This window comes from Papaver somniferum, unplaced genomic scaffold (genome assembly GCF_003573695.1).
Source record: "Papaver somniferum cultivar HN1 unplaced genomic scaffold, ASM357369v1 unplaced-scaffold_132, whole genome shotgun sequence".
NCBI classification, from domain to species: domain Eukaryota; kingdom Viridiplantae; phylum Streptophyta; class Magnoliopsida; order Ranunculales; family Papaveraceae; genus Papaver; species Papaver somniferum.
In genome coordinates, this window is record NW_020622381.1 from 6,703,285 (window position 1) to 6,775,373 (window position 72,089).

Below are 72,089 nucleotides of genomic sequence, written 5' to 3' on the forward strand. Positions count from 1 at the left end.
TAGCCTACCACAAGTTAACTTCAGACTGGAATTTAATTAAGCCCTAACCAATCTCACACTGATTAAGGTACAGTCGCGTTCCTTACGCCTCTTGAACCATGCCGGATTCTGCGCACTTGATTCCCTTAGCTGATCTCACCCACAACTAAGAGTTGCTACGACCCAAAGTCGAAGACTTGATAAATAAAACTGTCTCACACAGAAAAGTCTATTGAATAGATAAATATGTCTCCCATAAAAATACCTACGAGTTTTTGTTCAGTCATTTGATAAATCAAGGTGAACAAGAACCTATTGATACACCAAACTTAAATTCCCGAAGAACAGCCTAGTAATATCAATCACCTCACAATAGTCTTAATCGTATGGAACCGAAACAACATATTGTAGAATCACAAACGATGAGACGGAGATGCTTGTGATTACTTTTTATCTTACCTATCGGAGATTAAATCTCGAGAAAATCTTAGAGAAGATAGTACCCAACACGATAGAACAAAGTCAGATCAGATTACACAACTACAGAAAAAATAGTTGGGTCTAGCTTCAGAATCCCAATGAAGTCTTCAAGTCGTTAACCTATAATGGTTTTAGGAAAAACCTAGGTTAAAGTAGAATCGACTCTAGTCGCAACTACTATCACATAGGAGGTGTGGGGATTAGGTTTCCCAGTTGCTAGAGTTCTCCCTTATATAGTCTTCAAATCAGGGTTTGCAATCAATGTTACCTTGGTAACAAAGCATTCAATATTCACCGTTAGATGAAAACCTGATTAGATATAAGCTAATATCTTTCAACCATTAGATCGAACTTATCTTGTTATACACAAATGAAATGTGACTTCATTTAGGTATGAGTAACCGTACCCAAACGTGTACACATAGTTTGCTCAACAATAGTTAACCGAAGTTAGCCATATGAACACTTTCATATCAACCTTGTTCATCTTAATCACAACTAGTTCAAATGATTCAAATGTAACTAGTTATGGAGTTGTTCAATTGTTTATATTCTCATATAAGTATACAAGACACAATTAAAGCAAAATCGATTTTGATTCACTTGAATCAATTGATGAACATTATAGCCACGATTTGCAAAAGATGCTTTCCTTAATATATAAATATATTTGTTCATGAACAAGCCGATTTTAGAACTTAACCCACTCAAGTATGCAAACGGGTACGCATACTGCCGTACGTGACCAAACTCAGTTGAATTCCCGGACTTGAACTTCTCAGCCGATACGCATACGGGTATGCATACTAAGTTCCCGGACTTCAACTATCAAACCAGTACGCATACGGGTATGCATACTATGGTTCCCGGACTTTGAATAACTTGCAACAGTTAGCATACAAGTACGCATACTGTGCTATATCCAATCAATGGTTAATCGTCCTAAACTCCATTCTAATCATTCAAACATTTTTGGAAGATGAGAATAGCTGTCTCACACAAACTATTAGCTTCAAAGCAATTTTCAAGTGATCTATAGATCAATACGAAACATTCCGAGTATACATCAAATGACTGTCTCACACGAATCATGTAAGATGTTACCAAACGATTTTCACATGATCATCTTTTGACTTTCGTCAAGAAAAAAGATGAACTTGGTTAAAGCGAAAGCTTACTAACACATATTTCGAGAAATATGTAAGCGAGTTAAACTCAGCTCGAAATATCAAATGTGTATAATATAAAGTTTATATAGCTATACGACTTTTGTCTCAATAGGAGATAGAATAGACTTAAACTTCTGAGTGATAGATGAGTTCAAGTCTCCACATACCTTTTTTTGATGAAGTTCCACAAGCTCCCCTTAATAGTTCTTCGTCTCCAATCGATGAACGTCGTGAAGTCTAATGCTCAACTACACATTCTATCCTAATTAGAGATATAGCTATAAGTAGACTAGAAATCAAGACGTATAGTTTTGGCAACTAAACTTGACAACAAGATTGAGATAGTAACGCTTGCGAGTTCGACCGAGCAGTGCTCTAACAGATTATACCTACGTCCATCGGCTAATACTCTCTAATATCTCAAGAACCCTCTGAATCTCACTCCATATACCTTTTCACTCAAAAATATTTACCCCTTCCTCGGCGGTTTTGCCATGAATCTGTAGACACAATTGTCAATAAAACTAACATTATAATGCTAGGAGTGTACGTATTATTTGTTGTATCTTCATCGGGGACCATGACCCGAAGCTTAGTTATTCCAGTCTCAATATACTCTTCACGTATATTCATCTTGTTCTTTGGTGGTAAGTATCCTGGGTGAAGCGTGGGACTTAAAATTACGATATGATATTTCTCTTCTTATTGCTCTTGAGATCCTCCTTCTGAAATACTCCCTACGAGTACCAAAATATTCTACCACTACATCAGTAAAAATCTCCAATACTTGTATAAAAATCAGTTTTAAACAAATTTACTGAGAAAATATCAACTATCATTTTGTGGGAACGCGTATAACTAATGTTGTATTAAGGACGCGATTTAAACAAATACCTTGGATGTTCATCGACATTTATGGACCACTACAACCTCAAGCAAGATGAAAATTTTGGCAAGACTTCAACTCGATCATTCCTCAATATAATCTTCCCTGGTTACTCATGGGGGATTATAGTGAGGTACTAAACCAAATGGGGGAAAATATCATCAATTCATCATGGAAAGATTAGACCATAGCCTCAGCAACCAGTCCTGGCTAGACTTGTACCCTCACATGGATGTCAAAAATCTTCCCAGAATAACGTCAGACCATGCTCCTCTGTTGCTCCAAGAAAAATTCATCAGGCAACCACAATCAAAAAGCTTCAAGATTGAACATCTCTGGTTCATACATCCACATATGAAAGATGTGGTCATGGAGGCCTGCCAATCTCATTCAGCATCACCACCCACCAACCTCATCAACAAGATGCATAATATAACAACTGCTTTACAAGAATGAAGCAAAGCCACTTTTTTCCAACTACCTACACTCATCAAAGAAATGGAACATGCAATTCAGTAGGCCCAATCCATGTGCGCGACCACGACAAGCCTAGAACTTAATTTTGTCTATAACAAAAACAAGATTTCAGACACACACACTTGATGCTAGCCAACTGCTACGAAATGTATTAGAAACAGCGTTGCAGGATACAATGACTACAAGAGGGAAATTTGAACAAAATTTCTTCCACGCAAAGGCAATAATCCACAGGCGCATTAATCACATATCACAACTACAAAATTAACAAGGAGTCTGGCTCTCAGAACCTACAACAATTATGAGAGTTATACAAAGATTTTATGCCAACCAATATAGTGCACCAGTGATAACCATTGATCGCAACCTATGTTTAACTGTATCTCTAACAGATTATCTCCAAACTAGTATCAAAGCCTGACTCAAACGGTTATGGAGGAAGAAATCGAGGATGCGATTCAGTCAATTGTATCGAACAAAGCACCAGGACCGGATGGGTTCACAAGTAAGTTCTACACTGCTTTCTGGCCATCGGTCAAACCACAACTAATTTCCATGATCCATCACTTCTTTGAACATTCGCATATTGAGCACCCCATAAACCACACTAATATCACTTTGATCCCAAAATACCAAAACCCAACAAAACCAAACCACTTCAGACCAATTGGACCGTATAATGTAGTATACAAAATCATAGCCAAAATTCTCGTCAATAGAATTCGACTTCTCTATAAATTCATGATCAGCCCCTTCCAAAGTGATTTTCTACCCAATCGTGTCATTCACGACAACATAGCTATTGCATCAGAGCTATTCCATCACATTAGAACAACACCTCCAACTAAAAAACCTAAATTTGCTCTAATATTGGACATACAAAAAGCACATGTTAGTCTTGACTGGGGTATCATCAATATAACCTTAGAAATAAAAGGGTTTCCCTACGATTTTTAAAGAATACATCATGAAATGTATCATCTCGGTCTCGTATTCTATTAACTTCAATGGCTCAGCTCAAGGATTTACAAAACCAACTCGGGGTTTACGTCAAGGAGACCCCCTCTCCGTATATATTTTTCATTCTATGTGCATAAGTACTTTCAACCAATATGAGAATATTGGAACAAAAAGGGGAAGTATGAGGTCTCAAAATTGCAAAGAAGGCGCCACCCATCTTGCATCTTATGTATGCAGATGATCTGCTAATCACATGCTCAACAGATCCGGAGTCATGCATAGCATGACAAAATATCCTACACAAGTACTCGACATTAGCCAGACAAACAATCAACAAAGAGAAATCATCGCTTATTCACCATCCAAACTCGATCCGGTGAAAATCCAACAAGTGCAATGACTTTCAACATCAAAACAACTTCAGAACCACCAACCTATCTAGGTATTCAATTAGGAATAGGTAGAAACTCATCACATTTATTTGTCGAGTTACTAAATAAAATTGGAAGAAAGGCAAAGGGCTAGATTGCTAAATGTGTCAACCAAGCTAGGAGATTACTTCTGATAAAGACAACGTTTACACCTACTGCAAATCATGTCGTGCAAGCACAACAATTGCCAACTGAAGTCCACAACAAAATTGACAAAATTACAAGAAACCTTTTTGGGGGGCACGACAGCCAATTCAGAAAAGTACACCCTATTGGATGGGAACGGGTCACAAAACCAATCTCTGCTAAGGGACTTGGAATCCGGAAGAGTAAAGAACATAACCATTCACTGCTTCTCAAACGTGTTTGACACCTACAACAATCAACATCTTCGGTTTGAACATCCATATGCACACCGAAATACTTCCAAACAAACACAAGCTCAACATCAATCTTGAAGCCCTCAATCATCAACCAATCATTTATAGAAATGTTTAGCTAACTTGTCTACTGTTTTGCAGGAGTTATGTTTCTCACAAATTGGAGATGGAAAAATACTGTAATCAGCCAAAATTGAATCCCTCATACCTCATAAAACCACCAATAAACCATGAACCATAACCTACCACCAAACAACAAAGTGTCCCATTTCATTGACCAACAATAAAATACGTGGAACCACAACCTCATCTTCAATACCTAGCCAATCAATATGGCTCACCACATCATAAGCATCTACCTACGGAAGGATCCTATTGATGACAAACTATTTGGCCCTTCTCCAAGAATGGAAATTACATATCAAAAGCCGGCTATGTCCAACTCACTTCATCAACAACCAACACCCAAACAAACCAAAATCACCATCAGAACTCCGTGGGCTTCAAAGCGATTTGAAAACTATAATGTCCAACAAAAAAAATAATCAAACTTTTCTTTTGAAAAGTCGCCAACCACGGTTGACCAACCTTTCAAAGGCTATACCGGTTACACATCATTACAACAAACAGTTGTCCTAAATGCAACAATCATTTTCTCAAATACTTTCTTTACCATTTTCTTACTGTATTGTAAAAAAATTAACTCCATTTATAACTAAGGTTTCAATAACAATTATTATAATTATCTTGCCTATATATTCACATTAATATTATGCCAAATTTTCATTACCATAATATCTTGCGAATATATTCACATTAATATTAGTCCAAATTTACCTTGAATTTATCTTTTGAAACCAATATAAAAATGAGCTCATAAACCCTTTGCTTTTCATTCCAATATTGTTCTTGATTTCTTCCTCTCAAAATCAACAAAAATGGGCATAAAAATTCTCTTTTGCATTCTGTTCATTATCTCATTGAGTCACTCCGTTTTATCGAAGGCTGATGATAAGAAACCATCTGGTCTCACTCCTAATCTCATTCACAGAGACTCCATTGAATCAAACGACCTTACCCGCATTGAAAAGTTCCGAAAAATCATTGATCGTTCAAAACTTCGAGTTAATGGTTTGATGAGTTCAACAGCAGTTTCTGAAGAAAACCCCACAGATCTCCGCGCTCCATTTTCATATGAATCGTCGAGTTAGGTAGTGCATTTCTCTGTAGGTACACCTCCAACCGTAGATGGTCCATACCTGATTTTAGATACCGCTGCCGAACTTACTTGGCTCCAGTGCGATGGTTGCATCGACTGTTTTAAACAGAAACAACCTCTGTATAATCCTCATGACTCTTCTACATACAAATTGCTTCCTTGTGATCACCCATTGTGTAAATTTTATGAATGTAATCATAATCATTGCAAATTCAAAGAATGGGATAGTCCGGATGTGCATGTTGAAGGATTTATGTCAACAGATTGTTTTGGTTTTAACGTTAGTTATATCAATTCTACGGTTCTTGACGGAGTTGTTTCCGGTTGTGCATGTGGAACCGTCGGGTTTGGCTTCCAAGATAATCCCGATAACAATATCAATGGCGTATTCGGTTTAGGCCCGGGTCCTCGTTCGTTCGCTTCTCAGTTTGCTCCTCGGGGACTTTTCGGTTATTGTTTAGCAGATTGGCATTTTGGACCCCCTGACTATCCAGGTAAATTGATGTTCGTGGATGAAGCACTACTCCCTATCAGTGGCCATGTTCAAATAACTCCGATTGTGGAGACAGATGCCAGAAGCTATTTCTTGAAGTTGGCGGATATTCAAATAGATACAAAGTGTTTAGGTTTTGAACGGGGTAAATTCGACCGTGCAATTAATGGGCATGGTGGCTTTATTATCGATTCTGGAACGTCGATTAGTTACTTCGCCAATGATGTCTATGATCGTGTGAGGCAAGTATTTGTTGATTATATGAAAACTCTTGGCTTACCGGAGATGGATGCATCATCACACCACTTGGATTTGTGTTGGCATATACCAGATGGTTTACCATCTGACCTCCCATCCATGGTATTATATTTACAAGATAACGAGTATCCCGATGAAACAGCTGATTGCGGAAATCAAGTAGGAGCTCAGCTTATAATCGATCCATTAAGTCTTTTCCATATCGAAGAGAAGGAAGATCCTCAGTTATGTCTTGGGATTATGCGTACTAATGGTACAGATCCTGAATTAAACATTTTGGGAGCTAAGCAACAAACTAATAACAAGTTATCGTTCGATGGACAGAATAAGACACTCTCGTGGATGACATGGGATTGTGGGCTACCACCTAACTAATGCGGCTTCACCGAAACCTACCAGCTCTTTTTCTTACTAATAGTGATATAGATTGAATTTTTTATGCTGAAGATTATCGAATAATAAATATGAAGTCATTATTGAATTTTTTTTTTAGCATCCATGATATTCATAATGAATAAGTAGTCATTTTTTCGACCCTAGTTTTCCATCTAATAGGTTTTTGAGTTTATCCCTAAATAGATTAGTGATGTAGCTTTCCCCCTAAATTATTAATGTTAATAACTTTCCCTCCAAAAATAAATTTTGTGCCAAAACTGTCCTCAACTGTGCATGTGCAATATATACGTGTGTGCAAAAATCGTATTTTTCATAGAGGCACGATCACAAACACATTCAAGTCGTATAGAAATTGAACAAAAGCAGACGTTATAGCCTCAAAATTATAAATGAATATCCTTATCAGTCGCCAAAATAGTATCTGTGTCCTACTTTTGAAATATGATGGATTTTCAATTCAAGATTAGGGAAGGGAGAAATTCGTGCCAAACATTAATCAATAAGCATTAGTTTATCATCAGCTACACCTTGGGATGCTTCCAAGTACTAGTCTTTATATTAGAGTGAATCACCTTCTCTAGTTTATAAGCATATCATCCGCCCTTCTGTCAGGACAAAGACGTTTCCTGCTTTGGAGGGAATCCAAGAAATTCCACCTCCTCCTATACCCCATGAAATAGAAAAGAAGAAAGTGATCCTAGCCATTTGTCTTGAACTTCAGCCACAAAGTTCATTAAATCTTTGTTACAACAGCAGATAAATGAAATCAGATTTCATATTAATTCATATACTACGGTGTGCGAATGTGGGGTGAGTTGCTGGCAGGTATATAGGTTTTTTACACACATGTATTGCGCACGGGCGCACTTAAGGATAGTTTTGGTAGAAAAAATATTTTAGGGAGAAGTTACTAACATTAACAGTTTAGGGGAGAAAGCTACATCACTAATTTATTTATGGGATAAACTCAAAAACCCCAATAAATCAGACCTTAGAATTAGAACTCTGTTATTGGAGCTTAAAAAGAGTGGTTTTTTTTTGGGCTTAATGGGGTCATGAAATAACAACCCATAGAACCCCTTCTCTATCCTTTTTTGTAATGTCTAATCTACTCTTAATTTGATTAGTGCTAATTAAATTGATTAAGCTAACTAATCAGTCTTAGTGAATCGATTTGACTAATCAAATCATTAATTTTTTGCAAATCAAAACTTGATTTTTTTGAGTTTTGAAGAAGGAAAAATGGTGATTTTGGTGAAAAAATTTTTGAAAAAATTTGAAGAAAAATGATGAACCCTACATCACAAAAGTTAAGATAACCTTATAATCAACTCCCAACATCAATTTTATCAGTTCAAATCCGTCAAAAATCTGGAATTTTTTGCTGTTACGGCTGGGTAAATGTGTCGACCCAGCCGTAAATACGACTACACGGTTGGGACATTAGGAACTCCCAGCCATGAACATATATAACAGATGGGAGGTTAAGAACTTCTGGCCGTTATGCTTCCCAGAATAACCTGAGTCTGTATTACGGCTGGGTTTACATAATATTCCCGTCCGTAATTCAATTTGAAAGTTAAGAAATTTTTTGTTTCAACATGAATTCTTAATACGATTTAAAATTACTAATACTTTCATTAACTAGACCACAATAAAACTCATTGCATGCTTAATGTATCCCCATTACAAAGTTGATTTTAATAACATCCCTTTCGATGTATCAAGAAATCTTTGATGATGGACATTTGAGCTTCGAAGTTGAAATTATAACCTTTAAGCTATGACTTCTTCATCAGTCTCACCTCTAAGTCGAAGTTGCTTTCACATACGAAATAAAGCCATATACTCTTCCACTTTTTTATGTATATTTGAGAATCGAAGATACAATTCAATCCCATCGCAGTTGTTAGTGTTACCTGTTTCACTACAATTTTTTTGAAAAATCTTACTCCAATAAGATTTACTTGGTACACCATCGTTCATTCGTTCTTCTCCCTTCTTTGGATAGCATAGCACAAATTTTTTGCAAAGAGATAATTCTTCATCCAAAGTAAAGTCGGGTTTATCCTTTGAGTGCATTGCATTGAGTTTGTAGGAGTTTTAGTAGATATTATTAGTGTAGAAGGTGTGATTTTGATTTGGAATGGGTGGTTATATGGAGATGGAGTTATTTCAAGTTTAAATAAGTGGTTGAACAGCTAGAACCTTCTATATATCAATCTTCAAACGGATCTATTTTTCAAAATTCAAAAAACTAGCCGATTTGATGTGGTACAAAAGGAAATTATAGGCAGTTATGGCTAGGTGGCCAAGCCGTAATTCTGTATAACATGCAGAGTTTGTGGTCTGTCAGATTTACGACTGGGATTCACGGCCGTAAATTAGATTCATTACTTTCTGTCAGAATCACGGCTGGGACTCCAAACCGTAAAAAAAGATTACGACCTGGATATGTAGCCGTAACCAGGAGCCCTTTTTTTCGGGGTTACAGAGTAATATACGTCTAGGACATTCCCAACCGTAAGTTGGTTATGGACGGTTTTCCGAACCGTTGAAGGAAACACGGCCAGGATATATAGCCGTAAATAGGACTCATTTTATTTTGAGTGACCAAAGCGTAAAACGGCTTGGTTTTTCCCAACCGTGAAGCAACCACAACTGCTTTGTCCAACTGTTTATTAGGAAACTACAAATAATATAAAATTTTGGTTGTTATGATTAAATATCCATAATAAAATGAAAATAACATATATATATATATATATATATATATATTTTGATTTATTACCTTTGTGCCACAAACCCTAGCAGCCCATGAAGACGAGTAACCAATCGAGACAGAACTATCTCTTGGCACACCCCAAGGTCTCCCATTCCTCTTGGGAGGTAAAGGCAACATAGCATCAATTATTTGTCTTTCTGTTTCTTTTGGTGGATAATTCTTCTTTCCCTCCTTATTGTCCTCCTGAACTACAGATTTACCTTTATCAATAGCAGCACCGCTAGAAGTGCCAACTTCAGTTCCTCCAGTAACAACAAGTACACCTTCACTTCCTCCAGCAACTCCACCTTCATTTCCTCTAGTAACAAGTACACCTTCACTTCCTCCAGCAACTGCAACTTCGTTTCCTATAGTAACAAATATACCTTCACTTCCTCCAGCAACTTCAACTTCATTTCCTCCAGTAACAAGTATACCTTCACTCCCTCCACCAACTCCAACTTCACTTGTATTAACTTCACTTGTATTCCTTGCGTTTGCACCCAATGGTTTTGTGTGACAAGGGTGTTACTTCTATTGATCTTTTATTCCTCTTTTCTTTTCTGTTCAAAGACAAACAAGACCAAAAACCAAAAAAAAGATAAGTAAAAACGGCTGGGAAATCTTCACAAAACCAAGTCGTGACAATGATAACAACTAGGAAATATGGATAGTACCAGACGCAAACAACATCACGGATGGGATATTTAGTAATCGACCGAGACGTAAAAAAAAATAACGTCTAGGAAATATGGAAAGTCCAAGTCGCAACAAAGATAACGGATGAGATTTTGAGTTATCGACCAAGACGTAAAAAGAATAACGGCTGGGAAAAATAACTTGTGCATTGGTTACTCATATTACGGATAGGAAAACCTAGCCGTCATATAAAATCGGCTAGGTTACTAAGCTTTATGGTTTGGAAAACGAATTACGGATAGCAAAAACCTAGACGTAACCACTACCACTGAAAAAGAATTCGAACACTGGACAGTATACGTCTAGGGAAAACCCAGCCGTAAATAACTTGTTGCAGATAGGATTTATCAATGTCGTATGCATCGACTATTTAACGGCTGGGAGTTCTAAAATATCCCAACCTTAAAACTTATAAACGGCTGGGAGTTCTTAGATATCCCAACCATTATACATACATACATACGGCTGGGAAACCAATAGGTCCCAACCGTGAGACCTATTTACGGCTGGGAATACAAGAACTCCCAGCCGTAAGCATTTTCAGAAACTGTTTTTTCAGACCTAAAAATATCGAAAACAACCGAATAATCAATAAAACGCTTAAATAAAGTGTGGGTTTTTCAATTCATACCTTATAGCTGTCATAACAGGAGTCTCGGCGACTGGTGCTTCTCCTGCATTCACTTCCTCTTGATCTTCACTTTCTACTTCATTTGATGAAGTTGGTTTCTCTGCTTCAGGAGGGGGTTGATTCGACGAAGAATGACCTAGATTTTTCTTTGCTTTCATGGTTTTATAGAATGGGTTTAATCGACGACGATTTTTTTTTGAATCGACGATTAATCATTCATAAACGAAGAAGAATGAAAGAAGAAAAGAAGAAGAAGGAAAACAGAAAAAGAAGAAGAAGAGAAGAGGAATGAATAGGTTCGACGGTTTTTTTCTTTTAAAAAATTTTCCGTTTTTTTTATTAGATTAGGTAGTTAATGGAGGGTAGAAGAGTAATAAATAAAAGGATTGAGGGTGTTTTTGAACCTATATACTAACATGATCTCCCCTATACCTTTTGGTCTCCACTTAGTCATTTAAGCCCCCAAAGTCCCACCCCCTACAGCCCCAATAATAGAGTTCTAGAATTAACCACCACAAGATACTAGTTATTTGGATCACGTAGAACTAAAGAAAACAGAAAACAAGATGCACAAAACAGAAACAAAGACACAAGATTTAACGTGGTTCGGCAATATGTCTACGTCCACAAACGGCTACGATCAACTCTTATTATACAACAGATTTACAGAGAATTAAACCTTAATGATTGATGAATCAATCAACAAACTATGACCAGCAGAGTGCTGTTTACAAACACCAAACTAATTCTCTACGAACAAACGTTCTAAACCCTAAAATTCTCTGATTGTGAGAATTCTTCTCTAAACTGTGTTGTATGTGTTTCCCTAAGAATTTGTACACCTATTTATATAAGTTACAAACTTGTCTTCCAAGTATATGAGTTATAATAGGTGTTAGAGCATTGCTCGGTCGAACTCGCATGCGTTGCTATCTCAAGCATGTTTGTCAATATTAGTGATCAAAACTATAAGTCTTGATTTCTAGCCTACATAGCTAAAGGCCTTGGATTAGGATAGAAAGTGTATTTGATCTCAAGACTCCATGGCAATCATCATATAAGACGAAGGACTACTCAAGGAACTGGTGGATCTTCATCGACTAAAAGGTATGTGGAGACTTGAACTTATCTGTCACTCAAAAGTCTATTTACTCTATCTTCTACTCTTGAGACAAAAGTCGTTTTGATATATAGACTTTCATTATACACATTTGCTATTTCGAGCCGAGTTTATCTCGCCTATTTATTTCTCGAAATATGTGTTGGTAAGCTTTGGCTTTAGCCGAATTCATCTTTACCTAGTGACGAAAGTCATGTTATGTTTCAATCACTTTGAAAATTGCTCTGACGAAAAATGGTCTGTGAATAACGACTATATCCGTCCTCTGAGAATGTTTCAATGATTGAAATGAGAGTTTAGATTACATAACCCTTGGTAGGATATAAGCATTGTTGTGGAAACACATATATGTATAAGTCCTTATTCCTTGAACCAAAGTTTGCGAATTTTGTTGAACAAGAGAAATGGAAGTGGCGTGAGCCAAGTCCGCGAACTGGCGGAACTTCTCGGCCCGAGATTTTCTGATGGAGTTCGTGTACTCCTTCCATGAGCTTAAGTCCGCGAACCCAGTCCGCGAACTTGAGCAGGTTATATCTAAAGTCGGTTGTTCTTGAACTAATGTCTAAATAAACTAAGGAATGCTTTTGCAAACCATGGCTATAAAGTTCATGAACCGATTCGAGTGAATCAAACCGATTTTTCTTCAATTGTGCCTTGTGTAGTTACATAAGATTTCCTTGCAATTGAACAACTCTCTAACTAGTTCATTTGAGTCATTTGAACTAGTTATGGTGAATAAGAATAAGGTTGATATGAGAGTAATCATATGGCTAACCATTTGGTTGACTTGTTGAACCAACAAGTGTTAATGTTTGGGTACGGTTCATAAACCCAAAATTGGACATTTCATTTGTGTGTGACAAGCTAAGTTTTCGATCTAACGGTTGAGAAATATTAGCTTGAATCTAATTAGGTTTTCATCTAACGGTGAATATTGAATGCTTTGTTATTAATCTAACATTGATTGCAAACCCTGATTTGAAAGTGTATATAAGGGAGAACTCTAGCAACTAAGAAACCTAATCCCCACACATTCTGTGTGATACTAGTTGTGCTAAGCTAGAGTCGATTCTCCTTTAACCTTTGGTTTCTTCTTCTAAACCAGGTTAACGAGTTAAAGGCTTCATTGGGATTGTGAAGCCAGACCGATACTATTTTTCTTGTAGTTGTGTGATCTGATCTTGTTGTTTCTATCGTTACGAGTACAATTGAAATAACTGGCTCGAGATTTTATATCTCCGATAGGCAAGATAGAAAAGTAATCACAGAAAAACTTCGTCTCATCGTTTGTGATTCCACAATATCTTTTTTCGCTGCGTCGATTAAGATTATCGTTAGGTGATTGATAATACTAAGCTGTTCTTCGGGAATATAAGTCTGGTATTATTGATTGGTTCCTGTTCACCTTGATTTATCAAAAGACGGAATAAAACTCGTAGGTATATTCTTGGGAGATAGATTTATCTATTACCGTAGACTTTTCTGAGTGATACAGATTTGTTTATTAAAGTCTTCGACTTTGGGTCGTAGCGACTCTTAGTTGTGGGTGAGATCAGCTAAGGGAATCAAGTGCGCAGTATCTTGCTGGGATCAGAGGCGTATGAGCATCACTGTACCTTGGATCAGTGTGAGATTGATTGGGGTTCAACTACAGTCCAGACCGAAGTTAGTTTGGAGTAGGCTAGTGTCTGTAAGGGATTAATACAGTGTGTGTTCAATCTGTCCTAGGTCCCGGGGTTTTTCTGCATTTACGGTTTCCTCGTTAACAAAATTATGGTGTCTGTGTTATTTCTATTCCGCATTATATTTGTTATATAGTTGAAATATCACAGGTTGCGCGTTGTTCAATCAATTAGAATATCCGACCTTTTTGTTGTTGATTTAAATTGATTGACACTTGGATACTGGTCTTTGGTACCATCCAAGTTATCTTATTTTGATAAAGACTCGCAGATTTCTATTTGCTTGAGTAAAGATCAAATCGAGAGATTGAGATATAAACTCTTTGATATACTTTTCGTTGATTGAGTCTAACTGTCTAGTTGATTCTCATAAAAGTATATTGGAGTTTGTCCATATATATTGCTAAGAGAAATATTGGGTGTGGTTGTTAGACCCCCGTTTTTTTAATTGGTATCAGAGCTGGCAAATACGTTCAAGACCTTACAAGTCTGTGTTTGTAGCGATTTGATTATGGACGAATCTATCTCTAATAATTTACCAGTTCAGAAATTACCAGATGTTTCTAAAAGCTTGGATTCACCTGAGAGAACTGTCACATCTAAGTCAATATCTAAACATTCTCTTGATGTAAAAACTGTTGATTGAGAAACTCTCCTAGAAGAACAGTTGGATGAACTTTCTGATGAAGGTGATTCAGATATTGATAGAGATGTTGATGAGGAAGTCTCAGATGTTAAGTTTATGGATTCGTGGAATATGAAGAAAATTACAACTTCTCATGTCTCACCTCTTCTGACTCCTCTCTGTCGAGAAAAAAAGAAGTTGAGAAGATGTTACGCAGGTGTTTATTTTTCGAATCGTTCTGACGAATCGATCCTCAAGGATTCTGAGGAAAACCTACGTATGAAGTCACTTGAATGTGATAATCTTTATCAAAAATACTTCTTGTTGGAAGAGAAACTTGCAGAATCTGAAGCAAGATATGAATCTCAACAAAAATGTTTTGATGACAAAGAACTTAGTCTTCTTGCCAAAAACAAATCTTGGGAGACTGACCTTGCAGCTGCTCATGATAAAGTGAAATCACTTGAAGAGAGTCTGAGAAGATTCAATTCTAGCTCTACAAAATTGTCTTCTATGATTGGAGCATGCAAAGAACATCGTGATACACGTGGTCTGGGCTATAAAGGAATAGACGCTCCAAAAACTGGTTAGATCAACTTTGTTAAGGATATTGATAATTCTTCATGTGAAAAATCTTTCGCAGCTGGTAATGCACCTAAAAACAAGGAGCCTACTTCTTCAAAATCTACTCACACGAGAACGGTTAAGAATAAATCCTTTAACTGCTATTTCTGCGGAAAGAAAGGAAATTCTGAGCGAAGATGTCGGTTTCGTTTAAGGAATGAAAAACTTCACAACATGCTTGCATGGATGTCTAAAGAAGTTATCAAACCGCTCTCTCACATTATTGGAGTAAAAGGCACTTTCGACAATCAAGAAAACTACTATGATAAGTCTTTTCTTAATTGTGCTTTTGAAACAAAGAGTGGTAGAAGGGAGAATGGTCAAGAAGTAACTGACTTCTTAAATAACTCTGAAAAGAGGAAAATACATAGGAGAAAGAAAGAAAAGTCAAGGTTCTTGTCTTTCCCTGGAGAAGGCCGCAATTCCAAGAATTCAGCCCCAGATTGCTTACATATCAATAATCGAGTCTCAGAACTAAAGGTAAGCATAAACAGACTCAAACAAGGCATCAAAAAATCATGGAAGGAGATTGACTCAGGTACTCCTAGTTCCTCTTTTAATAAAACTCCTTCAATTATGTCATGTGATTTGTTTCTAAATCCTTCTGAAGGAGAAAAAGAAGAGGTCAAAATTGATGAGCAAAATGCTCATCCTAATACACCATGACTGCCCAATACAACATCCCTCTTTTAATTTAAGAAGGATTCTCATTGTTCTCAAGAAGTGTGTCTTGAGAAGTACGGTCGAGGTTGTATTTTTTGTCTTCTTGTTCTTTTTTGATCTTTAAATTCTGTTGAGCTTCGCTCCAGTTTCTCTCTTGTAGATGATCATGATCTTTTGTCCTTGAGATTTTTTTTGTTTGCATGTACTTCCTCTAAATAGTTGTTCAACTATTTGTCATGACCTTCAAACTCCTTTTTTTTTTTGGTCACATCTTAAGGACGTGACCACCAGTGCACGAACTTCTGACCCACACGAACGTGTACACGTTTCCTAGGGTTTTCCATGGAACGTATTTATATACTTGGGTGTCATCCCATGTTACACTATTCTGAAAAGTCAAAGGGTTTTACCAATTTGTTGTGCACAATGAATGGAGGAAGCGAAGATAATGAAGTCAATAAATGGAAGACTATCGAGTTTCATGAGAATCCTGTTTTCATAACATGTCTTCATGCCATTGATCATGAAAACAAACTACTAGTTCAAATATCATCACAACTGGTAGGAAATCTTCTTCAAGATTTTGAAGTTGTACGTGAACAACTCGGAATTGCAACAAGGAATCTTGAGTTTTTGAAAAACGAACTGAAGAAAGCATCTGATGAGCTCGTCTATGTTCAATCTCTGGTTTCTAAACAGATCTAGTGTTTTTCAGATCATGTTCTCTATAGGAGTTTGTTTGCCTAGTAAATCTTCTATTTTTTCTTGTTTCGTTTAGAAGAATAACTAGAGGTTGGAATAGCCATTATTGTGTTTACAATAGCTATGTCCAACGTTTTCATCTTCATGTTTTTATATTTATTGTTTTAAATTCTAAACTGGTTTGGAAGATGATTTTTGCAGTATTAATCTTTATGGTTTTATGTATTGCAATATTGTTATGGGATATGTGTGTTTGCGTTCGTGAACTTGATTGTCCCATATCTTGTCAAAAGTAAAGTCGTTCATGAATTGATATGCATGTATTGATAAAGGAATGAATGGACTTTTGACAAATACAAAAGTTAAGCCTATATTGTCAATTATTGATGGAAGATAGGTTAAAATATTTTGTTTGCAAGGATTATGTCTATTAAATATCGTTATGCAAATAGTGATGAAAAATAGAATGAATCCTTGTGTATTCCGCAGTAATTGATCTTCCCTGATCCATAGTTTATGTAATACTGTGAGGCTCTGTAAAGTGTCTTATGTTGAGCATTAAACAACCAAGTTGATTATTTTTGATTAGCTATGGTGTTGTTCCGTGAGGTACTTTATGTCGAGCATTTTCAACTAAATTAATCATCTTGTTTGGTTATTTAGTTATGACTCCATAAGTCTTCTTATGTTTGAGCGTTCATGACTGGGTTGATTGTTTTCATGATTAACTTAGTCATTGCTCCATAGACTCTCTTATGTGAGTATGACCAATTAAATTTATTACTTTGTGGTTAATTTGATTGTGTATTTCGATTAGATTAATTATGGGTTTACTTATGATTAATCTAATTGAGCTCTCTTAAGTCTCCATAAGTTCACTTGTGTTGAGCATTTTCGGTTAAATTAATCATGAACTTCTTGTGGTTAATTTAATACTTTGGATTAAAATTCATACTTGTATGTGATTTGTTATGCCCAAAGAAATCCTTCTTTTCTCTTTCGAAATTAAGGTCGCTCTTGTTGTTCCCTTGGGAATGACATATTATGGGGGAGAGTTCTTTTTGAACTTGCGCTTAATTGCCAAATCTTTGTGGGGAGTGCGGCTGTGGAATATTATAGGGGTTATCTTGTATCTTTAAACTCCTTGATGAATGCATTTAGCTTCGGCTTTATGATTGCATCTAAATAAGATGATGTGTGTTCTTTCTTTTGGTCATGAAATGTCTCTTTCAGAAATTTCATTAGGATCCCGTTCTTGTACCTTTGCCAATTTTATTGACAAAAAGGGGGAGAATTAATATGTAGTTCACACTACAAATACATATGGTTTTCGGATCATTATGTAAGGGGGATTGGTTTCCATGTGAGATGGAGTATTGACTAAGGGGGAGTGATACATATCATCATAGTATTGTTGTTGAAGTTGTGATACGATTGAACTTTGACCCTGTATAATGATACTATGACATTGTATAACAATGATTGAGAACTATTGTTTTCTTGTTGTTATAGCTACGGATTTTCAACAACGATGATGCTAACCTTACAACCTTTGGGATCATTGGAGTACTTGGAAGTGACGAAGATTTCAAGTAATGTTGAAGATTAGGCATGTGGAATAGGAGCTACAAAAGTTAATTTATTTATTTTTTGTATTCCATATGTATTAATAGTTTTGCCACTAAAATTGACAAAGGGGGAGACTGTTAGAGAATTGCTCGGTCGAACTCGCATGCGTTGCTATCTCAAGCATGTTTGTCAATATTAATGATCAAAACTATAAGTCTTGATTTCTATCCTACATAGCTAAAGGTCTTGGGTTAGGATAGAAACTGTAGTTGAGCTCAAGACTCCATGGCAATCATCATACAAGACGAAGGTCTACTCAAGGAACTGGTGGATCTTCATCGACTAAAAGGTATGTGGAGACTTGAACTTATTTGTCACTCAAAAGTCTATTTACTCTATCTCCTACTCTTGAGACAAAAATCGTTTTGATATATAGACTTTCATTATACACATTTGCTATTTTGAGCCGAGTTTATCTCGCCTATCTGTTTCTCGAAATATGTGTTGGTAAGCTTTCGCTTTAGGCGTATTCATCTTTACCTAGTGACGAAAGTCATGTTATGTTTCAATCACTTTGAAAATTTCTCTGACGAAAAATGGTCTGTGAATAACGACTATATCCTTCCTCTGAGAATGTTTCAATGATTGAAATGAGAGTTTAGATTATATAACCATTGGTAGGATATAAGCATTGTTGTGGAAACACATATATGTATAAGTCCTTATTCCTTGAACCAAAGTTTGCGAAAGATCAAGAGAAATGGAAGTGGCGTGAGCCAAGTCCGCGAACTGGCGGAACTTCTCGGCCCGAGATTTTCTGCTGGAGTTCGTGTACTCCTTCCATGAGCTTAAGTCCGCGAACCTAGTCCGCGAACTTGAGCAGGTTATATCTAAAGTCGGTTGTTCTTGAACTAATGTCTAAATAAACTAAGGAATGCTTTTGCAAACCATGGCTATAAAGTTCATGAACCGATTCGAGTGAATCAAACCGATCTTGCTTCAATTGTATCTTGTGTAGTTACATAAGATTTCCTTGCAACTAAACAACTCTCTGACTAGTTCATTTGTGTCATTTGAACTAATTATGGTGAAGAAGAATAAGGTTGATATGAGAGTAATCATATGGCTAACCATTTGGTTGACTTGTTGAACCAACAAGTGTTAATGTTTGGGTACGGTTCATAAACTCAAAATTGGACATTTCATTTGTGTATGACAGGCTAAGTTTTCGATCTAACGGTTGAGAAATATTAGATTGAATCTAATCAGGTTTTCATCTAACGATGAATATTGAATGCTTTGTTACTAAGCTAATATTGATTGCAAATCCTGATTTGAAAGTGTATATAAGGGAGAACTCTAGCAACTGGGAAACCTAATCCCCACACATTCTGTGTGATACTAGTTGTGCAAATCTAGAGTCGATTCTCCTTTAACCTTTGGTTTCTTCTTCTAAACCAGGTTAACGACTTAAAGGCTTCATTGGGATTGTGAAGCCAGACCGATACTACTTTTCTTGTAGTTGTGTGATCTGATCTTGTTGTAACTATTGTTACGAGTATAATTAAAATAATTGGCTCGAGATTTTATATCTGCGATAGGAAAGATAGAAAAGTAATCATAAACAAACTTCGTATCGTCGTTTGTGATTCCACAATATCTTTTTGCGCTGCGTCGATTAAGATTATTGTGAGGTGATTGATAATACTAAGTTGTTGTTTGGGAATATAAGTCTGGTATTATTGATTGGTTCATGTTCACCTTGATTTATCAAAAGACGGAATAAAACTCGTAGGTATATTCGTGGGAGACCGATTAATCTATTACCGTATACTTTTCTGTGTGATACAGATTTGTTTATTAAAGTCTTCGACTTTGGGTCGTAGCAACTCTTAGTTGTGGGTGAGATCAGCTAAGGGAATGAAGTGCGCGGTATCCTGCTGGGATCATAGGCGTAGGAGCATAACTGTACCTTGGATCAGTGTGAGATTGATTGGGGTTCAACTACAGTCCAGACCGAAGTTAGTTTGGAGTAGGCTAGTGTCTGTAGCGGCTTAATACAATGTGTGTTCAATCTGGATTAGGTCCCGGGATTTTTCTGCATTTTCGGTTTCCTCGTTAACCAAATTCTGGTATCTGTGTTATTTCTATTCCGCATTATATTTGTTTATATAATTGAAATATCACAGGTTGTGCGTTGTTCAATCAATTAGAATATACGACCTTTTGGTTGTTGATTTAAATTGATTGACACTTGGATATTGGTCTTTGGTACCATCCAAGTTATCTCTCTTTAATAAAGACTCGCAGATTTCTATTTGTTTGAGTAAAGATAAAATCGAGAGATTGAGAGATAAACTCTTTGATATACTTTTCATTGATTGAGTCTAACTGTCTAGTTGATTCTCATAAACGTATATTGGAGTTTGTCCATACAGATTGCTAAGTGAAATATTGGGTGTGGTTGTTAGACCCCTTCACTCGGAAAACTAGAGTTTAACTAAATCAGGAAACATAGAGTTTAACCAAAATAGGAAACCTCTAGCTATACCAAAATCAGGAAACACCTAGACAATTCTAGAACACTCTAGAACCTTCCTAAAACATCGAAAACTTCTAACAATTCTCCACCTTGCCAGTGTTTTCCCCAAACTGTGTTGATCTTCAAAACAAGTTAACCGTAGCCTCAAATTCCCCTAGGGACTCAACAACGAGCAGTATTGATCAAGCTGAGACATCTCTCAAACTTTTCCTTCGGAACGAATTTCGTCAATATGTATGCTGGATTATCTTCAGTATCAACCTTCAATAGTTGTACTTATCCGTTATCAACCACTTATCGAACCTTATGATAACGAACATCAATATACTTGGTGCGTGCATGATAAACTTGGTTCTTAGCTAAATGAATAGCACTTTGACTATAACAGACTACAACAACACTCCGTTGTATAATCCCCAAGTCTTTAACTAAACCACGAAGACATAACGCTTCCTTAACAGCCTCCGTCATAGCAATATACTCTGCCTCCGTTGTAAAAAAAGCTACGATTGATTATAACATAGACCTCCAACTGATAGGTCCTACACTCAATGTAAAAAAATACCCCGAAGTAGAACAACACTTATCTCTATCACCCACATAATCAGAATCAAAAAATCTACAGACCTTCAAATTTTGCTCATTCTAAAACACGAAACCAATATCCAAGGTCCCATTAAGATATCTCAATATTCCCTTCACCGCATACCAATGTGGTCCCCCAGGGTTAGCCATATAACGACTAACTAAACCAATTTCTTATGAAATATCTGGACGAGTACAAACCATAGCATACATCAAAGAACCTACCGCATTAGCATAGGGAACCTTTGACATAAACTCCTTCTCCTCAGTTGTAGTAGGACACAACTGTTTTGATAACTTAACTGTAGGCGGTATTGGAACACTAATAGCTTTGGAGTTATGCGTTCCAAAGCGACGAAGAACCTTCTCAAGGTAGGATTTCTGAGTAAGACATAACTTCCCCTTAGATCTATCTCGAGTAATCTCCATACCCAAAATCTTCTTAGCTGGACCCAAATCCTTCATCTCAAACTCTAAACTCAATTGTTTCTTTAAAACAACAATTTCTGACTTGCTCTTTGCAGCTATGAGCATGTCATCCACATAGAGTAAAAGATAAACAAAATTTCCATCTGGAAACTTCTTAAAGTACACACACTGATCGTATTTACTACAAGTACACTTTTGCTGCAACATAAACGTATAAAACCTCTTGTATCATTGTCTGGAAGATTACTTCAAACCATACAATGATTTCTCAAGTCGACACACATAATCTTCCTTATCAGCAACTTCATAACCAATGGGTTGTGACATATAAATGTCTTCCTCCAAATTTTCATGCAAGAATGCTATCTTGATATCTAATTGCTCGAGCTCTATGTCAACCTGCGCCACAAATGCTAAAAGGACTCGGATAGAAGTGTGTTTAACTACCGGAGAGAAAACTTCATTATAATCCACACCTTCACTTTGTGCATATCCCTTAGCCACTAACCTTGCTTTATATCATACATCACTAACGATACCCTTTGAATCTGGAATTCCATCCTTTACCGTATAGACCCACTTGCACCCAATCTTTTTCGACCCTTAGGCAACTTAACAAGTTCCCAAGTGGGATTCTTGTGAAGAGACTTCATCTCCTCATCCATGGCCGTTTTCCACTCAATGGCATGAGTATTACTCATTGCCTCCTCAAAGGTATACGGCTCATCCTAAAAAATAGATAATGTGTAAGACGCATACTCATCAAAAACATAACGGACTGGTGCACGTCTCTCACGTTGAGACGTCAAGGACGGAATATTATCAACTTGTTGTTGTGTAGATTCCTCACTAGGAACCTCAAACTCAATTTCATCTTCTACGGGAGTTTCTTTTTCTTCTTCTATAGTAGATGAACTAGGAACTCTATGCTCCACCTGCATCGAATCATCTTCAACACCGCTACTACTATCACTTTCAATTTGAGAGTCCCAACCTGTGAACTTCTTTGAATCAAGCATCGCTTTCTCATTGAAGGTCACATCACGACTAATTATGTACTTATTCAATTCTAGACACCATAGACGATATCCTTTCACACCTAATGGATAGCTTAAGAAAATTACTTTTTTAGCCCTAACACCCAACTTATCTTCTTTCACATGAAAATAGGCTGGACAACCAAACACCTTCAAATTAGAATAGTTCACAGGATTACCAGTCCATACCTCCACAGGTGACTTACATTGAATATCTCTTGATGGTGATCGATTCACTAAGTATCACGACGTATTAACTGCTTCAGCCCACCAAATCTTGTCTAAACTTGCATTTGACAACATGCACCGTGCTCTCTCAAGTAATGTTCGATTTATTCTCTCCGTTACTCCATTTTTCTGTGGTGTACCCTTGACTATGAAGTTCCTAATGATACCTTGTTCCTCACAAAACTCCTCCAATGGGTCTTCGGTGTATTCACCGCCATTATCGGAACATATCTTCTTGACAACACGACCAAGTTGTTTCTCTACCATGGTCTTCCACTTCTTAAACACCTCGGTGAATTCATTCTTATGCTTCATGGTGTAAAGCCAAACTCTACTCGAAAAGTCATCGATAAAAGTCACAAACCACCTAGCACCTCCCTTAGAAACTGTACGAGAGGGACCCCAAACATACGAATGGATGTAATCTAGCATACCCTGCGTGTGTTGTACATCGGTACCAAAACTGCTCCTACATTACTTCCCGAAGATACAATGTCATAGAAATCAAATCACTCTCTTTAGCTGTTTCCCGTTCATTTAGAGATATAAACTCTTTTGAAGGGTAATCGGGATAACACATGTCGGAGCCTGTCTGTCTAGTTTGAACACAGGGTTCGTCTATATTTGAGATTGAAGAATCTTTCTCTTTAATAGAAGTAGACGAGACAGAACTTTTATTTCTGGTGACGCGTTTATCAGAGATAGTACTCTTGTCCATAGAGTCAGATCGCTTACAAACACAGACTGATAAGGTCTTTAACGTGTTTGCGTGCTCTGATACCAATTGAAAAAGTGGGGGTACAACAACCACACCCAATATTTCGCTTAGCAATCTATATGGACAAACTCCAATATACTTTTAAGAGAATCAACTAGACTCAATCTTAATAAAGTATATCAAAGAGTTATATCTCTCTTTCTTGATTCAATTCTATCTCAAGCAAATAGAAATCTGCGAGTCTAATTGAATACAAGAGAAATCACTTGAACGGTACCAAACTACCAATGTTCAAGTATCAACCAATTTCAATCAACAACCAAAGGTCGGATTTCCAATTGATTGATTCAAACACACAACCTGTGATATTTCAATTATATAACAAAATATAATGCGGAATAGAAATAACACAGACACCAGAATTTTGTTAACGAGGAAATCGCAAATGCAGAAAACCCCGGGACCTAGTCCAGATTGAACACACACTGTATTAAGCCGTTACAGACATTATCCTACTACAAACTAACTTCGGTCTGAACTATAGTTGAACCCCAATCAATCTCACACTGATCCAAGGTACAGTTATGCTCCTACGTCTCTGATCCCAGCAGGATACTATGCACTTGATTCCCTTAGCTGATCTCACCCACAACTAAGAGTTGCTACGACCCAAAGTCGAAGACTTTAATAAACAAATTTGTATCACACATAATAGATAGATCTGTCTCCCATAGAAATACCTACAAGTTTTTGTTCCGTCTTTTGATAAATCAAGGTGAACAGGAACCAATTGATAAACCGGACTTATATTCCCAAGGAACAACCTAGTATTATCAATCACCTCACAATAATCTTAATCGACGCGGCGAAAGAAGATATTGTGGAATCACAAACGATGAGACGAAGATGTTTGTGATTACTTTTATATCTTTCCTATCGGAGATATAAATCTCAAGCCAATCGTTACGATTGTACTCAAAACGATAGAAGATGCAAGATCAGATCACACAACTACGAGAAAGTAGTATCGGTCTGAAAAAGTGGGGGTACAACAACCACACCCAATATTTCGCTTAGCAATCTGTATGGACAAACTCCAATATACTTTCTAGAGAATCAACTAGACAGTCAGACTCAATATAAATAAAAAGTATATCAAAGAGTTTATATCTCAATCTCTCGATTTGATATATACTCAAGCAAATAGAAATCTGTGAGTCTTTATCAAATACTAGAGAGATAACTTGGATGGTACCAAAGAACAATATCCAAGTGTCAATCAATTTAAATCAACAACCAAAATGTCGGATATTCTAATTGATTGAACAACGCACAACCTGTGATATTTCAATTATATAACAAAATATAATGCGGAAAAGAAATTAGACAGACACCAGAATTTTGTTAACGAGGAAACCGCAAATGCAGAAAAACCCCGGGACCCAGTCCAGTTTGAACACACACTGTATTAAGCCGCTACAGACACTAGCCTATTCCAAATTAACTTCGGTCTGGACTGTAGTTGAACCCCAATCAATCTCACATTGATCCAAGGTACAGTTATGCTCCTACGTTTCTGATCCCAGCAGGATGCTACATACTTGATTCCCTTAGCTGATCTCACCCACAACTAAGAGTTGATATGACCAAAAGTCGAAGACTTTAATAAACAAATTTGTATCACACAGAAAAATCTACGTTAATAGATAAATCCGTCTCCCACGAATATACCTACGAGTATTGTTTCGTCTTTTGATAAATCAAGGTGAACATGAACAAATTGATAAACCAGACTTATATTCCCGAAGAACAGCCTAGTATTATCAATCACCTCACAATAATCTTAATCGACGCAACGAAAAAAGATATTGCGGTATCACAAACGATGAGACGAAGTGTTTGTGATTTCTTTTATATCTTGCCTATCGGAGATATCAATATCAAGCCAATTATTACAATTGTACCCATACGATAGAAACAACAAGATCAGATCACACAACTACAAGAAAGTAGTATCGGTCTGCTTTCATAATCCCAATGAAGTCTTTAAGTCGTTAACCTGGTTTAGAACAAGAAACCAAAGGTTAAAGGAGAATGAACTCTAGCTTAGCACAACTAGTATCACACAGAAGGTGTGGGGATTAGGTTTCCCAGTTGCTAGAGTTCTCCCTTATATAGTCTTTCAAATCATGGTTTGCAATCAATGTTAGCTTGGTAACAAAGCATCCAACATTCACCGTTAGATAAAAAACCTGATTAGATTCAAGCTAATATCTTTCAACCGTTAGATCGAAAACTAGCTTGTTACACACAAATGAAACGCACGTTTTTAGGCTTGTGTAACCGTACCCAAACTTGTACATTTGTTGGTTCAACAATAGTCAACCAAATGGTTAGCAATACGATCACTTTCATATCAACCATATTCTTCTTCACCATAACTAGTTCAAGTGACTCAAATGAACTAGTTAGAGAGTTTTTCAATTGTAAGGAAATCTTATGTAATATACAAGACACAATCGAAGCAAAAACGATTTGATTCACTCGAATTGGTTCATGTACTATATAGCCACGGTTTGCAATTTTCATTCCTTAGTTTATATAAGAATAAGTTCACAAACATCGTCTTCAAACTACCATTGTAGAATACCTTCAAGAATCCATATTCAGTAACATACTTGTATCCAAGTGATTCAAGTTCTCCTAACGAAATCAAACTCTTCCTCAAATCTGGAACATGTCTAACCTCTGAAAGTGTTGTGATAACACCATGCGAACGAACCTGTACCGTACCAACTCCAACTGTTTTGCAGGCATTAGAATTGCCCATCATAACAGTATCACCATTCACTTCTCTGTAAGTAGTGAAACAATACTTTGAAGGACACATATGATATGAAGCACCGGAATCAAGCATCCAACCATCATTGAGATAACTCTTTGATCTAACGGTTAACACTTCCTCATCAAAACCACACATTGGGTCTTCTAAAACTTCACTGCCTTCAGCAACCGAAGCAACAATATTCTTCAAATCTGATTTCTCACGTTTCTCATCTCTTTCCTTAAGCTTGAGACAATCAGCCCTAATATGACTTGGTTTACCACAATAATAACACTCAATATCGCTCTTTTTGAAACGATTTTTTGACTTCTTATTACCATTCTTTCCCCTATCAACAAACAAGCCCTCGACTTGTGCTTATTCGCTGAACTCTTGCTTCCTTAACGCCTTAGCTTGTAAAGCAGAGACCACATCATCGAAAAGCAACTTATCTTCATCTTCGTCGTCTTTATCGGTTTTCCCACTCAGCAAATAGTTCACGAAAGCATCATACGATGGATGCAAAGAACATAATAATATCATGGATTTATCCGGATCAGAGATAATGACATTGATATTAGACAAATCAGAACAAATTTTATTAAACTCATTAATATGATCAGTCATAGATTTACCCGAAGACATCCTAAAGGCATGGAGTCTACGCTTCAATTAAAGTTCTGAAGTCAAATCCTTTTGTAAGCAGAGCTTTTATAACTTCTCCCACAACACGTTTGTAGAGGTTTCACTCGAAAATTTATGAGTGGTCTCTCTTGACAAACATAAACGAATGGTTGAACATGCCTCCAAAACAAGGTCATCCCACTTCTCAACGCTCCAATCCTTTGGTAATATTTTTGGCTTGGCCTTGATCGCTTTGATTTGTTTCATACTCACAAGAATATCTTTTACATCAGTTTTCCATGATGTGAAATTATTCTTCCCATTGAATTTGATAATATCAAATCCATGCACCTTCGAAAATCCACTTGATGTAGAACCAAACATCTTCACTTCTAACTATGATCTTCTCCACGCTCACTGCAGCACTTGTTAGGATTAAGACCTTATAATTAACCACCACAAGACACTAGCTCTTTGGATCACGTAGAACTAAAGAAAACAGAAAACAAGATGCACAAAACAAAAACAAAGACACAAGATTTAACGTGGTTCGGCAATATGCCTACGTCCACAAACGGCTACGATATACTCTTATTATAGAACATATTTACAGAGAATTAAACCTTAACGATTGATGAATCAATCAACAAACTATGACCAGCAGAGTGTTATTCACAAACACCAAACTAATTCTCTATGAACAAACGTTCCCTAAAATTCTCTGATTGTGAGAGTTCTTCTCTAAACTGTGTTGTGTGTTTTCCCTAAGACTTGTGCGCCTATTTATATAATTTATAAACTTTTCTTCCAAGTATATGAGTTATACTAGGAAACCTAAAGTTTAACTAAATCAGGAAACGTAGAGTTTAACCAAAATAAGAAACCTCTAGCTATACCAAAATCAGGAAACACCTAGACAATTCTAGAATACTCTAGAACCTTCCTAAAACATCGATAACTTCTAACATTATTGACAACATATTTCAATATTCATTACTAGTGGATTTTCGTGCCATAATGTCACGGGAACGGAGGGATGATGGTGTTATTTCCAATGCCTTCGCAGCTATGATGGTGTTATTTCCAATGCCTTCGCAGCTGTATCGGGTCAATATTTACCAATTTTATTTTAATATGGAAGGATTATGTTCACCAACTAGCATCGAATATTTTCACCAAGGCGACGTACCAAATTTATAACAGACGGTGAATAAAATATACTCCCTCCGTTTTTGGAGAAGAAATACTTTCACTTTTGAATTTTGACCTATTTTTAAATTAAAATAAAAAATAGAAAAAATAATTATGAAAACAGAGAGAGTAACTGTTACCGAAGCAAATGATATTTGTATTCTATTTATTGTTCATTCCGCCCATTTTTTTCATTAGTCTATGATCGTACAACAATATAATTTATGCACTCGCGAAGAAGAAAAACAATCCCGTCAGCTCCAACTGATGTAGTTAACACTACAACAACACGGATTGAATGTCAAATCCCTTTACCATTCTTCCCCACAAACATCCAAGACATCTTAAACAAGACCCAATCAGTATCAACTCAGATGTTATTTAGTTTCACAACATGACACATATGGCTGGTAAGAAATGCAAAAGTTTACAAGCGGCAACAACTAACACCATTGCAAACTTACCGGATCATAATGGTAACGTTTGAGGAATATCAATGGGCACAAAAATACACGGCACTGATCATGAAAAATGACCCAACAATCCCGAGACAACAACAGAAAACTACAACGACTACTATCTACATAGGATGGACTGCACCAGCAATTAACTGGATCAAGATAAGCACAGATGACGCTTCAAAAGGCAACCACATCAATTCAGGTGGAAACATAGGGATTACTCATAATGGCAAAAATAGCTATTCAACACCAATGACCTAGGATTCGGTTTGAAGTCGATTCACAAGCACTAATAACTCTAGCACAATCAGAAGAACCAAAACCAAGGTACCTAATGAATATACTAAAAGAGATCAAATCACTCATGCATGACATTCCAAACTACAAGCTTACGCACACTGTGAGAGAGGCGAATCAGTAGGCGGACAAACTGGCAAATAAAGCGGTCAAAGACCAACTACAGAGCACTACACCGACAACAACAACTAGTTGGGAAATCACTTGTCCGACCTTTCTACAACGGATTGTTTTCAATGCCAGAATGGGAATCGCCTTCCCAAGTGCTGTAACATCTACTTAATAAATAAATAAATAAAACGGTCACCCTGCTCAAAAAAAAATGTTGCATTAAGGAAGTGGTTTTCATGTATATGATTCTTGGCGGTTATATCATAAGGCTGCTAATGGGGTATCATTTTGTTTGGGGGTGTACCAACCCAAAGACAATTGCTTTTTTTTGTCATGTATGTATATTGGTACACCCTCAGGCAAAATGGTACCCATTAGCAACGTTGTTATGTCACGAGTGGCACATACTCGTCAAGGTTATATTCTACCACGCGTTGGAAGAGAAAAATCTGCCGTGGATGACTTGGATCACCTTACTGAAAAGTTTCTCCGTTTGATGTAGTGTGACTAGTGCGGGTTGGATACAAGTGTTTCGCCGCATAAGGATGTTCGGTTACCCAGATCAAAACTGGACTCCTTGGAGATACAAGTTACAACAGACGGCAGATCCGCATGCATGTGCCAACCAGCTCAAAACGGGACTCCACCAAATAATCGCTTAAAGATAAATGCATACGATGACACACACAAGAGACATTTAATCTCGGACTACATTCTTGATAACGTAGGAACATGTCATGGGATCCGAGGACTACACCTCCATGGAGGATTAAGCTTAGAAATAAGGCTTCATGTTACCAGACAACTAGGCCTAGCTAAAACTGGGCAAGACAAGGTTATCCGTACAAGATTTAGCTGAAGGTTCTGAGGCTTAACAATGCACAACTTCGTGCAAGTGTAGTAATGTCCTAGAAATTTTATCAAGCCAAAAACTTTATACTTCCATAACGGTTCAAGAGTATAAACGCCACAAAATTTATCAAGAATTAAACAGAAGACCATGAAAGAAAAACGAATCAAAAATATATATTGAAGTTTACTTATCTCAATCTTTGACGGCATTTTCCTTCCAATTTGAATATGTATATAACACTAGCTAGTGGCGCTGTCTTTATATTTTCATATAAGTTAATCTCGAGCTCATACTATAGCAACGATAGCTCCTTAATTACGGCCGCCAATTTCAACAACAGTAGATAAGAGATTGCAACTGATACTCTATTATGTATTTACGATGCTAAACCGGATAACAACTCTCGAGGACCTCCCATGTGAGCCGGAACCCGCCTCCTTATTTCTTCAAAAGCACACATTGTTTCTGAATCAAGTCCCCCAGCAAACTGTTTTCAGGAATAATTTGAACCAACTTTAGTACTTGTACAGCTATACGGAAATGAATTTACAGTGCAGTACTTTTTTCAATCCAACCAACCAAAATGTTGCACCAGACTAATATTGATTTACCTGGTGGGCCCTGAAAGCAAATCGAACACCCTGAAGAACAAGAGCTTCCTGTGTGGACTCTCTTTCTGAACTCCTGACAGATTCTAATTCGACACAAACTCTCTTCATGTACATTCTTGCCAGCTTCATAGACGCCTGTTTTATCTGTTATAAATCATTAAACTGAATTAGTTCAATATAACCATTATAACGAACCCCGAGGCCTTCCCTGTTTAAAAGGAATGTTTTTTGGATAGTAACACATACTTTAGACACCATCCCTGAATCGAGCATCCAATCAGTAGGAATTTTGCAGTCTTTATAAGACACCATTGTGGAAGTTCGTAATGTAATTAATCTCTGTATACTACGTTCAGACCTGATCCCACGATAGAAGATTGCGAAAATTCAGAATTCCAAGTTAATGTAGAAAGATAAGCATAAGTAGAACCATGTAAGGAAATGGAGGCTCTTTTTCTGATTGATGTACATACTTATCCAGTAAGTTAGCCATTTTCTTCAATGCTGTTTCATATGGCATGAATGGTTCATCCTTATACGAAGAAACATCACTTTCAAGCCGTTTAAGATCACGATACTCAATAGCAGCTTCCCTCATAGCATCAGCTTTTCTCTCGGGCCAATTGAAATGTTTAAGTACTGCTCTCTCATCAGCCTGATTCATATTTGAAAAGTTTAGCCAGCTCAATAAGCTAGAGTAATCAAGTCACCTACTAGCTAGTGCAATTAGAATAACGGATCATAATGAAATATCCTCTCTTTCTCATCAAAAGACTATGAACACAACTACAGTTTCAGGACTTACCAACGAAGCAAGTTCACCATCAAGCCAATCTACAAATTTCAGGACATCATCTATACTTGAATAAGCCGAAGTCTGCACTTTGTCGATAAGGGAATTTACGAACTCCCCTTTTGTCTCTATATCTCTTTTAATCTAAAAACAGAATTTGTACTGCCTAAGTGAAAAACAATTTCATTCAAACCAAAACAATATACTTTCAAGAAAGTTACTATTGCTTACAGCTAGCAAGTGCGATGAGCGATTTTGAATTTCTCCAACAATGCTGTTATGTGCATTAGCAGGCACAGGGTAGCTCCGATTAGTCCCACGTGATGTCTCATTCTTCCCTTCCTGTCTCGTTAACGAATGATAGAATTGCACAATTGATGAAGCTTTTCGTGGGGTTACTGCTTTACCAGGGAGACGTGGAAGAGGTGGCGGTGGTGGGGGAGGTGCCGGGGACAATTTTGGCTGAATCTTTGGCTGGGTATCTGCAGCACTAGGACGAGAATGTATCGATACTGAAGACGAAGATGGTAGCTTGTTAGAACTCCTATCGATTGCAACATCTTTTCGTCCTTGCAAGATTCCCAGTTTGTGGCCAGTAAATTCCTGTACATCTCCCAGCCTGGGTCTTTGAAACTCCTCAGTTCTACTTGCTTCCATCTTTATCCAAATTATAAAAAAACAAAAAAAACCTCACAAAGTCAAAATCTTGGAACTATTCAGCTTCCAACTCACCCCTTCTTTTTTTTACATCAAACTCTACATTTTCCTTGAAGATGTGCACTTTACTTTACAGACGGTATACTATTTTTCAATTCTTTATTTTGCACCAATGCGGCATCTGAATCTAACTGAGTGAATCGGATGTCAGACCGCTCCAACCAAATGTTTCGACTCGTCAGACTCAGTGAAATCTATCTAACTAAGCAAAATGGTGCTAAATTAAAATGTCAGGTGACCAAAATGTCAAAACGGTGATAATGCTTGAAACCCGAAAATTGGAGTGATGATTTTAAATGCATGTAAAAAAATTCATTAGAATCAAGAAAAATAAAACAAAAGAATTTAGTTCTTACCTGATCATGATTAGAACGAGCTGAATTTTTAGCCTGAGACAATTTTTCTTCATACACTCTGTTCTGCGTCTGGAGTTCATCATTCAAGCTTTGCAATTTCACCAATTGATTCCTCAAATCCAAAACTTCGTCTTGTAAATTCTGAACTAAATTCTCGCTAACAGCAAGTTTCTCTTGTAATTCTTTTACTTTCACCTCTGATTCATCTCCATTTTTATCACAAACAACCGAATCAACATTCCGTCGCGGCCTCAAAAATTGCTCATTAAGAGACCGATTCCCAAACCTACTCACAGTTTTCACATCTTCATTAGTTGCTAATTTGGGTTTACTATTCAAACCCAGAAGAGATCTTCTAACTTTCTGTTGACTGTTAATTGAGGGACTTGATTCTGTTGGAACTGGCTTAATTACAGGTCTTGATTTCAGTCCCAGTGAAACTCCATTAACAAGTTCTGATCTTGGCGATTCCTTAACAACTTTTGTTGCTGTTGATCTAAATCTAGATGGTGTTGTTTGTAAGTGAGCACTCTGCATCACCTTGTTTTCACTTGGTTTTGCTGGAATTTCTTGCTTCATTGCTTATACCAACTTGGGGTCAACAAAGAATTCTTCAACAGAGTATACAAAAAAAATTCAGCTCATGGGGTTATCTCCACTAATTATCACAGAGCCAGAGAACTTAAAGTTGGTAGGAGTAGTATTTTTTGTGAGAGTTAGTGAAGTTGAAGAGTTGTTGACTAACAACTAATCTAATAGTGTAGATAAACCAAAATGCTATTTTTGAACCTACAGAAGAGTGCGTGTACTTTGGACCTGCTGGCTATATACATTTATCCGTTAGGCTACACGACTCCCTAGATAAGCATTTAACGATTTTACTATTCTATTAAAAAAATATTTACGTATTACTGATTTTTTTTTTCAACAACCTCTAGACAGAACAACAACATCTGAACTGTTTATGTTTTTCGGGTCACTATAAACAGAGATACACAAGGATAAAACCAGACAAAGGTATTGAAGAATGTATGGGAGCATCTTCAACACCCTAAAGTACAGAAATTTATTGTAGGCATTGGTACCAATTTTTAATTCTTTTTTCTGTTATTTGTCTATGTATCGAAGATTTTGATGATGCATCCAATCAAGAGTGCCGTGCATGATCTACGAATAATGAAAAGGGACTAGGTGGCCCATGACGTAAATAGTTTGGAAATATACTTGGATTGCCTGGTTTGATTTGTTTAACAGTAAGTATGTGTTTTGTAATAGTATGACCAAGTATCAAATATAGCTATGCTTTGACATATACTTGACATGGAGAAACGAAAACAACTAACTAATCATATTCCAGTACTGGTTTAGCTCAAAATTTGTCACTACTCTTTAAGTTGTTGGATCACCATTAATGATAGAAGAGATAAACAAGTAAATACAGAACCAAGATCTGAGACATAATTGAAGTGAAACCAAGATCTAAGACATAATTAAACTAAACTTAAATTTGCATCCAGATAAGTGAAAGTTATTACACTCAAGTTGGGTGTGATGGGTTATTCTTTTTGGTAAGCTGTCAATGGAATAATGACTACCAAACCCAACACCTGAAAGGGAACCCTAGCTAGATACCCCTTAGTTTCTCTGCCTTAAACAATAGGGAACAGACAAGAAATGGTCCCTAAAAGAACCCTTAGTTTTCCTTAGGTGCATCTACTTTGATGCTAATTAAGTTTTTTTACAAAAATATAAATCTTTTTCACCACTACAATCCAGTAGCACATTGTGTTCCTTTTCATTTGCATGTGAGTTGATGCCATTGTTTCTCATGTGTAGACATATAACTCTATAGTTTTTCTGGACTCTTTACATTTGGAACTTTCTCATTCTTCTAAATATGCATTAACATTTCTTTAAGTATTTTTGTATGGTATTCAATGTTTTGATATATGATTAGTGCCATGTGATTCAACAGTGCATTAATTGCCGAATAGAGGAAACAAGAACATTTGTTCATAAACTAGTAGTAGTACTTGTCAACTTACTCATTCTTTATTCAAAACACTAGTTCTCTAATCTTTACTTAGAAGTTAATTGACATTCAAATTGTTGTCTGCTTATTCTTGCCTTCTTATGCAAAAAAGCAGAATTGTCGAAATATCTTGTTTTCTCCATCATGACACAAAAATCTCACACTTTATTGCTTCTAAAAAGATCTCGAATATGATTATTTTTTAGTGTGGTCTGTATCTTCAGGATTCAGTCAGGAAATTACCATATCTAGGATTTTTGAATGCTTGCGAGGACAAATGGTGTGTGAAAACGCAGTAGTTGAAAATTTTAGTTTGGAATTGTATGTTGCATTCTCCACCTTGAAATTTTTCTCTGTGTCTGTCATTTGATCGATGGTGGGCTCTAAAAATTGTCATTTTAAAGATTCATAGTTGGACCATAAGGTTTTTTTTTCTCGGAATTCCCATATTAATCATGTATTAATAATACTAAATATCTAATTTCCTTTAATGGGATTCTGCTTTTCAATAGTGGTATGTGCAAAATCCGCCTTTTGTGACTTTAACTTTATACTAGTTTATAGTCTGTACCATCACTAAACATCCCCTATAACATGCATTCAAAATTGGCAAAAAAAAATTTGGCACTGGAAACTAGAAATAATCAAATGCTATTGGTTTCCAGCATTTGATGATGACAAAACCCCAAAAGAATAAAATCATGACACTGCATCCTCTAGGGCCTGGCTACCACTGTTAGGATCAAGAAAAATCTTCTAAACATTCAACTCTACACAGGCTTGCAGCAAGCTAACAAACCGGCAAAAAGTTTCATCATATATAACACAAGCCATCCCGTGCATAGTCTAAACCATGGAGCTCAGCTACCCATTGCGGAGGTATCACGGGTTTGCCTTTTGAACCAAAGGCCACTTTTTTGTATGCATTGCATGAAATGAGTATCATTACAGGAGGGGACCAAAGGCAAGAAGAATGAGAGATGTGATATATTGTGGCGTGCTATCTTATATACAAGTTGAGCTATGTGGATTATGAGGGTATAAATCTAGCTAGCTAGTCTACTTAAATGCCATCACATGGTAAATAATCGATCTCTCTTGTGTGTGGCACACTGAGTATCTTAGTGCAAATCAACATATATTAATTTGATCAGTAACCGGCAAGATATAGCAAGAATTTATTGATTTCCTGTCAGGAAAACATCCTGGGAGCACAGATCTAAGTCTAAGATAAATTACTGATTTACTATGTCAATTGTATTAGTAATAGTACAACTCACAAAATCGTAAAAATGATAACTCTGATGATAATCAAACGAAAAGCATTTTATAAATTCAAGTTTAGTACTAAAATAGATTGATCAAGTTGATTACCTGATATTGGACCGAATGAAGAAATAAATAAGTAGAAGGACTCTGGTTTAATTTCTTCCCATTTGGCTATCCATCAAACGATCTTCAGATAACTCGGCCGGAGTCGAGAGGGAAAGAGATGAGTTATGAGGAAAAACAATGTTTTGTCATGTCAACTTGTTTATATAGCTAGCGTGACTTGTAAACTGAAAAGAGAAGAGAAGAGAAGAGGCTATAGAGTACTCTACATAGAAGATAAAAAGCAGCTTTCGGCCATGAACATTCAACAACAACATGTGGTATTGTGAAGGTAAAAAAGAACTGATTCATTGAGAAGTTAAAAATTAACACATCTTTTAAGATGTGAATTAATCACGTTCCGTACGTTCACTAACTAATTTAATGTGACCATCAAGCAAAACCATCGTTTTTTTCTTTTATAATTTCAATTAATAATCCATTAATTTAGAGCGTCATGACTCATCAAACCGGAACATGTGTTAACATAATCTAGAGAGTGATTATATACTTCTGCCTCATATTTGTGGAGTTATGGGAGACACGTGGCCTACATGCATAGATTTTATGATCTCATGATGATGTCGGTCTGGAGTGACCGACTCGGGATGGTTATGAGCCAGCTCAACTGCTCAAATCGTTGTCCTTTTAATTCTTGCATTCTCAGCCATATTTTGTTTAATTCAATTCAACGTCACTCGTGACAAAATGGGATTCAGTTGATGAGTTGCTTTCGGTATGTCTTAATTAACAAATGATTAATTGCACTATGGATAAAGGTAATATGATTACCATGTATAAGAGTAATTTGCAATACTAGACACTAGCTAGTGGTACAATTGTTTTTTAATTTAATAATTTCAGATAATTATTTACTATAATAATAATTAATGTTGTACCCGGCAGATATGCATCAAATCTCAAGTAGCTGAGTAGTTGATTTCAGGTGTGGTTGTGAATGTTATGAATTTCTTTAGAGCAAGGAAAGGATTTTAGTTTAGACTCAAGAGTTATCTTGTACCATTCATACCTTCGGAAAAAAAAAACAACAACTTTATATTGTATGATTATAGGGCATGATTTATCCTTAGTAAATTTATAACCCGTTTAGTTAGGGGCACGTCTAATCACTGAACTGACCCAGAGTTGAACCTTTTCAGAAAATTTCTTTTCACATTTTTTCAAGCTTTATGTGGGCAATTTGGCCAACTCTAAATACAATTACTAATAACCACGTAAACCAGTTGTTCAGCTTTTGTAAGTTGGATGCCAAAAACTAGAAAACGTGAATCTTTTAGATGGGCATTGCATGTTTTTAGGCAAAAATACAACTGCCTTGGCAGATGGAGTACATTTTATTTTTTGATGCTAAAGAAAACTTAATTAGACTGCAACGCAGTTATAATCATCTTTCAAAAGTTTGGTAATGCAATCAGAGAAATTTGGCATAAAACAGAAAAGTTTGGTAATGCAATCAGGGAAATTTGGCATAAAACAGAAATCTAGATCCTCGTCTCTTGCTTTACGAGCTAAAGAGTGAGCTACATTATTGCCCAGTCTATGAATAGACTTAAAAAACCAGAGTTTACTACTACTTTTACTCTTAGACTTAATTCTCTCAATAAGACTTGATTTGAACCAATGAACATGTGACTGCTTTTCCATGACAGATCTTATCACATTATCACAATCCATCTCAAAAATAGCTCTATCTATCTGCAATTCCTCCAACCAAACCACTGCTAATTCCAAAGCTTTACACTCAAAATGCTCAGCCCCATAATCTTCATCCACCTTTAGATCCTAATCAATGACCTGTAAAATCACGAATTATTAGCCCAATACTATCTTTTTTAGTTGTTGGAATGTAAGAACCATCAATATTTATTTTAATAAAATCCTTCTCAGGAGGAACCCATACTTAAACCTGTAAGAGATTACTGCCTCTAGTATTAATACCAATGCAGTTATTACATTAATTGTTGTATAAGGTTAGAAATTCTGGTACTAGAAGTCTGAACATCAGGCTTGGTTCCTTGGAAAACAAGAGAACACCTATCCTTACATATGTACCACATGGCACACATTATTCTAGTCACATAATGAGCATTATTCAAACATAAGGAAGAATCAGCATTTCCAGTACTGGTAAACCAAGAGATTATCCAAGCTTTCACAGAAGCAAAATTACCTGCAATATTATCTATGTTGGCATTCATAGTTAGCCACATAGATCTAGCAAATGGACATTCAAAAAACAGGTGATTAGTTTCCGTACTACAGTTACACAGATGACACTCAACCTGAATTTCATGTTTGAAAACTGCAATCTTAGCTCTAACAGGAACAATGCCTTTGACGCATTTCCAAATAAAGAGCTTAACTCTATGAGGGATTTTGCATTTCCATAGGTGAGACTAAACCTATAGTGTCCATAGTTACAATACTATTAACCTCTTCAGAGCATATAGTATGATAAGTACTTTTAACAAAAAGATTCTTTTTTCTGTCAGGTTTCCAAATCATAAAATCCTCTCCAGTAGTAGGAATCTGCATATTAAGGATTAACTCAACACAATCTTGAGAAAATAGAGTATTAATAGTATTTATATTCCACAATCTTGTTCCTGGCAGGAACAAATCACAAACTAGGTTGAAATTGTTATAGCTAGAAGCTCCTACAATAGGAATAGGTGGGCTATCAAGACCTACAACCCAGTTATCTATCCATATGCTAATTTTTGTACCACATCTAACTTCCCATATTGTGTGTTGTTATATAACCTCCCATCCTGAAAAGATGCTTCTCCATAACCAAGAACATTCATCTTTCAGTCTGTCTACATGCAGAAAACTATCATCATTTTCATATTTGGCCTTAAGAATTTTGAAACAAAGAGATTCATCATCATTACATACTCTCCAAGAAACCTTATCTAAAAGGGCAGAATTAAAATGTTCTAGGTTTCTAAAACCTAAGCCTCCTAGAGCTTTAGGAATCATAAGCTTGTTCCATCCTATGAAGAAAAGACCTTTTTCTTTCCCCCCACCAAAATTATCTTTGCAAAGTAACCATTTGAGCTATCATGGACTTAAGAATTCTAAAACTACCCATTTGATGGGAAGGGAGAGTGTTGAGCACATATTTGACCATAATAGTCCTAGCTGAGTAATTCATAGTTTTACCTTTCCAGCTTTTAAGACTAGAGCCAAAAGATTGTAAAATAGGCTTAAAAGCTTTAGTTTTATATCTTCCCAGTAACAAAGCAACTCCTAAATATTTATCAGTATCCACCATTTCATTCATATTAAGAGCATTGGCCAGTTCTATTCTAGTTTCAGGACTTATATTATTACTAAAATAGATACTGGATTTATCAAAATTGAGCATTTGGCCAGAATACATACCAAAAGTAGCAAGAACATCCAGAATACCAGCTATATTATGCCTGTTTTCCTTAGTGAAAATGATGATATCATCTGCAAATAAAAGGTGAGTTATACCTGGAGCCTTTCTAGCAGCTTTAACTCCAGAGATAACATGATTATTAGCAACATTCACAAGAAGCCTAGAAAGATATTTCATTGTTATTATGAAAAGATAAGAGGATAAAGGATCCCCTTGTCTTAATCCTCTAGTAGGGCAAAATTCTTCAGTAGGAGAACCATTAATAAGAATGGAAATCCTAGTTGTACCTATACATTGCTCAATTAGTTAACAAAAAGTTTCAGGGAACCCAATTTTCCTAAGCATTCCTAGAATAAAAGGCCACTCAAGTCTATCAAAAGCCTTAGAGATGTCCAATTTTAAGGCCACAGTATCACTAAATCCCTCTCTATGTTTCATTGTATGTATCATTTCATGAGCTATAATTATATTATCATGAATGATTCTACCAGGCACAAAAGCTACTTGAAAAGGAGAGATAATATGCTTAAGATGAGGCTTAATTATACTAGCAATGATTTTATAAATGATTTATAAACTGTATTACACAAACCAATTGGCCTAAAGTCAACTGCATACTTAGCGGTGTCACCTTTGGGTATCAAACAAAGATAGGTCTTATTGAATTCTGTTGGCATGAAACCAGTAGAGAAAAAACTTTGCACAACCTGCACAATGTCTTTACCTACAATACTCCAATTAGATTGGTAGAAACCTCCTTGAAACCCATCAGGCCCCGGTGAACTCCAGGCAGACATACTTTTGACAGTATCAAAAATTTCTTTATTTGTTGGTATTCTACAAAAACTCTCAGAAGAATCAGCCTCATTAATAACAGTGGGAACAATATCAAAGATACTTTCAGGAAATTGAACATTATTAGAACATCTAACTGAGCTAAAATGAGTAACAAGAATTCTATAGATATCTTCTCTACTATCATAGTAATTAACTATCAAAAAGACAATCAATATTTTTCCTTATCAGCCTCCTATTAGAAAGAGTATGAAAGTACCTTGAGTTGTTATCAGCTTCAACAATATAACTGTCACAAGAGTTTTGCTTATAAAAATCAGTTTTGACATCAAACCAGAACTCCGATTTCTTATTAATGTCAACTAGATTGTCATGCTGAGTAACAGAATGTGGTTGATTCTGCACAACTAAAAGTTGTTCCTGCAGTTTATTAATATATTTATCTATATCACCAAATTCTATTTTATTCCACTGAGAAAGTCTTTTCTTCTAGTTTCCTGATGTTTACTTGAGAGTTGATAGGCTGGAGAGCCGTTAATGGTGTAATTCCAAGCAATTTCTAACTGATTCTTAAAAACATTATGTTTGAGCCACATGAAACAAAATTTCAAAGGTCTCCAAATTTTATTACTAACATGATCAGTTTGTAACATTATGGGACAATGATCAGAACCATCCTGAACAAGATGATAAAGTTTCGCATTAGGAAAACTGTTAAACCAAATATGATTTCCTAATGCCATGTCAATTCTAGATTTCTTAGTGCATGTACCCAACTTATTACTAGACCAAGTATAGTCCCTACCAACATACCCTAGATCCATAAGACATCACTCATTGATTTCATTTTGTGCATATTTATCCTCTGCAGAGACAGATGAGGAAGCTATATCATGCAAGTGAACATTAAGGTCTCCAATGACTAGCCAAGGTTGTTCTAAATTTTCCTTGATTCTTTTCATAACCTCCCATTGTTCTTTTTTCTTTTCTAAATATGTCGAACCATACATGAAAGTAACAAGAACATCAGGTTTAGCTACATGTAGATTAACAACTACATGAATCATATTATGAGACACTTCTTGAATAACACATTTAATTCTATCCTTCCACATTAGAAAAAACCCACCATCAAGACCTATTATATCAATGCAGATGAAATTACAGTAGTTCTGTGATTTAGCTAATTTGATCATTTTTCTTGATCTATTTTCGTCTCAGAGAGAAACAAGAAATCAGGCGATTGAGTTTGAATTAAATATTTAAGTTGGTATTTTGTATGTTTTTTTGCTAGCCCATGAACATTCCAAGCAATTATCTCCATAATGTAAAACAAACGGTATCTATAATAAAAGCTGTAACTAAATTTGACTGTATAAGAAGAAAGATAGATAATAATCTGCAGAAAAGTTTTAAGATATACCTGCATAGCATCTCTCTTACTTGCATTTGTGGTTTCAACAGTGCTTACACTTGAATCATTTGTTTCCATCATTGAGTTGCCATGCTGATCCATATTAGTAGTAGAAATATTAGCAGACACAATAGGTGGTTGAACATGGATATTGTAAGGATTCCTGGATAGTTCACTATTTAGGATAGAATTTCTCATTCTCTTAGATTGTCTCCCATCATCTCTTTATTCACCGAGGGGTTCATCAGTACCCATCTCATCAATTACATTATCTTCCATATCTTGTTCAATAATATCTTCAGCACTAGTTTGCTTTTCTTTTAGGTGGGCTTCATATTCAGCTTCAGACAGTCCATCTAGATAAAGAAGATAAGACCATTCCAGACACTTACTGTCATCATGACCAATGACAAAACATTTGTCACATATCTTCTTAGGTTGTATCTCCCAATGATATCTTATCCGAACTTTTTCACCAGACATAGTATTTCACCAGCCTCCACGATGAAGTGGTTCATTCAGTTTTATCTCCAATCTAGCTTTAACTGTATTACCATATCTTGGTCTACATTTTGGGGGATAGTTGAAATCTTTTTACCCATAAATCCAATAGCTTCATCAACCGCTACACTGGTTAGATGTTCCAGCTTTAGGTATTTGAACTGTAGCGTGTAAATATGATGAGTGAAATTGTAATCCTTAACAGGAACACCATTGGTATATTTTAGAACAGCAAAGAGTGCTTCCCCCACTAACCAAGGACCATTTTGAATGAGTTCATCCCTTTCTTCTTCAGAGTTAAGTCTCACCAGCATAAGATTATGACCCATAACTCTAATATGCTTGTTTCTATATCTCCTCCAAAGAGTGTTGATTTCTTCTCTAATGATTCTCATATCAATCTTATATTTCCACACTAGTTTTCCAAATATTCCAAAGTTCCATTCTTCAGCAGCTACATTAACTGTTTGTTGTGATCCAACAACTCTCCTTCTCTCCAGAAGATCAATTGCTTCTTTCCTCAGTTTCCTTGAAAGTTGGTTGATACGATTCTCAGAGGATTGTGCCATTGCCAGAGTAATGTTATTTTTCTCTACTAATATGGAGTACTGGTTATGATGTTGAATAGTCCCTAAAGGATACTTCTATGCATTTATATTCTCACCGGTATTTCTAGGGTTTATATTATCTTGCATTTTTCTGTTAAGAAAATACCGAAATCTGGTAATTGACCCTCAATAAAAGGATAGGAAAATATGGTGAGAGTTGTGTGATAATTTCTGAATGAGGCAGGATAATAATTATCCCTCATAGGACTGCTGTATTTGCGGAATTTTGACGAGTGAAAGTTTTGAATTTGAAATCCATGGAGAAGATGAAAATTGTTATGATTGATCTGATGAAAATGAGGAAAAGTTTGGGTTTCTACCTGATTCTGGTTTAAGCTTAATCCTAGACTTCTACTACTAATATTGACCATCACAGACTTGATGGTTAGCACCACTACTTGTAAAAACACATTCTTCAACACCACTGTTCTTGATTCAAGGAAGTTCCACATGTTGAACAGAAAAGCACCACTCAGGACACCTGTAGGGAGGAAATTACTTTCCCATTAGAGCCAGGATTCTTAAAAGAAATAATCAGTTATCAAACTTGAAAGAAAATTAAAAACCCAAAAACTAGGCTATCCTTAGGAAAACACAGACCATTATATGAGTTCCACAGTCATTCATGGTGAAATTATAAACATAATTCAAAGAAATCGAAAGAAGAAAAAAGATTTAAAAGAAGATTTTAGTAATCATTTTCCAGATTAGATCTAATGGATTACGAAAAATCTTAAGATTTTGAAAAAACGATTTTGCAAATGAGTTAACTCATTAATCACCCGATTTACAGAGTTTCTGTCTCAAAGGACCTAGCTTTTTGATAAAGGAAATCTAGTCGTTTGATAAGCTTGGCAGATGGAGTATATAACTAGGCTGCTAGAGAAGTCACATAGACAACCAAGGTGGTTGAGATTTGGGTAGCGCGCACACGTCTAAAATGGTCATGTGAGAAACTTGTGTCCGACATTTGGACGCACACGTCTTAATAACAGACATATTGGTGACATCACATGCATATGTCACACATTATTTCAGTATGAATGTCTATTGAAAATGGCTGAATTTTTTGAATATATATTATTTTATTAGTATATATATTTATTCTTACACAAATTAGTTATTTATCAATAATCTATTAGCATTGTTGAGAATTTTCATTCATAATATATAGTGGAAAATATCACTAATTTCATAACGTATCTACGTCCTAATTTTTTTGAGAATTCGTTCGTGTCCGTGTCAGTGCAAGCAACACAGGTTGAGATCAAATCAGATTCCAGTTATAGAAGGAGGGAAGTGTTGGTTGAAACACAACGAAGCGAGACGAGCGCAGCTGAATTCTTTTTTCTTTTCTGCTTAATGGGATTTTCCTTTCAAAAATTCTATCCAGACATACAGAAACAAAAATGATGGGGGCAGAGCTATGGCCTGTGGTCCACATTACGTTACACAGTTACAGCTCCATAAGAAACTCGAGCCAGAATACTAGTACAAAGAACTTTTTGCAGCACCATATCACGCGCTGATTGCATGCGCGCAACAAGTTGAGTTACGAATAAAACAATAAAACAAAGTTGCAAGGTTGACCTGCAAAAGAGACCAGTTGCAATGTTGCACAGGAGTTGGACACTGCTTTTAACCGTTATAAACTAACAAAATGGGCGAAATGCAAGTGATAGGGCATTGGTGCTAACTCGCTAGTCAGTGTAGAGCGCAGACCAATGTCTATCTTAAGCCAATTAGCCAAGGTCGCAAGATAGCGTTTAAGGACCACAAATTAGTTATAGGGGCCAACTAGGTTTGCAGTTTTTTTCATTATCGAAGCCCATCTGGTCAAGTTGGCGAGGCTCAAACAAGGGGAAACACAAAGTCACAATACACTGATGACATAATTTGCACAGAATCTCCAGCAAAACCAAACGAATCTATTTTGTGATGGATGTAAACTATTTGTAAAAAGTTTCTTCCCAAACAAATTAGGATTTTTAAATTACACATTGTTGATTAAAAGAATAAAAATCAACCACCTTCTTCATCTTCACTTTCATCGCTATATGAAACAAGACTTCCAAGAGTACCTTTAACTGGACTACTATGAGACTTATCATTGTTATCACCAACGGATGTTTTAGCAGTGTCCGAAGAAGGCCGATTACCTGGTGAACTAACTTGTTCCGTCTTAGCCTTCTTTGCTTGTGGCTTTACTTTTATAATCAATCCTCCTAATGGTTTTGTTGGTGGATTTTTTTTTCTGAGTGGCTTCACTTCCTATTGTGCAACCAAAGGAAAAAAAGAAAGATATGAGGATACAATTTCATATTATCGGTTTCGAGCCTGGCGCCTAATCTGTTTGTACATGGATTAAGATATTCATGCATAGTAAGATATTAGTTGATGACTCACCTCCACCTTTGGTACAGGGGATGTTTCTTTGATTTCATGTAGAGCTGTAGAATGAACTGCAACTGCTACCTGAAAGTAAAAACCGGTAAACATCTTAAGAAAAGATAAGAACACAAACAGTGTTCAACAGTAAGTTTGATACAACACAATTTTGGTATAAAATTAGCCGTGACCAAAATAACACTCATTTCAAAGGTTTATGAGAGATACTGAAGCTATATACTAGTTAATGAATTACTTGGAAACTCCGAAGTTGTTGGGCTTCTTCATCTGCTATTTGCCGTTCATATGCCTTTCTCGTCTAGACAAAAAAAAAAACAAAAAAGAGCTATCCGATTTAAACAGAATAATGGAAATGGATTGGAACGAGGGTTGTATGTGAAGCAGAAATTGTAATTCGTATCAAGTATCGAAGGTCACCATTTCAATATTGTCTAGAAACTCTGTCTCATCCTCATCTAAAGCTTTGGGTGGCCCTGCCATTGGATAGAGTAAAACATTAATCTTTCTAAGAAGCATCTCTTAGCCAGCTACGTAATAAAGACACTACAATGGGATACACGAGTTTGTTGAAGTATTTCAGGAAATGTTCCAGCTACAACCCAACTGAATTTGAAGCTATTTAGGTTTCATAATTACATGTATTAATCCATAACATCACAAATGTGACTGTTCATAACCAGTAACATTATTATGTACAGCTATTTGCATGTAATATGAGTCCCTAACAAAAGCCTCTTACGCATAATGCAGGAACGAATCATCCATGGACGAATATTAAACGAAAAGTGGTAGCCAAGTCACTCACTATGCCTTATCTTTTCATTGAATTCTGCATCCTTCTTATCCTTATTATCCTGCAGAATCTGATATAATAAAGAAAAACAATAATCACTAAAAGGCATCCAAATTAGCTCCAAAGATATCCATGCTACATGCCACTTGCACCGTAGTTACTTGTGTGCTGCCATGGATGGTGGCGCCAATCCATTAGCCCTCAGTCTCCAGGATGGCCCACCAATCAATGGTCAGCACTTTCACGGCCATGATCGGGTTTATAGGGTGAATGCCATGATCGGGTTTAAAGGGCTTCATGTCACCATGCGTGAGCAAGTGGCGTGCAACTAATATGTGCCCTATGATTTCTCTCTAAAAAGAAGAAACAACCCATATTACTGCTAACTTGAGCATACTGCCTTTTAGGGTTTACATATAACATAATGAATCAAAATTACAACTAGAAGTTAAGCTACAAAAAAAAAAACCCACATTCCATCATCATCAGAAGTCTGTTTCCATTATTCAAAATCAACTTATTCAGCAAAAAATCGAATTTAAGCTAAAATTAGAGAAAGAACGGAATTGAACCTCAAAGAGGGGTCTATCTCTCTGAGCAGTTCCATCTTCAGGTCTTTCTCCTCTAGTTTTCTTGGCTTCAGATAACTGCAATTAATCAATAAATACACATAAAAAAATGACCTAATTTGATAAAAAATTTATACATGTGGAATTAGGAAGTTGAAGGGACGAACCTGTCCTTCTGAGACGAAGTTCATTAACCTAATAGTCGAAGAAGGATCTTCTTCTGCCATGCTTTAATCACGCCTTTGCTCTCTTTCTTCTTGTCTTTTTCTTCTTCTTCTCAAGAAACGTATGGATTTGGAATATCACTCGTCTTTCTTCTGCTTCTCGAATTTAAAAGGAAAGAATTGAGGAAGAACTTTCAGGAATGAAAATTTGTTCAACAGTTTAACTTCTGAATAAATAAATCTTACGGCTGCGAATGGGTACGGATTACCCGGTATCGGTTGGTTTGTGGTAGAACCGATTATGACCCATTAATGGGTACCAAAACTTTTGTCGTAATGTGACACAAAGAAAAAGACGGAGAAAATAAAGAGATAAGAAGAATTCTTATTGATGAGTAGAGAACAAATAAATATTACAGCTTCTATTTATAGGGATATACACAAGGGCATCCCGGTAATAAACGAGATTTATCCTAGATATTATCCACATAAATAAATATTTATAACACTCCCCATGATGACCACTGTGTCAAAGTCACAAAATATATCAGGAAAATCAAGAGAGAAAAAACCTGAAATGTGTGAGACTCAGAACAGTGTTGGACACGCATATGCTGCCTCATTAAAACCTTGACAAGTAAACCCAGTGGGACAAACCTTGACGAAGGAAAGAGTACAACGCGTTTAAGTCCTAATGATGCTCCCCCTGACGGATATTTCAGCGAAATCTTTGCCTACAAATCTTTAAGTCGACGCATTCCAATCTTGTGAACTAATTTCTTGAATGTAGAAGTTGGTAATGCCTTAGTGAAGAGGTCTGCTAGATTGTGGCTTGAACGTACTTGTTGGATATCAATCACACCATCATTCTGTAGATCATGTGAGAAAAAGAACTTCAGAATGATGTGTTTTATTCGATCACCTTTGATAAAATCCTTCCTTTAGTTGTGCAATGCAAGCAGTATTGTCTTCGTATAATATTGTTGGTGAATCTTTAGTTGAAGGAAGTCCACATGATTTTTGAATATGATGTATTACTGACCTTAACCAGACGCTCTCACTGCTTGCTTCATGGATTGCTATTAATTCAGAATGATTTGTAGATGTAGATGAAATTGTTTGCTTCACTAACCGCCAAGATATAATTGTATCTCCATAAATAAACAAATACCCAGTTTGTGATCGTCCTTTGTGTGGATAATCACTAAGGCGATTATACCACATTCTTAATGAAAACACATACACATATACCTTAACCAGACGCTCTCAGTAATACATCACTAAGGCGATTATACCACGTTGATGATCTAGATCTTTTTCAAGATATAACTGTATCTCCATATAAGCAATGGTTTCAGTGAGTTCTTTAAGAGTTCCAAAAAGATCTAGATCATCAACGTATACTGCAATAATAGCAAACCCAGAATTGGATTTCTTAATGAAAACACATGGAAAAATAGCATTATTAGTATATCCTTCTTTCAGTAAATATTCACTAAGGCGATTATACCACATTCTTCCATATTTCTTTAGTCCATATAGAGCTCTTTGAAGTTTTATTGAGTATACACTACGATCTTTGGACTTGTCTGCTTCGGGCATATGAAATCCCCGGGTAGTTTCATATAAATGTCACTGTCAAGTGACCCATAAAGATAAGTTGTAACGACATCCATAAGACGCATTTCAAGCTTTTATGAAGCTGGCAAACTAATAAGAAACCGGAATGTAATGGTATCCATCAATGGAGCATAAGTTTCTTGATAATCAATACCTGGTCTTTGTGAAAAACCTTGTGCAACGAGTCGAGATTTATATCTCACGATTTCATTTCTCTCGTTACGTTTTCGTACGAATACCCATTTGTATCCGACAACTTTTACATTTTCAGGAGTTACAACAATAGAACCAAGAACTCCATGTTTTATTAATGAGTTGTACTCTGCTTGGATTGCAACCTCCCACTTAGGCCAATCTTTTAAACGACGACATTCTTCGATAGATTGTGGTTCAGGATCATCAATATTTTCAATGACATCCAAAGCAACTGTAAAAGAAAATTTACAATCAGGAATAATTGTATTCCTTTCCCAGTTTTGTCTTGTACCAACATAGTTTATAGAGATCTCATTGTTTTGAGGTACATGTGCCTCTTCAGGTCCAACTTGTGTATCAGTAGTTGATTGATCAATCAATGTTTCTGAGAGAATGGCTTTTTTCGGAATGCCAACTACTTATCTCTTTTTTCGCGGAATTAAATCCTTTGCACCAAGAGGTCTTTCATGCTTTAAGCGTATCGTGGACTGATTATCATGATGTCCTTCTGGGATACTTACTCTCGCAGGAATATTTGCAGCAGGTATATGTGATCTTGTTACCTTACTTGTATCGGTAAATGCATCAGGCATTTGGTTTGCAATATTTTGCAAATGTATGATTCTTTGAACCTCAAGTTCACATTGTTTTGTATGAGGATCGAAGTGGGCTAATGATGGTCTATTCCATGAAATTTCACGGCGTTCCTCAATTTTTGGCTTATCTCCCCCTAACGACGGGAAATTTGATTCATCAAATTGGGAATCAGCGAATCTTGCTTTAAAAACATCTCTTGTTTGAGGTTCTAAATACCGAATGATATATGGAGAGTCATGGCCAACATATATGTCGAGTCTACGTTGAGGACCCATTTTCGCTCTCTGTGGTGGAGCAATAGGAACATACATATCACAACCAAAAGTTCGAAGATGAGATATATTTGGTTGATGCCCATATACGAGTTGTACAGGTGAGTATTTTTGATAGCTGGTTGGTGTTATACGGACCAGTGCTGCAGCATGTAATATTGCATGACCCCATGCTGAAAATGGTAAGTTAGACCTTAAGATTAATGGTCGGTGGTGGGCCCGGAGGTGTGTGAAAATTAAGCGTATATGAAACGGGCCTACAGTAATACCGCAAGTGCACGGTCGTCAGTTGTAGCTCGTGCAAGTACGGGTCGATCCACAGAGATTGGGAGTGTTTGGAGTTTCTAGCTATTTGGGTTCTAAATTGCTATTGGGGTTTAGGTATCAAAGGGTTGTGGTACCAATGGGTTATGAATACCCTTTGGAACTGTTGGGCTTTGAATACCCTTTGAGTAAATTGGGATTAATGGGTTTGTTGTAATGATGAAGTGCTTTAGGCCTTGGGCTCAGTGTAGTGAACTGAGCTTGGGATTAAACCTGGGCTTTTGGTATGATTTGGGCCTTAGCTGGAGCTAGGCTTTTTAGCTATGAACCTGGGCTTTTAGCCTTTGGTTTCAATGAACTTAACTTGGGCTCAGTGTTGAAGTGAGCTTTGGGCTCAGTTGGCTTGTATGAGGATCTGGGCTTGACAGTGACAGACCTTAGCTTGGAAAGTGAACTGTGAGCTGGGCTTGATAGAGCTATCAGTTTGGTTTTTGAATGAGTCCACAGTGAACTGGACTGGGCTCTTAATGATCAATGCACTTAGGCCACAGTGAGCTTCAATGGACTAATGGGGAGCAAAACAAAGAAACTAGAAGAGCAAAAGATAGCAAAAGAAAGAGAATAAAAGAGAACACAGACAAAGATGAGGAACAGGGAAGAATAGGGAACAATAACTAAAGGATTAACAATGGCAGTGAAACAAACTAACAATGATCATGGGAAAGAAGCAAAAATCAGTGGCAATGAGGCACAAAGGCAGTTAGCCTAAGGCAAGGGAGCAGCAATGAAACAAATGGTAACAGTGGAGGTAAAAGCTAAGGCTTTGAATCCACCCTTGTGACCTAGCCAGATAGTGTAGTTCTAGGTTGAATTGAACATCCTATGCATACATCTAGAATGGGAGGAAAATCAGCTTGCTCACTGATATGCCCCTAGCATTGACTGTCTTTTGACAGCACAGTCAATCACAGGCATACCAGAGCACTAATTTCTTCCCATTGCACAAGCAAAACAGGCACTAAGGCTTCTAACCTAACATTCCACTACCTAACAGTCCACTAAAGCTTCATCTGAGCCTCAGCTAGTGAGACTTAGCTCATGACTAACATGCTAACACTAACATACATCATACAAGATAATTGAAACATGAATTCAAAAATTAAACATAAACAGAACATGAACATTACACAGTGAATACCAAGAATAGAACATATACAGATCAGCAAAGTTCTGGACACTGGCTAGTCCAGCATAAGCCAATTTCACACCCACAGTCCCCTTTTTATACCCAGACACCCAAATTAGGGTTTACAGAAAAATTCCCCCAAATCCCCAAATTGAACAGTGACAAAATTAGGGTTTCTCACCTAATTCGACTAATTTAATCATACCCATGTTGCCACTGTTCTTTCTCATGCTATCCCTAGCAGTAATTAGGCTTTTCTCGAAAATCCCCAAATTAACTGAAATTAGGGTTTGGGTTTTTTTTCTTACCTTGATGTGACAAATCTCCTCAATTAGCATCGACCCATGTCTTCTCTGCTTCTCCTGGTGCCTTTGCTGCTCTAATTGTTCCCTAGTTCGAGTTATTTTACTCACCCCAAAACCTAGGGTTTCAGTGGTTGTGAGATGGGGAAAATAACTAGGCTAGGGAGATGGGTTTGAGGTGTTGTCGGGTGGTTGTGGTGGTGGTGTGGTTCGAGAAGAAGGTGTAGCTGGTGGAGGTGATGGAGTTGCAGAGCTCTGCAAATTTTTGGGAAGAAGGGGAAGAAGAGCTCGAGAGAAGAATGGGTTAGGGGCTGTTTGTTTTGGGGTATAAGGGTTCGGTTGCTAGGTTGTTGAGCGGGTGTAGAGAACTTTGATGAACAGCAAGTAAAGAGCGTTGGATGATCCCATATAGATTGAATCGAACGGCTACGATGGAGAGGTATGTAGCGACCGTTGGATTATGAGATACAACAAAATTGACGGCTTCAGATGGAGTTAGGTACTATGGTGTTTGACGGGATCTTCGGAGTTTGATGCACAATGATGAGGCGATCGTTGGACGATGAGATGGATCCAATCTGACGGCTCTCATGGAAATGGGTATGGATAATGGAAATGGATTTGGGTAAGGGTTTTGGGCCTTGGGTATGCCAAGCCCATATCTTCTTTAAGGACAATTCTTCTTCTTCAAGCCCACTTCTCGTTGATCCGGCTCTTGCAAACATCATTCTTCGCTTCCTCTTAGCGAGAGTCTTTGCCGTTCCTTTGCTCTTTTCGCTCCGTGAGTTAACCAGACTTTATTTAGTACCTAAAAATGCAAAATTAATTAAGAAAAGTATTTATTCTTGAAAACAATGAAAATACAGAATATGGGATAAAATGTAGAATTAATGCACAAAAGATGAGTTAAATGCCAAGAAAAATATATAGAAATATGCACTTTTTAGCACTCATCAGTCGGGCAATCAATTGTAAGCGCTTAATAAATGATTCCGCTAAGCCATTTTGAGTGTGCACGTGAGAGATGAAGTGTTCAACATCAATGCCAATGACATGCAATAATCATTAAATGTTTTAGAGGTAAATTCACCAGCATTATCAAGACGAATAGTTTTAATAGGAAAATCTGGAAACTGAGCTCGTAGCTTAATAATTTGTGCAAGAAGTCTTGCAAATGCAACAGTACGAGTCGAAAGTAAGCAAACATGTGACCATCGTGTTGAAGCATCAATAAGAACCATAAAATAACGAAATGGTCCACACGAAGGGTGAATTGGTCCACATATATCACCTTGAATTCGTAGTAGAAAATTAGGTGATTCGATGCCAACTTTCATCAATGATGGCCTAATAATCAATTTTCCTTGATAACAAGCGATGTATGGGAAATCATTAAATGATAAGACTTTTAGTCTATTTAGAGGATGTCCATAGGAGTTTTCAATAACTCGACGCATCATAGTTTATCCCGAATGACCCAAATGGTCATGCCAAAGTTTAAAAACACCGGGATTAGAAGTCTTAGGATGACTCACATCATGTGATTCTATTAGGATAGTGTGATATAATCCAGAAGACAAAGATGGAAGCTTTTCTAGGACTTGTTTCTTACCTGAGACAATGGCAGTAATACATAGATACTCTTTGTTAGCATCGTTTGTTGTCTCAATATGATACCCATTAAGACTAATGTCTTTAAAACTCAACAAGTTGTGTTTAGATCTTGTTGAAAATAAGGCATCATGGACATGGATTTTTTTACCATTAGGGAGCATTATCGATGCTTTTCCATGTCCCTCAACAAGATTAGAAGTCCCTGAAATTGTAGTAATATTGGCCGTAGCTAATGTTAAATGGGAGAAAAGCCTTTTGTTACGAAAAATTGTATGTATTGTTGCACTGTCAACAAGACATATATCTTCGTCACTTGTTTTAGGCTTTCCATTAGAAATATCCATATCCCTTTAGAAAAATAAAGACAATAATATAAGTTATGGAGAATAAATACTAAGAAAATAATTTCATTACTAAAGAGAATTTCAATAACTAATACATTAAAATCAACTGCCTAAAAGAAAACACAATCTCTAAAAAATATGACAAAACATTGTCACTTATTCAAACCAAAATACTATTCAATCTACTAAAAAAAATTTGATCATAAAACAAATAAACTCATATATCCTTGAGGAAGGAATCCATGTCTTCAATCTCATTTCCATTATTCTTGAAGTCAGAAATATCAAGATGGGCAATATCCATTCCTATGTCATATTGGGAAAAATTGGTTTCAGCCTTCTCTTTTCCTTTAATAGACGACTGACAAAGATCAACAAGGTGCTTTGCAGTACGACAAACATTTTCCCAGTGACCTGGTGAACCACAGCGGTGGCAAACAGATTCATGGTGCTTTGAGTGGCTTTGCGATCTTTTGCCTTTGTGTTTTGGAAACACGTTCTTCTTTCCCTTCTGATAATGAGAATTATTACCAGCCTTCTTCTTGTTGTTGGGCTTTTTAGGACCTAACCAACGTTCGTGTCCTTTTCCACGATTTTCAGTAGCATTGCCACGACTTTTTGTAGCATTCATCTCTGGAGCAACTATTGAACCTGCTGGGTGACTTTGATGGTTCTTGAGTAATAACTCATTATTCTGCCCAGCTACTAGAAAGCAAGAGATAAGCTCGGAATATTTCTTAAACTGCCTTTCACGATATTGTTGTTGAAGCAAAATGTTTGAAGCATGAAATGTAGAGTAAGTCTTCTCCAAAAGATCAACTTCAGTAACTGTTTCGCCGCATAGTTTTAAACGAGAGACAATTTGAAAACGTGTTGAATTATATGCACTTACACTCTTGAATTCTTGCAAGAGCAGATGCATCCACTCAGTAAAGAGTAAAATTTACTTCTCCATTCCTTCCTCTTTTGAAGATGTGATTCATTGTGCAAAAAACCATAGTCCCATAGTTAAACAAATATGGTTGACAACATCTTTTGCTACTATGAGAGTGTTAGAGCATAGCTCGGTCGACCTCGCATGAGTTGTTATATCAAGCATGTTTGTCAATGTTAGTGATCAAAACTATGAGTCTTGATTTCTAGTCTATTATAGCTAAGTCTCGGACTAGGATAGAAAAGTGTATTTGAGCTCAAGGACTTCATGGCGATTCATCATACAACGACGAAGATCTACTCAAGGAACCGTGGAACTTCATCAACAAAAAGGTATGTGGATACTTGAACTTATCTATCACTCAAAAGTATATCTACTCTATCTCCTACTTCTTATGAGACAAAAGGTCATATGCTATATAGACTGGATCATACACATTTGACATTTCGAGCTGAGTATTCACTACTTATCTTTTTCTCGAAATCGTGTGTTGGTAAAGCGTTTCGATTTTATCAAGTTTATATTCACCTAGTGACAAAAGTCATGAAAAGTTTCAATTACTTTGAGAATTGCTCTGACGTGAAACGGTCTGTAAATAACGGCTATATAACGTCCTCTGAGAATGTCTCAATGATTGGAATGAGAGTTTAGATTACATAACCATGTATTCCTCAATCCGAAGTTCTCGAACTTTGTTGATTGAGAGAAACCGGAGGAATTGGCTTTACCAAGTCCGTGAACTCAGTTTGTGAACTCAGTCCACGAACTGACGGAAGTTCTCTTGCCGAGAATTTTTGCTGGGATTTTCCAAAAACTCGTTTGCGTGTTTAGTCCGCGAACTCGGTCCGCGAATTGGCGAAAGTCTCTTTGCCGAGATTTTCTGTTGAGTTTGGAAAAATCTGCCGGTTGCCTTAAGTCCGCGAACTTGTTTGTGAGCTTAAGTGGTTATGATCTAAAGATGTGCTCTGAACATGAAACTTAAATTACTAAGGAATTCTTTATGCAAACCGTGGCTATAAATATCATGAGCCGATTCAATCGAATCGAATCATCTTTGTTTCAATTGTGTCTTGTGTAGTTACATAAGATCTCATAGCAATTGAACAACTCTCTAACTAGTTCATTTGAGTCAATTGAACTAGTTATGGTGAAGAAGAACTAGGTTAATTTGAATTGCTCATATGGTTAACCTTATTGGGTTACTATGTTGAACCAACATACACGTACACGTTTGGGCATGGTTTTCACAAACCCAGTAAACGTCTACCCAAGTGTGTGTGACAAGCTAAGTTTTCGATCTAACGGTTGAAAAATATTAGCTTGAATCTAAATAAGGTTTTCATCTAACGGCGAATATGGATTGCTTTGTAACTAAGGAAAAACCCTGATTTGAAAGCTATATAAAGGATACATCTAGCATTGTGCAAAACTAATCCCCACACGTATGTGTGATACTAGTGCGCTCGCTGGAGTCGATTCTCCTTTAACCTTTGGTTTTCTTCTCTAAAACCAGGTTAACAACTTAAATACTTCATTAGGATTGTGAAGCCAGACCGATACTACTTTTATCGTAGTTGTGTGATCTGATCTTGCATTTTCTTTCGTACGAGTACAATCTATTGATTGGCTTGAGATCGTGAGAGTTCTCCAATAGGCAAGATAAAGAAGTCACAAACATCTTTGTCTCACTGTTTGTGATTCCTCGACAAACCGCTTGTGTAGTCAAGAAGGATTGTTGAGAGGTGATTGATTAATCTAGGCTATTCTTCGGGAATATAAGACTGGATTATCAATTGGTTCCTGTTCACCTTGATTTTATATCTTAAGACGGAACAAAAACCTAGGGTTTTTCTGTGGGAGACATATTTATCCTTTGATAGACTTTTCTGTGTGAGACAGATTTGTTTATTATCAAGTCTGCGATTTTGGGTTGCAGCAGTTGTGGGTGAGATCAATTAAGGGAATCAAGTGCACAGTATCCTGCTGGGATCAGAGGCGTAGGAGTACAACTGTACCTTGAATCGGTGGGAGACGATTGGGGTTCAATTATAGTCCAGTCCGAAGTTAGCTTGTAGTAGGCTAGTGTCTGTAGCGGCTTAATACAGTGTGTATTCAATCTGGACTAGGTCTTGGTGTTTTTCTGCATTTGCGGTTTCCTCGTTAACAAAACTTCTGGTGTCTGTGTTATTTCTTTCCGCATTATATTTTTTATATAATTGAAATAATACAGGTTGTGCGTTAAAATCATCAATTGATAATCCAACCTTTGGTTGTTGATTGATATTGGTTGATCCTTGGATATTGGTTTTTGGTACCATCCAAGTTATTCATTGTATTTGATAAAGACTCGCTATTTTTTTTAGCTTGAGTAAAAATCAAATCAAGAGAGAGATATTAACTCCTTGAAATACTTTAATCTAGATTGAGTCTGATTGTCTAGTTGATTCTCTAGCAAAGTATTTCGGAGTTAGTCCATACAGATTGCTAAGTGAAATATTGGGTGGTGTTGTTAGACCCCTGCTTTTTCAATTGGTATCAGAGCAGGCAAACACTGTAAACTTAATAAGTTTGTGTTTGTTCGTTCCTTATAAATTTCCCTATGGGAAATTTCTTTGGAAAACTTGCTCCTGTCATCTGTAACGCACGCCAGATTTCCTTAAAGATTGTTCAAAGATTATTATGGAGAAAACCTTTGGATTCTCATGATAATTCTTCTTCATCTAAAAGGGAAGTTTTAGATGTTAAGAATCAATTAGAAGGAAAAAATAAAAATAAGGAAAGACTGAGAAAACGCTCAATACGTTCAAGGATATGGAAACTCACTAGATTAACTCTTGATCTTTTTGAGGAATATTATCGAGATGGATCAATTGATAAAGATCGGTTCGAAGCGTTCGAAGGCGTTTTTAAGTTCTTAGAAAAATTTAAATCTATTAAGTCTAAGAATCATTCTGAAAAGGGTTATGTACTGTTAATACTGAACAACCCAGAAATCGGAGGTATCCTTCTTCAGGACAGAACAAACGAAGGAAAGAAAGCTCTAACTGTCCTGACTATCATCATTACTTTGATTATACCACGGGACTATTCATACATATCAACCGAAAATGTCGCATGAGAATATCTCTGCACATTCTGCCTCTTGGTAACGAAACTGGCACTTCCCCTTTGTATATATCTTTGTAGAGGGGCAAGAAATAGATTGTGTTGTGTACAGATGTGCTTTCTACTGCATCCGTTGTTTATGTTGTCACGGGTTGCATAACCTTTAGTGTTCTAATGGCTAAGAAAATACTATAAGTCTTATGTGGATCACGGTTCGTGTTCGGCTCAAGCCCATGGATGAGGGATATATGTGTGTATGTGGTCCGCAGACTTTCTTCTCCCTCTTCTTCCCGTCCGCGTATGTGAGCTTCTAGGGTTTTGTGTTTTGCCTCCATTAAAGCTTGTTTGGAGAAATTGATAGAAAGGGTATTCAATCCAAGTAAGTATTTCTCTCTTGATCCTTGCTTAGTTCTAGTTCCATGATGAATACTAGAAACACAAAAAGGAGTTCTAAAAGCTCAAAATCCTCTAGCTTGAATCCTCCTCATGATCAAGACTCTCTTATAATTAGGTTTGTGAATGATTCTTGTTCTAGAATATTTGATAAGATCGCTTCAAAAGGTTTTATTCTAGAAAAGAAGTTGGATTTTTCTAATGGGCATGCAGAGGATTTGGTATGTTTTTCAAAATTCAAGCTTGGAAATATCTTTGATGGTCTTGGTCAAGGATTTGATTCTCTTTCAAGGGTTTTCTATGCCAATATTCATGATGCTGATTATGATAAGATGGAATTCAAATCCATGATTGTTAGTAAAAAGTTTCTTGTTGATAGAGAACTAATTTCAAGGATTACCGAAATACCGTTGGGTGACGTACGACTACCTAGACCAAGTGATGAACGTCCTTTGTATGATGATATCTCTATAGGACTTTGTGGAAAGAAGGTTGTTTGGAGTCAAGGAAAGTTCCCGACTAATGATCTTAGTGTTGCTTCAGTAGCATTTGGAAAACTCGGCATCTCTAACCTTTGTCCCTCCACGATTGAGAATTCATGGTGGAGTTATGAGTTTGCGGAATTGGTCTACTTCCTTGTATCAGGTAAGACAAAACTTGATATTTGTGGCTTTATCATCTTTCAAATGATGACGATGACTTCTCACATCAAGATGTTGGTCTACCCTTGTTTTATTAGCCGGATTTTCCGGGATCGTGTACTCAATTTTATTGGAAATTCTCTTGGAGTTCCTAAACTTGTCTGTCCATGTACCTTCCGGCGTATAAGGGAAAATGTTCGAAAGCAACAAAGAGGTACTCCTCTTGATGTTGAAGACCCTACCACCTTGAGGCTTATTCAGAAAATTCACAAGGGTGTGTGTAAGGTTAATGCAAGAGTGAAGTGCTTAAAGAAGCAAGTGTCGTTGATTGCAACCAAGTGTCCCGAGCTCAAGGAAGAGTTGGATTCAATTCAAGCATCCTGGAAATTGTTCGATGATGAAGATGATGAGTAATGCTTTTAATTTTACGCCTAGTATGTCTTCTTTTTGGATTAGTTGGAAGAATAACTAGAGCTTTAATAGCGAAGATTGTGACTACATATAGCTATTTTTGTTTTCATCTTCTTATGTTTATTTTTTAGGTTTATTGGTTTTAAATTCTAAAAATATTTGGAGGATGATATTATTGCAGTATTAATCTGTTTTGAAGTATTGCAATATTTTTATGGGATATGTATTGTTTGCGTCCGTGAACTTGAAGGTCCCATATTGTGTCAAAAGTAAAGTCGTTCATAAATTGATATTCGTATTGATGAAAGGAAGAATGGACTTTTGACAATTACAAAAGTTATGCCTATGCAGTCATTTATTTGATGGAAAATAGGATGAAATCTTTTATTTGACAAGGATAAAGTCTATTATGTCGTTATGCAAATAGTGATGGAAAATAGAATAGATCCTTATATGTTATCCACGATATTGATCTTCATTGATCCATTTTGTTATGTTTTACCGTGAAGGCTCCATTGTGTATCTTATGTTGAGCAACTTACAACTATGTCGATTAATATTGGCCTTGTTGGTTGTTCCATGAGATGCTATATGTTGAGCATTCTTGAACTAAATTAATCATCTTGATTGGTTATTTAGTTATTTGCTCCGAAAGTCTTCTTTTGTCGAGTAAAATCTTTTGACATTTAAATTGATTGCTTCGATGATTAGTTTGGTTGTGTATTCCAATTAGATTAATTATAGGTTCTCTTGTAATTAATCTAGTTGAGTTTTTCATATATTCCACAAGTTCTTGTGTTGAGTATATGAACGGCTATACTAATCATGTTCTATTGGTTGATGTAGTCATATATTCCGTAAGGTTTTCCTTATGTTGAGTATTTGAACGATTAAGGTAGTCATCTCCGTGTGGTTATCTTAGTCGTAGCTCCATAAGTTTACTTATGTTGAGCACAATCAATTAAATTGATCACTTTTGTGGTTTGATTTAGTTGCGTATTCTGATTAAATTAATCATGGGTTTACTTGTGATTAATTTGGTTGAGTTTTGGATATAGAAAATCATTTCCATGGTTTTTGGTGTCCAATTAAAAAATTCTTCTTTTCTTTCGAAATTAAGGTCGCTCTTGTTGTTCTTTCGGGAATGACATCAAATGGGGGAGAGTTCTTTTGAACTTGTGCTTAATGGTAATATCTTGCGGGGTGTGCGGCTGTGGAATTTTATAGGGGTTATCTTGTATCTTAAAACTCCATGATGAATGCATTTAGTTTCAGCTTTATGATTGCATCTAAATTAAGTTGGTGTGTATTTTTTCTTTTAGTCTATGAAATATCTCTTGTGAAAATTTCATTATGATCCCGTTCTTTTACCTTTGCCAATTTTATTGACAAAAAGGGGGAAAAATAATGTAGTTCACACTACAAATACATATGGTTTTCGGATCATTGTGTAAGGGGGAGTGGTTTCCATGATCGAGATGGAGTATTGACTAAGGGGGAGTGATACATATCACCATAGTATTGTTGTTAAAGTCGTGACGCAATTGGACTTTGATGTTACATAATGATACTATGACACTGTATAATAATGATCGAGAATCTCGATTTCTCTCATTGTTATAGCTACGGATCTTCAACAACGGTGGTGCTAAACTTACAACATTTGGGATCATTGGAGTACTTGGAAGGACGAAGATTTCAAGGAACGTTGAAGATTAGACTATGGAATAAGAGCCACTAAAGTTTATCTTTTTTGTATTCCATATGTATTAATAGTTTTGTCACTAAAATTGACAAAGGGGAAGATTGTTAGAGCATATCTCAGTCGACCTCGCATGTGTTTCTATATCAAGCATGTTTGTCAATGTTAGTGATCAAATCTATGAGTCTTGATTTCTAGTCTATTATAGCGAAGTCTCGGACTAGGATAGAAAAGTGTAGTTGAGCTCAAGGACTTCATGGAGATTCATCATACAACGACGAAGATCTACTCAAGAAACTGTGGAACTTCATCAACAAAAAGGTGTGTGGAGACTTGAACTTATCTATCACTCAAAAGTCTATCTATTCTATCTCCTACTTCTTATGAGACAAAAAGTCGTATGCTATATAGACTGGATCATACAGATTTGACATTTCGAGCTGAGTATTCACTACTTATCTTTTTCTCGAAATCGTGTGTTGGTAAAGCGTTTCGCTTTGATCAAGTTTATCTTCACCTAGTGACGAAAGTCATGAAAAGTTTCAATTACTCTGAGAATTGCTCTGACGTGAAACGGTCTGTGAATAACGGCTATATAAAGTCCTCTGAGAATGTCTCAATGATTGGAATGAGAGTTTATATTACATAACCATGTATTTCTTAATCTGGAGTTTTCGAACTTTGTTGATTGAGAGAAACCGGAGAAATTTGCTTTGCCAAGTCCGCGAACTGTCGGAAGTTCTTGTACCGAGAATTTCTGTTGGGATTCCAAATTCGTTTGTGAAGTTCAAGTCCACGAACCTAGTCCGCGAACTGGCGGAAGTCTCTTTGCCGAGGTTTTCTGCTGAGTTTGGAAAACTCTGCCGGTTGCCTTAAGTCCGCCGAACTTGTTTGTGAGCTTAAGTGGTTATGATCTAAAGATGTTCTCTGAACATGAAACTTAAATTACTAAGTAATGCTTTATGCAAACCGTGGCTATAAAGTTCATGAGCCGATTCAATCGAATCGAATCATCTTTGTTTCAATTGTGTCTTGTGTAGTTACATAAGATCTCATAGCAATTGAACAACTCTCTACCTAGTTCATTTGAGTCAATTGAACAAGTTATGGTGAAGAAGAACTAGGTTAATATGAATTGCTCATATGGTTAACCTTTTTGGGTTACTATGTTGAACCAACATACACGTACACGTTTGGGCATGGTTTTCACAAACCCAGTAAACGTCTACCCAAGTGTGTGTGACAAGCTAAGTTTTCGATTTAATGGTTGAGATATATTAGCTTGAATCTAAATCAGGCTTTCATCTAACGGTGAATATGGATTGCTTTGTAACTAAGGAAAAACCCTGATTTGAAGGTTATATAAAGGAGACATCTAGCATTGTGCAAAACTAATCCCCACATGTCTGTGTGATACTAGTGCGCTCGTTAGAGTCGATTCTCCTTTAACCTTTGGTTTTCTTCTCTAAAACCAGGTTAACGACTTAAAGACTTCATTCGGATTCTGAAGCCAGACCGATACTACTTTTATCGTAGTTGTGTGATCTGATCTTGCATCTTCTATCGTACGAGTATAATCTATTGATTGTCTTGAGATCGTGAGAGTTCTCCGATAGGCAAGATAAAGAAGTCACAAACATCTTCGTCTCACTGTTTGTGATTCCTCGACAAACCGCATGTGTAGTCAAGAAGGATTGTTGAGAGGTGATTGATTAATCTAGGTTGTTCTTCGGGAATATAAGACCAGATTATCAATTGGTTCCTGTTCGCCTTGATTTTATATCTTAAGACGGAACAAAAACCTAGGGTTTTTCTGTGGGAGATAGATTTATCCTTTGATAGACTTTTCTGTGTGAGACAGATTTGTTTATTATCAAGTCTGCGATTTTGGGTTGCAGCAACTCTTAGTTTTGGGTGAGATCAGCTAAGGGAATCAAATGCGAAGTATCCTGCTGGGATCAGAGGCGTAGGAGTACAACTGTACCTTGAATCGGTGGGAGACTGATTGGGGTTCAAGTATATTCCAGTCCGAAGTTAGCTTGTAGTAGGTTAGTGTCTGTAGCGGCTTAATACAGTGTGTATTCAATTTGGACTAGGTCCTGGGTTTTTTATGCATTTGCGGTTTCCTCGTTAACAAAACTTCTGGTGTCTGTGTTATTTCTTTTCCGCATTATATTTTTTATATAATTGAAATAATACAGGTTGTGTGTTAAGATCATCAATTGGAAATCCAACCTTTGGTTGTTGATTGTTGATTGTTGATTGTTATTGATTGATCCTTGGATATTGGTCTTTGGTATCATCCAAGTTATTCCTTGTATTTGATAAAGACTCGCTATTGTTCTTATCTTGAGTAAAAATTAAATCAAGAGAGAGATATTAATTCCTTGAGATACTTTAATCTAGATTGAGTCTGACTGTCTAGTTGATTCTCTAGCAAAGTATTTCAGAGTTAGTCCATACAGATTGCTAAGAGAAATATTGGGTGGTGTTGTTAGATCCCCGCTTTTTCAGAGAGAACTATGGTTCTTGGAGAATAGAATCTTTTTTGATAATGCTAAGCCAAATGAGAATACAGTAAAGAGTAAAATTTTAAGCTTAGTTCATTATGGAGGTTATAGAATGAAAGCTACAAGATGGACTCATGACTATGATTCTCACATTCTTCAATTCTTTAAACTAGGGAACAAAGGAAGTAAGTTAACTACAATTAGAGAATGTGTTTGGTTGTTACCTCCAAGAGGAGTTATTTTGTTTTGTTTTAATGGAACTGCATTAGGGGATCCAGGTTTGGCAGGGTTTGGTACTATTTCCAGAGATCATGATGGTGCAGTTATTGGTACCATTTCAGGAGGTCTGGGAATTGCTTCTAGTTATATAGCCAAATCTTTCTCAGTAATATGGGCTATTGAATGGGCAAATAAACTGAAATGTGATAAGATTATCATTAGAGCAGATTTAAATTCAGTGGTAACTGACTTTCAAAAAGGCACAGTACCATGGTGCTTCAAGACTAGGTGGATCAAGGCTAAAAGCAGCTTAAGTCAACTGTGCTATGAACTTTGTTACAAGGAAACTAACTTTTCATCTGACAGTTTATCCAAGAGGGGAGCTCAAATGCAGATGGGTCAAGTTGAACATCATATTGGAAAACCAGCTCATTTGATTACAATAGAGATGCCAAATAGAAAATATTACAGAATATGTTAGCTGTATTTATTTTTGTCTTTCTTGTTGTATTTTTGCTTTTCTTCTTTTGTTGTAAAACCTTTTAGCTTCTTGGTTTAATAAAAATTTGGAGATTCAGCAAAAAAAAAAAGATGCATCCACTCATGCCTTGCATGAGGTAGAATCACTGTTTTATGATGATCAAAATGATCTTTTAGCTCTGTCCACAAAGTGTACGAGTATTTCCCCGTAAGATATTGGGACTTCAAAGCCTCGTCAAGGTGATGACGAAGAAAGATTAAGGCTTTGGAGCGATCCTTAGGAGATTCTTTGTTGTTCAGAACAATAGTGTTTCCCAAAGACTTGGCACTAAGATGCATTTCGGCATCCAAAATCCATGACAAATAGTTCTTTCCAGTAATGTCAAGGGCCATGAAATCCAGCTTAGAGAGATTGGACATTGTCTGAGTATAAAATAAATAAATAAAAAATTAAACGTGGCACAATAAATAATAAGATTAAATTAAATTGTGAAGCAGTATATAAGAGAAAGATAAAAAAATAATTATTGGTTAGACGGCATAAACAGACATGACCAATAAATAACTAACATACAAACGACACCACAAACGCTATTACAAGCGATAATTGTTCAGGAGGATATATTAAAAAGAAATAGTGTACGTTGCATCCTCCATAGATAAAAATTGAAACACAAATTATATACCAACCACTCTCAATAACGATGAAAGTATTGGCATATTAATGTATGTACTTTTCCAAAAAAAAAAAAGGTGTAACATAGTCTGACACAAAGAAAAAGACAGATAAAGTAGAGAGAAAAGAAGAATTCTTATTGATCTGTAGAGAACAAATAAATATTACAGCCTCTATCTATAGGGATAGACACAAGGGCATCCCGGTAATAAACGGAATTTACCCTAGATTTTATTAACATAAATAAACGTTTATAACATGTCGTTTGTTTTTAAAAGTAAACCGGATGTATTAAACAACAAAAAGTTACAAAATTGAGATCCATACAGCTCTAGAAGGAAACTTATCCCATTCTTTGGTTATATGGGACTTTCAGGCTAGTTTGGCTAAAACGTCCACCTGCTTGTTACATTTTCTACTTACATACACACATTTAGATTTTACAAACGAAGAAATGTCGACCTTCTCCAAGTGAATTTTTTTTCCAATGTAGTGCTGAAGGAGCTTCATTAATAGCCTGTACTAGAGTTAGATTGTCTGAGTTATAGATAACTTGATTAGACTATTTGATTGCTGAAATCATGGACTGATCTTCAGGATCTACGACTGAATCTGCATAGGATGTCCAACATCATGTTGCTCCAAATTCTCTGTTGGCTTTGTACCAGATGATTCCACAGTCTGCAAGATTAGAATTGTTAGTTCTGGAAGCATCAACATACAACAAGTCACAATCTTTATGTCTAAAGAGCAAATCATTTGTCGGTTTTAGTTTATTAAATTAAGTAGTATTGAACCAAAAAATTGTTAAAAATCGATACCGATACTTGTAGACTCAGAATGTTTCGTATTGATCATTTGATTACTTGAAAATTGCTAATAGTTTGTGTGAGACAGCTATTGTCGTTTTCTAAGAATGTTTCAATGATTGAAATGAGAGTTAAGAGCTAAAACCCATGTCTGGATACATTACGATTTGTGTATTAAGTGTGCGAACTGTTTTGATAGAATCCAGGAACGGAAGTTAACTTTGCATACCCGTTCACAAACACATTCAACTATTTAAGTCAGGGTACTTAAGTTTGCATACCCGTTCGCAAACTGATTCAACTGAGTTCAGTCCGGAGCTAAAGTTTGCGTACCCGTTTTCAAACTGTCGACTTGTGACCAATGTCTGAAACTTAAGTTTGCGTACCCGTTTGCAAACTTAATTGGTTCAAGTTCTAAAATCGGTTAATTATGATTTCATACTCTTGGACAAATACATTTATATATTAAGGAATGCAATCTTTGCAAACCGTGACTAAAATGTTCATGAACTGATTCTTTTCAATCAATCCGATTTTGCTTCAATTGTGTCTTGTATACTTCTATGAGAATATAAACAATTGAACAACTCTACAAGTAACACAATTAGATTCATTTTATTATCAATTGATCTAGAAGTGTTAATATGAACATGGTTAATAAAAAAGTGTTCATATTGCTAACTTCGATTATTGTTATTGAGCCAACTCAATATACACGTTTAGGTACGGTTACCCATATCTAAATGAAGGTATATTTCATTTGTGTGTAACAAGCTAAGACCATCTAATGGTGGAAAGATATTACGTTGAATCTTGAATCAGGTTTCATCTAACGGTGAATATTGATTGCTTTGTTCCAAAGTTATCAAACCATGATTTGAAGACTATATAAGGGAGACTTCTAGCAACTGGGAAACATAATCCCCACACCTCCTATGTGATACTAGCCGTGACTAGAGTCGATTGTCCTTTAACCTAGGTTTTTCCTAAAACCATTATAGGTTAACGACTTAAAGACTTCATTGGGATTTTGAAGACAGACCCAACTATTTTCTCTGTAGTTGCTTGTTCTATCGTATTGAGTACTATCTTCTCTAAGATTTTCTCGAGATTTATCTCCGATAAGTAAGATATAAAAATTAATCACAAAGCTCTTCGCCTCATTCTTTGTGATTCCACAATAACTTATTCTACTACCATATAGTTATGTTATTGTGAGGTGATTGATATTTCTAGGCTATTCTTCGGGAATATAAGACCGGATTATACATTGGTTCCTGTTCACCTTGATTTATAAAAATACGGAACAAACTTCGTAGGTATTTCTGTGGGAGACAGATTTATCTATTAGAATAGACTTTTCTGTGGGAGACAAATTTGTTTATCAAGTGTTCGACTTTGGGTAGTAGCAACTTTTAGTTGTTGGTGAGATCAACTAAGGGAATCAAGTGCGTAGAGTCCTGCTGGGATTCAGAGGCGTAAGGAACGCGACTGTACCTTAATCAGTGTGAGATTGGTTAGGGCTCAACTACATTCCGGTCCGAAGTTACTTTGTAGTAGGCTAGAGTTTGTAGCAGCTTAATACATCATGGTGCTCAAATCTGGACTAGGTCTCGGGGTTTTTCTGCATTTGTGGTTTCCTCGTTAACAAAATTTCTGGTGTCTGTGTTATTTCTTTTCCGCATTATATTTTCTATATAATTGAAATAACACAGGTTGTGCGTAGTTCAATCAATTGGTAAATCTATCCTTTAGTTGTTGATTGAAATTGATTGACACTTGAACATTGGTCTTTGGTACCGTTCAAGTTGTTTCTCATAATAATCAGGCTCGCGGATTTCTATCTGTTTGATTTGCTGATTACATTGAGAAACAAATATATAACTCTTGGATATATTTTACTTGATTGAGTCTGACTGTCTAGTTGATTCTCTTGGAATTATATTGGAGTTAATCCATACAAATTGCTTAAACGAAATATTGGGTGTGGTTGTTAGACCCCCGCTTTTCAAACTGGATTCCATATTTCAATAAAAACATTAACCCAACCCTATGCTATCCCATACAATCAGTTGCTGACATCATTGACCCGTCAACAAGGAACTGGAATCACGATAGGATGAATCTACTTTCCCAACCCATAGTTCAAAAAATCGTCAACATTCCCATCCCAAGGAACAACCAACCAGACAAGATCATTTGTCCTTTTACCAAAAGCGGAAAATATACAACGACATCAAGATATAAATTCCTCATCAACACTCTGCACAAATCCATCACAACCCTCTTCCACCAACTACCTTCCTTTGGACACTCCTGTGTCCCCCTAAAGTACAACTTTTCTAGTGGAAAACAATTAATGAGGGTCTACCAATCCTCAACATTCTCAACGCATCCAACTCACCAACTCCGACATATGTCCTCAATGCAGTTCTAGTCCTGAAACGTCCAGTCACATTCTGCTCCATTGTCAAAAAGTCATTGACTCCTGGAACTTCTTACTACCTCATCTCAAGAACAACCAAAACCCTACTCATAGCATACCCACCTCACTGCCCCATCAGACGACAGCCTGCCTACTCCTCAAAAAAAATGCTCCTGCCCCAATCACCATAGATTTTTGCTTTCTTTTTTGGTCCTTATTAATAGTTAGGAACGACACAGTCTATCGCCAACAACTGCCAAATACTACGAATATAACGCAGATGGCCATCAAACTCCATATGGAATATACCTGGGCTCAAAATCACCTACCGAAAGTACTACTTGGGATGCAACCTTATCCAAACCCAGCGCAAACAACACTAACAACAATAACCATCTTCGTGAGATGGCTCAAACCCCACTTAGATTAGATCAAAATTAATATGGACGAAGCAGCAAGGGAATATCTCGGAATAACGAGAGCATGTGTTATATGCCGAAATGAATGGGACAACACAATCTTAGCAATAACACAACCACTGGGTGTCATCATTGCACTTGCAGCGTAAACTTGGGACATCCTCATCGCTTCTAGTACGGCGACGGAACGGGGATAGCCAAAAGTTAAATTCGAAACAGACTCGGAGAACTTAACGAGATTTCTAACCTCGGGCGCTGACGCTCCATGGTATATTACTAATCAGATTGCAGAAATCAAGTATATGTTTACCCAAATTCAGCAATATACTATTAGGCACGTCTACAGAGGAGGAAATCAAGCAGAAAGCGGTCTGGAAAATCGAGCGGCAGATGATTGCGCTATGGGGAAGCTCACAACACCGGTGTGGGACAATGTAATTCCCACACCTATAAGTTCTATTGAAATAACAAGCTTTATGGGCATAACATTCCCACATGTAATCTCAGTTTAACTTAATAAAATGCATGCTTCAAAAATAAATAAATAAATAAATGTTCTTGACTTTTGTATTTATGCCTCGAATTTGGGTGTAAGTTGTTTGTTTATTACTTTCGAACAAGATTGACTTTTTTTCGCGCGAAAAAGTAAAAATAGAGATAGGGTAACCCGATCCTGCCCCTTCAAAATTTATCATTGGGACCCAAAAGTTACAAGTCTATAAACATCATGACCTTTTCTTTTTCTAGGAATTACTGTTTAGTCCAGAAAACCCATGACCGGTTAATGTGTAGTCCACCCCCAGAACAAAATCATCCGCTGGTCCAAAAACATGTTTTTGGACCAGAATTTTTATTCCCTAGTCCAGTCACGTGCGGTTGACACAAGACATACTTTCCAATATACCAAACATACCCTTCTGCAACTGTATATCACGAACAAATAAAATTCAAACTCAGTTTCTTTCCTCTTTTTTTCCATCTCAGATCCAGTCTCTCGCTTTCTCTGCTGCTGCGTTTTGGTTCATCTCAGTTTCTGGTAGTGTCTTTCAATTAGGTTCATCTCAGCTTCGAATTAGGTTCATCTGAGCTTCGAATTAGGTTTATCTCGGATTGGAACAAAATATTTATCTTTTTAATCATCTTCCTCTGTTGTTGTTCTTGAAATCTTGATGAATAATTACATTTATTCTGATCCGATTTCTATCAGAATAATTGTCTATGATGTACATTGTTATCTTTCTTTTATGATTTCAGTTTTATGATGATTTACATTGTTCAATTCAGTTTCCATTCGATTTTTTAAGTAATTTTTGTGATTTTTGTGTGTTTCAATTAGGTATCTCAGATTCGAATTAGGTTTATCTCAGATTCGAACAAGGTATGTTACTGTAATCACCTTTTCTCTGCTGCTGTTCTGTTTAGTTTCTTTGTAATCTGATTTTTGTATTTTTTGATGTAGGTTTGTTTCATTAGACAGATCGTGTAGTAATGTTGTTTTCTCTTTTTGATATAGATGCAGTTCATTAGCATGCTTTTTGTTGATATGATCATGATTCTCAAAATATATGGAACATATTTATTCATAGGCACGGTACATATTGATATGTTGTAAAATGTATGTTATTTATCCTACACGTTACATACCAATACGTACTGCATATAGCATGCTCTCTTTTCATCCTACAGTGGATGTCAATACATATCAATATGAGTCAGTACATGTCAATACGTAATGCATAGAACATGTCAATACATATCGAAATGATACAACACATATCCATATAGAGACTCTTTTTTAGACTCAGTACATATCAATACGTATGATACCAATACGTATCATATCAATATGTATATTACCAATAGTTAATTTTTGGATCATTTTTTGATAGGGTTAACATGTCTGACGTTGCTCCCGAGTCAGATTTCGCTTGCTATTCTCATGTATACCATAAGCAATACCATTTTGCATATTTGGTTACATCGTCTTCAACTTTAGAGGATTTGAAATTTTTCATCTGTAATATGTGGAGTTGGTTGACTCCATCGACTATTCTGGTTAACTATTTCCAGAATCAAGTGATAGTTCCTATTCTTGCCAACGTAACGCTCCAGAGCATCGCTGCATTACATTCTGCAAAGAAATCGGCCTTCTTTGATTTGCAGGTGGATATAATTTCAGCTGACGCATCTAGTTCTTCTAGGCGTATGGAAGATGACAATAATGCAGACTTAGTTGTCAGTGCAAAGAACAGTTTTTGAAAGATGGTAAAGAGGTTCCAAATGTGTTTTTTTTTCAGATGGTTGGGAGAAGATTTTTGATGATACAGAACAATTATTCTATGATGGTGTTGATGACGTGCGTATAACATGCCAAAAATACCTAGCTTAATTGGGGGCCAAACATTTTAATTGGGGGCCTTGCACTAGAGGACAAAAAAGGTCACCCAATCCTAATTTGGGTCACCCCTTAAAAAAATATTTTCTAAATGGCTAAAATGTCCCTAAATAATTAGTGATAATCTTTTTTTTTCCAGATTTTTTGTCTGCAATTTTGTGTCTGATTTTTTTTTTGCCCAGATCTGTATGAAAAGTCGTCATGGTATTGAAAATTTTCAGTGACGACCCTAAACAGTCGTTAATTTTTCAATTATTTCAGTGACAACTCTAAACTGTCAAAGATTCATTAATGGCGGAAATGTACAGCAGTTTTGAGTCGTCATAAACATAATCAATTCCCTGACGACCCTTTGGAAGAGTCGTTATTGTTTTAATTATGTATCTGACGATTGTAAACAGTCTTTAATGTTTTAGAAGTGTCGTTAAAAACAATCATTAGTCTCTAAAAAGAGTCGTTATCTTCATCGTTAATGGCGGAAATGTACGACAGTATAGAGTCGTCATATACGTAACCCATTCGCTGACGACACTTTGGAAGAGTCGTTATTGTTTTAATTATGTATATGACGACTTTAAACTGTCGTTAGTTAGGGTCGTCATTTGAAAAAAAAAAATAGTCAAGGGTAAAACAGTATATTCACGATCGGATTAATACGCCCCTGAAAATTTTAGGGTGCAAATAAAATGTCATGGCCCCAAATCAAACGAGGCAAAAATACTGCATGAGAACTGGATATGAGGTAATTAAGAAGAAGAATGACCTTGAGAGATTTACCGCTGTATGCAGCGTCAAAGGTTGTTCGTGGAGGCTTCATGCAACTGCCATTGGTAGTTCTCTTGATGCTTTTAAGATAAAGGAATATGAGGGAAGGCACACCTGTAGTGGTGGTTATATGTTGAAGAATCTAAAAGTTACGATAAAACTCATGAACAATTTAATTCATGAGCGTGTCAGGCACAACCCTCGCATAAAGCCAGCAGAGATCGTAGATTATATTAAAGTTGCTGGCGGGATCGACATCCAGTATTATCACGCATATCATGCACTTGAGTTGTCGCATAAATAGATTTTTGGTAATGATGTCAAGTCTTACACTGATCTTGCTTGGTGGGTGAATGATGTTAGGGAAACAAACCTCGGGTCATTTATTGATTTCGACTTTAATGATGATACAAAGAGATCCAATAGACTTTTTATTTACTTTGGAGCTTGTAGAGAGGGCCATAAACTCTGTCGTCCGATGATATTGTGTGATTGTACATTTCTTACTGGGACTTTTAGAGGAGGTCTCATGGCGGCAACATGTCTTAATGGCAATCAAGTTAACTGTTTTTTTTTTTGATATGTAGTGTCTTGTAGTTAGATCACTCATTTTACTACAATACTGACAATGAGGATAATACTACATATTGACCTTACTGAGTATGAGGTAAACATACTGCATGTCATATGTAGTGTCAGCTTTTCACATATCAACAAAGAGGTAAACCATACTACATATTGACCTCACTGAGTATGAGGTAAACCATATTGCATGTCAATATGTAGTGTCAGCTTTTCACATATCAACAAAGAGGTAAACCATACTACATATTGACCTTACTGAGTATGAGATAAACCATACTGCATGTCAATATGTAGTGTCAACCAGTTGGTTATTATTTTCCTTTTAGCAGAAAAAGACTACATATCAACATGTACTGGTTGTTTTCCTTTTAGAAGTTTCTTAACATAACTAATAATTCCTTTTGCAGGTTTTTATCCCCTCGCATATGCATTAGTATCTGGTGAAACTAATGACAACTGGGAATGGTTTTTCAAGAATCTGAAGGATGCTTTGGATGATGATCGCCCAATCACTTTTATGACTGACCGAGGTGAAGGGTTGGTTAAATATATTCCCAAAGTATTCCCTAATTCTCAT

The 72,089-nt window shown here is 36.4% G+C and overlaps 5 protein-coding genes across 5 annotated transcripts; 2 read left to right on the top strand and 3 right to left on the bottom strand.

Annotated features, from left to right (window-relative positions):
* Positions 1-5,700: 5,700 nt before the first annotated feature.
* Positions 5,701-7,107, top strand: LOC113332792 (aspartic proteinase nepenthesin-2-like). Its single transcript, XM_026579303.1, has 2 exons — positions 5,701-5,893; positions 5,993-7,107. Exons 1-2 carry the CDS (start codon positions 5,701-5,703, stop codon positions 7,105-7,107), a joined length of 1,308 nt encoding a protein of 435 aa, XP_026435088.1.
* A 23,150-nt stretch (positions 7,108-30,257) lies between these two features.
* On the bottom strand, positions 30,258-36,266 carry LOC113333266 (protein CHUP1, chloroplastic-like). The gene is made up of 8 exons (XM_026579784.1): positions 35,991-36,266; positions 32,585-33,195; positions 31,743-32,168; positions 31,524-31,655; positions 31,192-31,373; positions 30,965-31,076; positions 30,719-30,862; positions 30,258-30,594 (listed from the first exon to the last, which is right to left on the bottom strand). Exons 2-8 carry the CDS (start codon positions 33,161-33,163, stop codon positions 30,484-30,486), a joined length of 1,686 nt encoding a protein of 561 aa, XP_026435569.1. The 5' UTR covers positions 33,164-33,195; positions 35,991-36,266; the 3' UTR covers positions 30,258-30,483.
* Positions 36,267-44,622: 8,356 nt separating this feature from the next.
* On the bottom strand, positions 44,623-46,890 carry LOC113333246 (protein FAM192A-like). The gene is made up of 7 exons (XM_026579756.1): positions 46,653-46,890; positions 46,489-46,563; positions 45,929-45,986; positions 45,541-45,596; positions 45,359-45,421; positions 45,121-45,189; positions 44,623-44,985 (listed from the first exon to the last, which is right to left on the bottom strand). Exons 1-7 carry the CDS (start codon positions 46,710-46,712, stop codon positions 44,737-44,739), a joined length of 630 nt encoding a protein of 209 aa, XP_026435541.1. The 5' UTR covers positions 46,713-46,890; the 3' UTR covers positions 44,623-44,736.
* Positions 46,891-53,260: 6,370 nt separating this feature from the next.
* On the bottom strand, positions 53,261-53,965 carry LOC113332794. Its single transcript, XM_026579304.1, has one exon. The coding sequence runs from the start codon at positions 53,963-53,965 to the stop codon at positions 53,261-53,263; it is 705 nt and encodes a 234-aa protein (XP_026435089.1).
* An 8,886-nt stretch (positions 53,966-62,851) lies between these two features.
* On the top strand, positions 62,852-63,439 carry LOC113332795. Its single transcript, XM_026579305.1, has one exon. The coding sequence runs from the start codon at positions 62,852-62,854 to the stop codon at positions 63,437-63,439; it is 588 nt and encodes a 195-aa protein (XP_026435090.1).
* The last annotated feature ends 8,650 nt before the right edge of the window (positions 63,440-72,089 follow it).

What these genes read in the sequence shown, in the direction of transcription:
- LOC113332792 (XM_026579303.1), top strand. Translation starts at nt 5,701, where the DNA reads ATGGGCATAAAAATTCTCTTTTGCATTCTGTTCATTATCTCATTGAGT. An exon ending in TTCAAAACTTCGAGTTAATG is followed by an intron (nt 5,894 to 5,992) that starts GTTTGATGAGTT and finishes ATTTCTCTGTAG; the next exon opens with GTACACCTCCAACCGTAGAT.
- LOC113333266 (XM_026579784.1), bottom strand. Translation starts at nt 33,163, where the DNA reads ATGAAGCAAGAAATTCCAGCAAAACCAAGTGAAAACAAGGTGATGCAG. An exon ending in CTCGTTCTAATCATGATCAG is followed by an intron (nt 32,169 to 32,584) that starts GTAAGAACTAAA and finishes ATTTGGATAAAG; the next exon opens with ATGGAAGCAAGTAGAACTGA. An exon ending in TTGCTTTCAGGGCCCACCAG is followed by an intron (nt 30,595 to 30,718) that starts GTAAATCAATAT and finishes TCCTGAAAACAG; the next exon opens with TTTGCTGGGGGACTTGATTC.
- LOC113333246 (XM_026579756.1), bottom strand. Translation starts at nt 46,712, where the DNA reads ATGGCAGAAGAAGATCCTTCTTCGACTATTAGGTTAATGAACTTCGTC. An exon ending in CAATGAAAAGATAAGGCATA is followed by an intron (nt 45,597 to 45,928) that starts GTGAGTGACTTG and finishes ATCCAATGGCAG; the next exon opens with GGCCACCCAAAGCTTTAGAT. An exon ending in TTCTAGACAATATTGAAATG is followed by an intron (nt 45,422 to 45,540) that starts GTGACCTTCGAT and finishes TTTTTTGTCTAG; the next exon opens with ACGAGAAAGGCATATGAACG.
- LOC113332794 (XM_026579304.1), bottom strand. Translation starts at nt 53,965, where the DNA reads ATGCATCTGCTCTTGCAAGAATTCAAGAGTGTAAGTGCATATAATTCA.
- LOC113332795 (XM_026579305.1), top strand. Translation starts at nt 62,852, where the DNA reads ATGAAAGCTACAAGATGGACTCATGACTATGATTCTCACATTCTTCAA.